At 35.1% G+C, this 72,089-nt stretch overlaps 1 protein-coding gene across 1 annotated transcript; it reads left to right on the forward strand.

The window, feature by feature from the left end:
- Positions 1-13,885: 13,885 nt before the first annotated feature.
- Positions 13,886-47,941, forward strand: LOC149797375 (gamma-aminobutyric acid receptor alpha-like). Its single transcript, XM_089960404.1, has 8 exons — positions 13,886-13,946; positions 15,773-15,840; positions 28,557-28,777; positions 29,812-29,894; positions 39,442-39,582; positions 43,455-43,607; positions 45,564-45,829; positions 47,495-47,941. Exons 1-8 carry the CDS (start codon positions 13,889-13,891, stop codon positions 47,783-47,785), a joined length of 1,281 nt encoding a protein of 426 aa, XP_089816530.1. The 5' UTR covers positions 13,886-13,888; the 3' UTR covers positions 47,786-47,941.
- Positions 47,942-72,089: the final 24,148 nt, after the last annotated feature.

Genomic DNA, 72,089 nt, shown 5'->3' on the forward strand with positions numbered 1-72,089 from the left:
ATTTATTTTCAGTTGAAATAATTGAATAAATTGCTTTTCTAATAATCTATCTTGCCATGTCGCATTGATAGACACAAATAATACATCAAAATTGTATTAACACAAGACAGAGGATTAATAAAAAGAGGAAAAACGGGTTATCTACTTTGTTTATAATTTGTTATAATCCATATAGCTTGGAACGTTCTTGTGGGTTCAGCTGTTCTTGGGATTAAGCGTCGTGGTTAATTTGGTCTTTATACACTTTTCTATAACAAAGTGCTTATATTAAGAACCTCGATGACAGTACTGTCCCTAGGCAATTCAGATAACATTCCTTTTAGCAATTCCCAGTCTTTCTACGAATTCTGAGAGAACAACTTTGTGTTATTTTTAATTGTATTATTTTGATATTTTTCCGATGTTATGCTTTTTCTTAATGAAGAGGACTATGTGGTTTCCTACTATCTTCGGTTTTTGGAGTTGAGTATACAATAATTACAAAAATTACTTTCTATTTTCTTCAGATTTTGCAGATGAGTATACAATGATTATAAAAATTACGTGCAACTTTAAACCTCATCTCTAATACTTTTGATCTTCTAGAAACGTTTAAAGAATGATCTAAAATACAATTATAATATTCCACTTGCATTTACTGGCAATTAAACTATTTGAAAATAGCAAAATAAGTTTAAACATAAACTATCTGGTAGAAACACACTAGTTAAGTTGACACTCGGTATTGATCCAAACACTCTAATAATTTCCCCAAATCTTTACTAGAATTAATTTGGCTGGCTTCGTGATGCTGTTATGATTTTTCTATTGAACATATTGTAACACGTCAGGTTTGTGGAACTAGATAATGCCGTCGTTTATAATTCTGTTTACAAGATGAAAGCGCAAGGAACATAAAGCAAAAATTATAACGTTATAATCATGTATATATGAATATATGGTGATGTAAAAATTGCTGCAAAGGTATTTTTAAAACGTATTTAAGTCACCTTAGCTATATATACATTTTTATAGTAATATAATACGTAATAAACCGGATTATGAGATAGACTGGCCGACCCAGGGAGAAACAATAGTCATCCCATTATTAAATAAAAGCACTGGAATGGGAAATGAAAAATATGTGTTAAATATTCATAATATCAGTGATCATGTATTGCATCATACAATGATTGTTTATGAGCAATTTGTTGTTAGAAGGAAAAAGTCAAAAGAACAGACTATTTTTATATAGATTTGTTTCTGAAATACTCTGATACCACAGTGAATGCAAGAACTTTACTGAATGTCTGCGGCGCTTTGCGACGATGATCGCTGGCTGTATTTTCTTTTGTTGATTGTTATAACACTTTGAATATTGTACATAAGTATAGTATTCATAAATGATTGGTCTATTTGTCAGCATAGAGCACACATGCACTGTAACAAGTGCATACAATGTGGTACAATTTGATGATGTTTCTTTTGAGATATATTGATGTATATTTTGAGACATAGTTATGTAATGATAATGAGTTCATAGAATTACAAACTACTGTTACATACACGGAATCTCTGCTGAGCGAATACAACAACTGCATGAGCGTGGTTTGAAGTCCATTGCATTGTCCAAGAACCTTAAGACAACAGTAGTTGTCAACTGAAAGGTTTTAACGCGCAAACACTGAAACTAATTTCTATAATCACCTATTGTCCACATATCACGAAACTCGTTTTACAATTGCATGGGTTTTCTTATTGCACACGTGTACGATTCAACATAGAGCCTCTTCATACAGAATATTAAATACGTGCCGTTATGCGATGCATAGTAGGATCCATGCGCCTAATGCAAAAGTTTATTCACATCACAAATTAAAAATCACGTATACATAATAATATCCAGATAACTCCTTTGTTAAAAAATGGGGTGGGTGGGTGGGTCCATTTTAAGAAACTAATCCATGCTATCATAAAGTCTTGTGGATACTGTACGTTATGACGTGGCTAATTACTCAGTGGATACTGTACATGATGACGTGGCTAATTACTCAGTGGATAATGTACGTTATGACGTGGCTAATTACTCAGTGGATACTGTACATTATGACGTGGCTAATTACTCAGTGGATACTGTACGTTATGACGTGGCTAATTACTCAGTGGATAATGCACGTTATGACTTGGCTATTACTCAGTGGATACTGTACGTTATGACGTGGTTAATTACTCAGTGGATACTGTACGTTATGACGTGGCTAATTACTCAGTGGATACTGTACGTTATGACGTCTGCTCTTTGAAGTTGGCTAATTACTTGAGCTGAGAAATTGCTTCCCAACAATGAATCACTTAAATGTAACAAAGCTTCATATGGAGACGTAAATGCCACATATCCTTGGTTTATTACAATACATTGCTACTGGAAACGGGGTCGAGTAGACTGAGAATCGTACCAAATGATATGATAACATATTTTGCAATACAATATTTTCTAAATTATGTTATGATGTGATACAAAAGACTCGACCGAGTTTCAAGTAATTTTAACTATAGCTTTATATTTGTTAAAGCTAATATACCACGATTTAAACTTCTTTTTCAAAGAGCAGCATTCTAGAGAACATAGACTGATACACTAAACAAATATTCAGATTGAACGTTGGTACATTTATTAAAAATGCTTTAAAGCTTATGAAATATTTCAAGTTCATAAGAGTCAAAACTTTGAAAAATTATTAATATTACATTTTGAAAAATCATCTGAGGTGAAATAATTAAATTAAAAGCGTTAATGAAAACTACGCCTCATTGGGAGCTATGTTGTGATCTGTTCGAACCGTCAAACGTATATCACGATTTGCAGTAGATAATCTTACTCATTATTACCTTTATCAAACGAGAACGTTCTTGTGGCATTTTAATTTTCTTTGACATGCCGAACACCAACCTATATCGACGGATCATGCACGCCATTTAAAAGAGGAAATTGTGTCAGAGGCTGGAATAATTACATTTAGTTTTCAGGATGTATATGGGAAAAAGGAAATTTATTTTGCTCAGTCCATATTTCGATGTGTGCTGCTAACTATGAAATAAATCGCCAACTAAGAAACATTAAAACAGGCTAAAAGCAATACTCTGTTATTATCCTCTCAAGTGTGTTGATAAATCTTAAACGTTCATATGGATTGTCATTTGAAACGTCCTTATCAGTTTGCAGTATGTCTATGGTGGAGGGATGTGGTGAATGTGTTCTGTCTGCAACAGAGATATTGGTTTCCTATCAAAATAACGGACAACCTAATACCGTGCTGTCAGAGAGGTGCTTTTGAGCACCAGCTCCATTACAGTACTATCTCTAGGCATTGAAAATGCCCCTGATTCCTCTGACCGATTGATTAGCACGTTGAGGTCATTGAAGAGAACGTCCCTTCTAATATTCTACCTTTGTTGCCTGCGGTTACTTTGCAAAACTTTCAAATGACCGGGATTCTCCATTATGCCATATTCATCTCAGTTTGTGGGTGAGTAAATAAAATCATCATTGGTTCGTTGTGCCAATAATTCTGGATAAAGCGCTAAACGTAACTGTTTTCTGGTTTAAATGTTTTTAAATATTTTTTTCTTCTTCAAATAAAGTTGCCAAGAAGCCAATAATCATACATAATTTCTATTATAACAGGAACCTTTTGGAAAGAAGCTGCATAATTTTATTAACGACCCGAAACGGGTAACCCTTTTTTAAAATAATCGGTGCTTATGTCAGTTTTTATGTATGTCCTTCTATAAGAATATATCTGTCTGTGAGAAGTTTATATTGTAGCACTTTTACTGTCATCGGAAATACCGAAATCGTTTGTAGTTTGAATATACTATGTTCATATATCTCCATTTCTCTATGTGCCCCTCTTTTTCCTGACTTTATATTTAAAATATAATTTGAGAACAAAATTCCATTTCATCATGTATGTCCCTTTCCTCCTCCAATCAAGTGTAGTGTATATTTAATTATTTAAATTGATATTTTGTGCAGTTATGTAACCAAGAAAGGAGTAGAAAAATGCAAACCTGAAAAAACGAGTTATTTTAACCTATCGTATAGATAAATTTATTTCGTGTTTCCGTTGCGACCATTGCCATGTGATAACAGTTCTCGTATCTCATATTGCCCCAGTACCTAGTTCCGAAAATGTCTATTTTGCGTCTATCAAATTTTATTGCTGTAAATTTGTATGTACTTAGGATAATCGTGTTTCACGGTATGGCATATGATTCATATAGACAAAATTGCATATGTATTTTGTTTTGAGATGGTAGGAACAACGAATTTGACGTTTTTGTGAAAGATATTTTACAACGCTCAACATGTAATTAGCTACGCCTAAGCATGCATATATATATATATATATATATATATATATATATATATATATATATATATATATATATATATATATATATATATATATATATATATATAGTAATAAATTTGGAGTATGCGCATTTGGTTATAGCGCCCCGTTTTAAGGAATTCTAAGATTTATTTTTGGATTACTTGTCTGATTACTGGGATTCTGTGCAATTCAAATAATTAGCCAATTACTAGGAGCAAACGTCACGGAGTAAAGTGTTAGTGAGTTTTCATGATGCCGTGGATCACTAGTAGTGAATTCAGGTCTAAACCGAATGAGTGTCCCTGTCATACCACAGTCCCTATTAAATCTAGTGGTATACATTGGTGGTGTGACTGCAGTCGCAGTATTTACGGTAGGATACTTAAATTGCACAATGGAATCAAAAAGAAGAAACTCGACAGATACCGTTTATTTCGCAATGGTGGCAAATGTGATGCAGTTGTACTGGCGAAATGTGCCTGGAAACCATATTAGTACTGGCCTAAGGTGGCGTAGTTAAATAAGTTCCTAGTGTTAAGGGATAGTTGCATAGTTCCTACGGCGTGAACTGCTGGCGGTACGGAAACCTAAGGAAGAGAAACCATGCAGATGTGCGGTTGATATATATTTGGCAGGTTGTGAGATATGTGGTCTTGCATTGATTAGAACAAAATGTATGTATAGAACGGACACGTCGGGCTTTCTAACTTACAACTGAAGTTGTATGGAAGTCTTTGGAAATTTGTGGTAAACTTATGACTTCTAGCGGGACTCGCGCCAGAGTTTGAGACCGGTCGGTCAAGCAAAGACCCCTGGCTTGTAACAATACATACATACATACATACATACATACATAGTCTATTGCGTCATCGGTCTGTCTGCATTAGAGCTATGTATTTACTAGTTAGGGTTTAGTTTTTAAAAATGTTGTATGGGAGCATAAGAATAGATTTCATGTCCAGTCATTGGCAATTGAAGTTTGTCCTTACTTTTCAAAATGGTCAGTAAGTGGCCCCTTTTCTTACACTCTACATATAGAATAGTACTCTACTTCCAAGCAAATGCCAGGGCAAAAGTTTAGAGACTAACATTCATTAAACATATTTAAGTGTACAGACAATATTAAACAACAATTTTAAACAAATTCCATTCATCTGTAAATTTAATAGACAAACTGTAAGTCTCTCCATTTAAACTTGCTTCTTAAAAAGTATAATTCCACGGACTCCAGCTTTGAACCGCTCAAGCTGAAATGGAATTTAGCTTAGTTTGGTATTTTACATAATTTACATTGTGGAATGTGTTTAGGGAATTAAACATGGGGTAAAGTTTACAACAAACGTGTGTCATCGCTAACCATGCATTGTATCTTGACTCGAATCCATGAGTCTTTCTTCCTTTGTATGGATCTTTGAACATTTCACTTCAAGATTTCAGCGACAAAGTACTTGTTCTCTCTCTGTCTATCTGTCCCTCTCTGTCTCTGTCTGTCTGTCTGTCTGTCTCTCATATGAACGAGTTTATCGGATGGAAGTACTTCACGACCTTGGGAGTGCAGTATATCCATCCGACAAAACGAGTTCATATTTCCCCATATAAATACAGTAACCTTTTTATTATTATATGCTCATTTTCTTCTCCGTTAACTTTAGATTGTCAGAATTGTTCATTATTTTACGATATTGCACACCTTCATATTGCACCCACATGCAGGACATTTGTGCTAAATGGTGTATTAGGAACTACTTTGTAAACAAATCATGTACACTCGTGTAGCAGACGCTTTACGTTTCGGTTGATTAAATTTGTTTCTGAACGAACTTAAGGAGATACTTCGTGGACTACCACATAATAATAATAATAATAATAATAATAATAATGAGGACTTTGTATAGCGCCTAATCTTTAGAAGCTCTAAGCGCTTTACAACATTAGACAACACCTATAAGATAAAAAAAATATAATGATATGATTACAAAAACAAACACCATGAAATTAGAAAACATTAAAAACATGCTGAGAATATTTAAGGTAGGAAACATTACTAGGTCTTTAAGTTTGTTCTTGCAGTCTTGAATGTGATCACTGTGTCTTTGTGTCTATGTTCAGTGGGCAATTCATTCCACGTTGCTGGGCCCTGGCATGCAAAAGAACGCTGTCCATATGACTTTGTTTTCATAGTGGGAAGAATGAGTATACGTTTGTCAGAAGAGGAGCTTAAGTATCTTGCTGGTGTGTACAAATGGGTGAGGTCGGATAGGTATGTTGGACTAGACTCCGACAGTGAAACGTAGCACAGAGAACAAATTTTGTGTTTGATTCTGAATTGAATCGATAGCCAGTGTAGGGTACAGAGCAGCGGGGAGGTGTGCTCTGATCGTGGTACTCTAATTATGATCCAAGCAGCTGTGTTTTGAACTTTTTGAAGTTTCTGGAGCAGATATTGAGATCAACCGGACATAATTGAGTTACAATAGTCCAGTCTTGAAAGTACTAATGAACACACAAGTGTTTTAGTGGCACCAACTGAAAGATATTTTCGAATTGAGCTGATGCGTCTCAGCTCAAGATATGCAGCCTTGCATGTGTTCATGACATGTTGGTGCAATGTGAGAGTACTGTCCAGAGTAGCACCTAGGTTTCGTACTGATTGTGTGAATGCAATGTTGGTGCTGCTGAAATGTATTGTTTGAAGTAAAGGGTGTGAATGAGAAAGTCTTTGTGTTGTGATCAAAATGGCCTCAGTTTTATCATCATTCATCTGCAGCTTGTTACATGTTATCCATGATTTCACATCAGAAATGCATCTCTCTACACCTTGGATGGTAGCATCAACTTCAGTTGGGTGGCTAGATTTGTATATTTGGGTGTCATCAGCGTACAATTGGTGAGACAATAGATGATGATCTATGACACTTGAGAGCGACTGAGTGTACAGAATGAAGAGAACAGGTCCAAGAACAGACCCCTGTGGAACACCACACCATAGATCAACTGGGCTGGAGTTTATTCCATTTGCAGATACAATTTGTGTCCTGTTGACCAAGTAGGACTTGAACCACAGTAAGGCTGTATCATGAGTGCCAAATACATGCTGTAGGCGGTGAAGTAATATATCATGGTATATTGTGTCAAATGCTGCAGACAGATCTAGAAGGGTGAGGACTGTAATCTTTCCGCTATCCAAACGCAGAGAGAATGTCATTAACTACTTTTAGAAAAGTAGGTTCAGTACTGTGGCAAGGGCGATATGCAGATTGTACATTACGAAAAAGACTGTTTGAATTTAGATGAGATACAAGCTGGGATAGAACATTTTCTAAGATTTTTTTTATATGAATAGGAGATTAGAAACTGGGCGGTAGTTCTTTAAATCGTTATGGTCAAGTGTTAGTTTCTTCAGCAGACTTTACAACGGCAGTTTTGAAAAATGATTGGAATTCCCCGGATGAGAGAGGTATTAATGACATCAGTTAGTGAAGGCAATACTCGATCTAAGCACTCAAGCAGCAGTGATTTTGGAATTGGATCAAGTTCACATGACTTTGGTGCACTCTTCATCACGACTGTACGTACGAAATCCATAGAGACAGGTTCAAATGCTACTAATGGTTGCCGCTCAAATTCTGTATCCCAACTGTATGGTGACGACGAGTCAATTGAAATTGTGGTGTCAAGCTTATCTCTAATGGTTTGTACTTTGTCACGGAAGAAATTTGCAAACATGTCCGGAACTTCGACTGGAGAGAAGGTAGTTGGAAGTGGTGTAGATTTGTTCCTTGACATTAGCTTGTTAGTAATCTCGAAGAGCTCTTTGCAGCTGGAACTTTCCATGATCTTATTAGTGTAGTGGGCTGATTTTGCTGCATGGACTATATTTGTGATATTCTTCTTAGAGGCTTCATAGATTTGCTTATGAATAGTAAGTCTGGTGGAAAGCCAAAGCCTCTTAGCTTTACGAAGGTCTCTTTTATCAGTGCGAAGCTGGTCCCTAACACTGCTATACCATGGATACCACTTTTGAATTGATACTCTGCACTTGGTAGCTGATGCATGTTTGTTAAGCAATGAACGCAGGCAGTTATCGATTTGTTCTGCGGTAGGAGGTAAGCAAGTTGTTAAGTTAGCTTGGATGTCGTGCATTAGTTTGGTCCTATTTATCATACGGAGGTTTCGCTTAGTAGCAGATAAAGGTGGAGGGTTAGGGACTGATACGTCAAGTTGACATATAATGCGGAGGTGATCTGATGTAAGGTCATGGGATACCAGGGAGTACCGTATAATGTTATCATCAGGTCTATGAAGAATCCAGTCTAAAATGTGACCATGTTTATGGGTGGGTTGGTTAACTGACTGTTTGAGGTTGAAGACATTAATGGTATCTATGAGTTTTGATGTATTTGGGTTTCCGGGACAGTCAAAGTGAATGTTGAAATCTCCAAGAATAACCAGGTTGCCACCTATCGAATTTCCATAGTCCAGGAGATTCGGAAACTGCTCCAAAAAGAGAGAGAGAGTCAGCCAGCGTGTGTTTTCTACTAGGAGAGGGCGGTATAGGCAGAAAAAAGGGACTGACCTTTGCTCCAGTGTGAGTGTGGATTGGACTAGTTCAAACGATGTACGGTCGAAATTGAAAGTTGTGGTGTGGTTAAGACGTTTTATCATGGTGTTCTTTGTGATGACAGCAATTCCACCTCCGCGAGAATTACGGGGGAACGACTTGATGGAGTAACCAGTGGGTGTGAGATCAGCACACTTGGGCTCATCGCCTGATGTTTTTAGCCATGTTTCTGTCACGAAATAAATAGGTCAATATTCTGGTCGTTGATAAAATTAACTATTTCTGTGCGCTTTTCCGGTGATCCTACTGACTGGGCATTGAATAATGCAATACGCAGAGGTATCACTTGGATAGTTGACACAAAGGTTGACGAATTAATAGGAATTTGAATTAGATTATCTAAATTAACGGTCGATTTTTTTTAATTGTTCAGCCGAAATAATGGAGATAACTGGAATCCTTCTTCCTGTTCTACGCCGGCGAGCTTTGAAACAATGTTTTTTTTTCCTCTCTTCTGCCAGCTGTTTTGCTGCATGCCACGTTAACTTTTTTGATACAATATTTCGGATTTTGGCGATAGACGCCAGATTTCATAAAATCGGTGGGTACCTACAAATGACATGAAAGTTACATGGCATAAACTGCATCCTTTAGCTGGCAATAAGAATGGCAAAAAATATACTTACAGTTTTACATCCTGAAAAACTCCCAAGGTCGTGCAGTATTCCCATACGAAAAACTCGTTCATATTTTCCCATACAAATGCAGTAACCTATAATTATATCCTCATTTTCTTATTCTACATAAGGCTTAATTATATAAACAAAATTACAATACAAGAAACAAAGTAACTGAATGTATGCCGTATACCAAACTAAATAAACAACCGCAGATGCATCATTACACAACAACATCATTATTGATGCGCACATAACTCTGCCCAGATAAATTTGAACTTAATCGCGCGCTAGACATAACTTTCGAAAGAAAAAGGCGTTTTGTTCTCCTTAAAATTGAAATATGGAGTCATATTGTGAATGAATGCGCATTGCAACAACCTTTCCATTTGATCTGGAATGAGTAGATTTTGGTATTTTTGTCGATTCTACGAAAGTTAGTGATTATGGACTGGATTGGATTGGAGCAGCGAGGGAGAAGTGTCTTGACATCTGCAAGTGTGTTTCTGTTCTGCCATTGAATGTTTTAAATCCTAATGTGGGAAAAATATGAAGTTTTCAATTGCAATTATCAAAAATACGCTATACGCTATGGAATTCAATGTTTATTTCATTTTGAGTGCAATAAGGAGGATGTAATTGGATTTGGAATATAGTCGAAATTACAGTACAATTTCGAAATGTGTAACCAAGCTCATGTACTTCTGATTTGCAGAACTAAGAGAGTACGTGAGGAAATTCAGGATATAAAACTGAAAGTGTATATTTTGCCATTCATGTTACCAGCTAAAGAAGACAGTTTATGCCTTGTCTCTTGCATACTATTTGTAAGGACCCTGTCTGGCGTCTATATCTAGCCTAAATTCGAAACATTGTATCAAAAAAGCTAACGCGGAATGTGCCACAACAGCTGGTATGTGGCAGTCAACGAAACATATCGTTTAGTTCATTCAGGAACAAATTTAATCACCAAAACGTAAAACGCCTACTACTTGAATGTACATGATTTAATTATAAAGTAGTTCCTAATATTGGGCACACGTGAGTTTAATATGAAGTTGAGTGCGAGTGCACTATAAAAACTGTAAAATACTGAACGATTCTGACAATGTTGTTGTTGTTGTTGTAGGGTTTAACCCCATTCTTCAACACACAGTAGGCAATACATGGCGGCCAGTTTTAATGGTAGAGGAAGAACGCAGGAAAACCCCGGAAAGAACAACCGACCCACGAGAAGCTACTGGCAAAGTTTCTCACATACCCACATTGGCCGAATCTGAGACTCGAACCCACGCAGACAGAAGTGAGATGGTAGTGAACCGTAACGGAGAGCGCTTTAGACCACTCGGCCACATGGGGCCCCATTTCTGACAATGTAAAGTTAACGGGGGAAAAATGAGCATGTAATAAAACTTATGATTCATAACGTTATTCCATACATTTCCTTGAAACACTGTATAGCATATGAATGATATACCGTTCCGGTGGTTAGAGCGTCCATCTCGTATGTGAGAGGTTGCGGGTTCGAACGGGAGTCATAACAAAAACTTATAAAAGTAGTACTAGCAGCTGCCTCCCTTGGCGCTCAGCATTAAGAGGTTAGTGATAGTACTGGATGACGTGGTGTCAGGATAATGTGGCTGGTGGGACATCATGCTACATGTTTGCGGCATGATGCCCAGTGCTAGACATCATTATAAACTGCACACTGCATACATCGTAGTGATATGACTGAACAATTGTTAGAATTGTTAGAGATACTTGAAACATCCAAATCTCTCTCTCACACACACAAGCACACACACGAACATAACCGAAGTGAAAAAGCTAACTTGTCAATTCAGCATTATGCGAGAAACCTTTAGTATTCCTGTAATTTTAAAATAAAATATTTAATTTCTAATGCAATCTTTACAATAACGTTCTGCTCTCGTATGAATCAAAGCATATATATATATATATATATATATATATATATATATATATATATATATATATATATATATATATATATATATATATATATATATAGAGAGAGAGAGAGAGAGAGAGAGAGAGAGAGAGAGAATTAGTACTGTTGTTTGTCAGGATTAGATTAGAAGGTGTTGAACATTTTATTTGAGGTCAATTTATATCTATATTTGACTGAACCCCTGAGTATGTTTTATAATTTGTATTCATGTAGATGGTGACCAAAAACGGCATACAACCTTAAAGTAGTCTATGGCTACTTTGGAATATAAATCAAGGGAGAATGCAAACCATTCTAGCAGATGACAGATTTGCAAATCAATGATTACAAAGGTTATAAATATAAAACTCTTAGGTCTAATTGGAGTTTGAAGTCGTCCCTTCAATTAACGGAATTGAAGATCAAATATATAGTTGGCTAATGTTGATTTGACATCTAGAAATTGGAACCGGCTATTGCTTTCCTTGTAACTCAAATTGTTTGCAGGAAATGGCTAAATTTATAGAATGTTAAACATTGCTACACTGATGTTTATTGGACCAGACTGTTGACTGCCAAGCGGTGGGTTTAGAGACGGCTCCGAATGGAAGTAATTGGTTTAGAATTTAATCATCGGTAACTCGTTTCTTGGTTGTTTATTAGATTTGCTCAAGCGCCAGTCCGACTTCCCGTGCCTATTAAATTTACTGTCACATAGCATCAAATTTATATTGATACTTCAAGTGCATTTATCTTCCTTAAGACATTTCTTTTAACTTAACAAGTTTAGTTTTCTTATTTTTTAAATTTCAATGTGCTTGATAAGTAAATACTCTGAAGACACGAAACCATGAGAAGAAATTCATTGCACATTTGCCTGCAGCTCGATTCTCGTACACAGGCACACTCTCATAGGAAATGAACCTTGTTACTGAAATAGCCCGCAATGCAAAACTGAAAATGGGCAAGTTATTTTTTGAATCACCTTGTGTATATTGTAATATATAAATGCCATATATTAAGAACATGGCTTTCAGAAGCGATTTGTAATAAAAAGGTCTGATAGTAGGTGATAAATCCGTAGCAAGTTCAATGTTGTTTGAGTCTATAGTACTATAAAATAGGTCCTGTCTCGTGTTATTAATGAGCAAACATACTGCCGTAGTAATACAAATGCACGGAATGTTTGATATTCCACTGGAAAACTTTTCGAAAGAATACACGGTCCCAATTACACCGACATTTTCATTAAAGTCAAGTCTAGATCAAGTTTTGATCATTAAAATTAAAAAGAAAAATATTTCTACTTTAGACGGCTAAATTGCTAGATTCTTTTTATTTTGCCTTTGTTGAAATTCAGTTCAGAACGTATTTTTGCAAGGTACTAATTTCTATATTTAGAGCACTGAATTAATTAATATTCTCACTACATCCACTTAATTTGAAATTGATACAGTTTAACAGTCAATTTCTGAGAATGAAGAAATTCATCCAAATGCAGGTAGCTTTTGAATTAATTTCTACAGCGAATGTGTCAAATTATACCAAATTATTATGACACTGCATACCGATTGATGTTAATCGAACAGGGGAAATTGGTTAAAATTAAATTACATTGCTTTTATATTTTTAGTTTTCAGAAACATATTGTTACGTGTACCTAACATTGTGTTTGCACACACACACACACACACACACACAGAGAAAAGAAAAACGTTGTCATAGCATTTTAGCAAAGCAAGCTATTATGCAGCTGAAAAATTAATATCTATACTAATATAAGCATAAAGTCAAGAAGAGATTTAATATGAAACTGTAAATATTACTTTTTATTTTAATATTAGCGAGATTATATATTATTATTACTGATATGTTGATAACGTTATGAATATACCGAATGATGTGAAAAGGCATTCCTTACAATCGGAATCATAAAAATGAATATTTATTGGAAAGTAATAAAACATAAAGCGAGCCATTTGTTTACAAAGTAAAACCATTCTGTCCTACCAATATTATACTGAAATTAAGGTGGGTTCAGCTAGCAATGGCCGAAAACGATAATGATCGTGTTTTGAAAAGCCGCATGAACGTAAAAATCATTTGTTTAGGAAGAGTTTACCTGTGAAATAAACACGTTATGTATTGGAAGTGCCTCTTTCACCTCATCATTTCTGTTCATTATTATTATTGTTATTATTATTATTATTATTATGATGATGATGATGATGATTACTATTATTATTATTATTTATATTGTTCCAGCGCAATATTAACCAGTATTACGGAGGGTGCAAAAGTCATAGCTGAGGAGAATATGAGCATGATTTTAGATCAACTTTTGCAGGGTTATGACAGACGATTGAGACCCGGATGCGGAGGTCAGTTATTTCAATCTACTGCTGAAACATCGACACGTTTGTTGTGTGAATCAAAATAAATTCTTGTCATTATTGGTCCATTTTAATCTGGAACGGGTGTGAACGTATCAGATTAGCTAGAATCACAACAATTATTATACAGACATTTTGAATTAATAAATCTTTGAAATAATTTGGATAAAGATATTTGCATATTTTAAAACAAAAGGAACCGAGTTCCTGCGTAATGGTGTTTTGTAGAAAAATGAATTCAAATATTCCATGTGCGTCTGAGCCATGAAAGCAATTCATTAAGTTATACTAATTAAGGAGGAAATCAAAAGTACAAGTTTATATTAGTGTACGAATTCTCTTCTGTTCCACCCAATGTAATTTTCAATATACACCACTTAGGCAGAAAGTACTGCACATATATCCTTATTCTGTTTTACTTTCTTAACAGTTTATCCCTTCTCGATGTATATTTTATTTTAAAGCATATCCCCTCTTGATGTATATTTTACACGACAACAAATCTCCCGATATATGTTTATCACTCTAATAAGTAAAAGTCCATTTATCCCTATTAAATATATTGAATTTTGTCAGAAAACAAATCCAGCGTCATTAGGTTTTAGAAATATGGCCCAAGAAGCTGTGACGTTACCGTGGCGTCAATAATTCCAACTGAATATCGTGTACACTAAACTGCTTCGCATCTCAACGTTTAACCAACAGGAAAACGCAGCGAATTCTCAAATTTATAGGAACTAAATTTCAGAATTCAAACATTCTCAGATTTAGAATTCACAGCTTGAACTGTAGCGTTTTGACTTAGATCCAAAATATATGCCACCTAAATTAAAATATCTTATTGACTTAGATCGAAAATATATACCACCTAAATTAAAATATCTTCTTGACTTCAATCCAAAATATATGCTACCTAAATTAAAATATCTTCTTGACTTCGATCCAAAATAAATGCCACCTAAATTAAAATATCTTCTTGACTTCGATCCAAAATATATGCTACCTAAATTAAAATATCTTCTTGACTTCGATCCAAAATATATGCTATCTAAATTAAAATATCTTCTTGACTTCGATCCAAAATATATGCCACCTAAATTAAAATATCTTCTTGACTACGATCCAAAATATATGCTACCTAAATTAAAATATCTTCTTGACTTCGATCCAAAATAAATGCCACCTAAATTAAAATATCTTCTTGACTTCGATCCAAAATATATGCTACCTAAATTAAAATATCTTCTTGACTTCGATCCAAAATATATGCTATCTAAATTAAAATATCTTCTTGACTTCGATCCAAAATATATGCCACCTAAATTAAAATATCTTCTTGACTACGATCCAAAATATATGCTACCTAAATTAAAATATCTTCTTGACTTCGATCCAAAATATATGCCACCTAAATTAAAATATCTTCTTGACTTCGATCCAAAATATATGCCACCTAATATCAGATTCAAAGCAATTTCAGTATGTACGGGTAAATTGGATATTCTTACTATCTAATATTGTTAACCAAGTTAATGCATAGGTGAAGGGAACATTTTCACGTGCATTTATTAGTAAGGGTCTGATACTAATCGTTGAACCTTCTTAAGTTCAAATAACTACATAAAAGTGTCTCACAGTTTGTAAATTAAATTTTAATAAACTAGCAAACGTAATTCACACACACACACACACACACACACACACACAGATATATATATATATATATATATATATATATATATATATATATATATATATATATATATATATATATATATATATATATATATATATATATTATTTCACATTTGTAGGACCACCACTTGTGGTGAAAACAGATATCTTAGTTCGATCGATGGGACCAGTATCAGAAAGAGATATGGTAAGTTATTAAAGTAAAGCTCTGATATTTTGCATTATATATGATTTATTTTATAACATGTCCCAATATGTATTATAATAAAATATAGAGCTTTTAACGTGGAATTTGGTTTCCTATAATTTGTTTCCGTATGTGGCAATAAAGTAATTTGCGGACATCGCGTCAGTGGGAAAATCATTAAGCCCTCATCGACCGAGCATAAAATAAAACGTTTGCTTTTTTCTATGTAGTTAGAAACAAAGTTGTTATCCTTTTATATTGCGCTTGAATTCATTTAATTTTCCTGACAGCTAATACTTCCAACAACGAAGTAAATGGATATTCTCCACTAGAAAGGATGAAATATATATTTGGGTTATATTAAGTTGTATTAGTATTTTATTAAGGCAGTTAAGCGTTTGCCATCCTTTCCACTGACGTGGATATTAGTGCATGCAATCGATACTGTCTGCTCATAGCGATAGAAATCTCTAGCACATGATCCCCACCTGTCAGGTTAATAGTAATTATCCTTATATAGTCATTACATAATAATATTTAATAACAAACTCTGGAAGTTTTATATTTTTTCTTTTGTGTATGAAACTTCTATTCAGATTTCTTGTCAAGGAATTGAGTAAAAAAACATATTTACTTGTACAGAATACAAAACATCATAAATTTACTTGTCAAAATACAAAATATCACACATTTACTCGCACATAATACGAAATATCAGAGATTCACCTGTACTTTAGAATGTTATAATAGCGTATACTTTATAATATTAAACGAGATCTTTAAATTAACATTGTAATCGATCTAGGGATAGTCCAGAACTATTCCTTGGAATTAGAATCCTAAAGAAAAGCGATATAAAATTATATACCATATTGAATTATCTGTATGATGAGAAAAATAAGTGAACATACTCTAATCAAAGAGATGGAAAACAGATGTGATAACGGTATAATCATTACTATTTCTATTACTACTAATACATTATCGATTCATGTATTACTAAGCAAAAGTTTTTTCTTCTTGTTTGCACGTCACCAAATTCAGGGTCTTCCGATGGATTGATTACAGAACCAGGAGCAACAAGACGAACAAACTGCAGAAAGAAGGTTGAGTTAACTAATTTTGTTTATCAGATTAATACTGTCTTCAGGCTCAATAACATATACCTAACCAATGAAAGAATTCCTTTCATGCTGTACAACACACACCTGATTATTGAAAGAATTCCTTTCATGCTGTACAACAGATACCTGATTATTGAAAGAATTCCTTTCATGCTGTGCAACAGATACCTGATTATTGAAAGAATTCCTTTCATGCTGTACAACAGATACCTGATTATTGAAAGAATTCCTTTCATGCTGTACAACAGATACCTGATTATTGAAAGAATTCCTTTCATGCTGTACAACAGATACCTGATTATTGAAAGAATTCCTTTCATGCTGTACAACAGATACCTGATTATTGAAAGAATTCCTTTCATGCTGTACAACAGATACCTGATTATTGAAAGAACTCTTTTCATGCTCAACAACATATACTAGATCTTTGAAAGAACTCCATTCAGGATTCAGACTGTACAACACATACCTGAAAATTGAAACAACTCCTTTCTTTCTCAGCAACATACACTAGACCTTTGAGAGAACTCCATTCAGGCTCAATAACATATAAATGACCATTGAAAGAACTCCCATCAGGCTGTACAGCATATACCAGACCAGTGAAAGATCTCCCTTCAGGCTCAGCACCATCCACCGGACCATTGAAAGAACTCCCTTCAGGTTGTACAACATATACTAGACCATTGAAAGAACTCCCTTGAAGCTGTACAGCATATACCATATCATTGAAAGAATTCTCGTGATGATGTACAACATTACTTGACGTTTGAAAGAACTCCCTTAGTCTGTACAACATATACGAGACCATTGAAAGAACAATTAACGCTTGATGACAAACAAGAGTTCCTTGTTTTGAAACCTCATCAACTGCATAGTACCACGAACTATCAGCAATGCATCGTAACTGAGACATCATGCTCTCTGTACAAAATCGAACATAATTTTTTCAAGGCAGGATACAACTTGATTCTTACTCCGCGCACTTGAATATAAAAAAATTGCTATTTGAAGATAAGTGAAGACCTAGTTATCATCGGTGACTCGTGATTGCTTATTCATTTGTATCGATATATTATACTTATACACTGAGAACATTTGATAATGGCATGTCTAGGTTTGTCGGATAATATAAACTCTCACCTCAGCGTCTTCTCCATCCAAAATAAGTACAGCAATCACATATAGCTTATTTTTATGCTCGTTATGAGCCAATTTCTCAACACAGTTATCACATCTTGATTCTATCTAATTTTTCCTGAGCCACATTTGTAACTCTAATATTATGGTTGTTAGTACATCTGTAATGCAACTAAGAACCTTTATAAGTTTTGCAAGATTGAAGTCTTTCCGCTTTAGTTTATGAAACGAGTTTCACAGTAGTGGAATTGTTTATTCGATTTTCTCACGTCAATTTATGTTTCATGCGTTGATTTTTAAAATTAATATCGACCGTCCCACTGAGTATCTCGTGTGCATCAGTCATTTCACAAAAAGGCGCCCGCATAATTATTATTACTTTTTTTTTGGGGGGGGGGGGCGGGGAGTGACAATCATGTAGCGGTCAGCATTTACTTAATACGTATATAGGCCAAAACATGTTTAGAGTTTAAATCGTGTCCCTATGTGCGGGCACCCATGATCTCACTAGAAATTGCTTCGACGCTGCTGAAAGTATCTTCAGGACGTAGGGATGTTCTTCGTTTGGTTATTGTTGATATACTGACCTGGGTACAAATCTAGGGGCAGGCGTAGCTGACATTGCTACGAATTCTCCATGCAGGATGTTCTACTTATAGTCTCTGTTCTTTGGCTCACCGAGACTGTTCGTGACGGTTGGGCTTCTCAACCCGGCCGCACTTGTACCTTTAAAATGTCTACTTCTGTGGAGAGGGTCTGTTTTGATTTTAATGACACGAACAAACATCAACTGTTCAGTTTTTATTCCCTCGCTGAGTGCTTCATTTCTTTCGAACAGTATGTGCTAATACAATACAGCCACACCTTTAGATACAAGTGCAAGAGAGTTTTGGCCTAACACAATCCAACTAGACTTCTATATACCAACGAAGGAGAATTTTGATCTAATAAAATCCATATAAACTGTTAGCTACTAGTGCAGGATAGTTCTGGCGTAGCTATTTGGATCTGTTCTTCAAACTTCCATTCTAAATTTAGTAATTCATTCAGGAAAATATTATTTTTTCCTGTGCACTTATTTACATGAAGCTAAAGGTTACCGTATCCAGAGATAGAACATATAATACATTTGCCATGTGCTAGGTAGTCATCAACGTTTGAAATGTTCATTAGATTGCAATATATCATGTTTTATGTCATTAATAAGGGCATACACGTTATTTCAGTCTATACTGACTATTTTAGAAACACAACTGTATTGTTACTCTGCTTTTTACACGAGGTTTAGTTTTCTAAATTCGAAACATAACTTGGGATGCTTGTGTGCTTATTGGATCTTACTTCTTTCTTTTTGTTCCGAAATTATCTTCTTGGGTGCAAGTACTCTGTTTGCCATGTTAACTTCAAAATAATAGCCATATTACAGGATATATAAAAATGTGCTGAAAGTAAACTATGAATGACAAGATGTGGATACTGCTGTCAAAATGTGTGCATACAACTGTGTTTCTGCATTGCATAAACCTTTCATCAGATATTGCTAATCAATACAGAAATCAATGTATTCTGTAATATTCCGCGAACCACATGGGGTTTCCCGCATGGCATAACGCTTTACTAATACAGCTATTTTACAATACTACTTTGGATGTACCGCATGGCATAACGCTGTACTAATTAATACAGCTAATTTACAAAACCACTTTTTATGTCCTGCATGGCACGCTGTACTAATACAACTATTTTACAATACCACTTTGGGTGTCCCGCATGGCACCACGCTTTACTAATAAAGCCATTTTACAACTTCTGGCGATTTTAACTTTGTATTTGTTATTATCATTTACAACAACATTTAAACTTTAAAGCATATGCAGTTAAAGACTTTTGTACAGATCCTTCTTAAAACAGCAAAGGCATATTTCAAACAAATGAGAACAACAGGATTCCTCTATAAAAACGAACATGAGTGATCAATAGGTTTCTCATAATTTTTAATTTTACGTAAGCTGAAGTATAATTAGCTTAAAAATTTGCTTTATGAAATAAAACTTTAATGAATTAAATGTTCATGAAATAATTAAACCCAAGATAATGTAAATTGGCAATGAAAGCTGAAAGCAACTGCATTTTAAGTAGCAACTGACAGATACAATAAGATTAATGGTTTTTCGTAATGTTCGTTGTGCCTATTGCCCAGATTGATGGCATTTCAATGACACTCTCATAATGTAGTTACATTTCAAACGGATTTAATGTATCGGACTTTTAAATCATCACCATTCCAATATCAATTTCAATGGAAACCGTTTACCATAAAAATTACTCACGCAAAATCAATTCTACACAAGCAGGGACTAAATAGAAAGGATAGATTAACACTGCGTGTAATCCGGGCTTAAATCTGCATAATTGTGATACGCTCTTTTAAAGGAAGAAAATTGGAAGCATTTCTTGGAAACGTAATTATGTATATAAAGACATCCATGCGTTGATCTTTTCTTCGAAACGTTTGGTATGTAATGTACTGCCCGACGGGAATTGTGTTAAATAGTGACTTAAATTATTTTACTACACCCTCCACATGTGTTTTCTTTCCGGATGCTCCTCTTGCTGTAATCACTCAATCGTGACGACCCTGAAAACTCATCCAAAAATCTACCAGAGTAACACGTACACGAGTCCTTTCGGATCACACGCCAATGTTATCTACAATTTACTATAAAAAATTGTATGTTCCAAAACAATTCTTTGCATTCTTTTTGCGTACATGTACATTAAATACCGTCCTAGATTAAGTCTGGAGGTATGCCAGTTTTGTTCAATCTTGTATTAAAGGTCATTGTGCACTGAAATCATATTTCGCCTGTGCAAAGTGGTTGCTATCGGACAAGCATGTGTCCATGCTAATTCACTGTTTATGCTTCTTGTTCTGGGTCACATGGTTGTTTCACGCAAAGCCATACACGATGCAAACAGCTGCATCTGTAAACTTGAATGCAGGTTCTACAATGTACATACGTGGAGTCAATGTTCATTTTGGTAGCAAAGACTTACTGAAAGACACTATACTGACTTTAACAGTTCGTTTCAATTTCTACTGCAAATTGCAATTTTGATTTAATCGGAATCGGTAATGGTTTTATCCAAAATGAGTTCATTCATGTGTAAAAGCAAATATATTTTGCAAATGTCGCTTGTTATATCACACACACACACACACACACACACATAAATAAATAAATAAATATATATATATATATATATATATATATATATATATATATATATATATATATATATATATATATATTTTTTTTTTCTGTAATTTGCTTATTACACATGGTTCTGTTAACCTTTTGTAAACTGACGCCTTCTTTGCATTGAAAGTAAAATGTTCCTTATGTTCCTTGCATTTTATGAAATTATTTTTCCCGTACAATACATTGGATCATTTTAAATTATTGGCCTGAATGTTACCAATGGTTTTTGAAGAAAAACTGTATGCTGACTAAATTAATTTTATGTGAATGTGTAATTTACTGCATGCAGCCAATAACCCCAAAAAACTCCTCTATTTTGATTGATCACTTTAGACATCGTACAGCAAAAAATATTTATTGTTACAATATTTTAAGAATATTCTTAAAAAACCTTTACATGACCTCATGTTAAAGTTGCCTCACCCCTCTGTTCCCACCGTAAAACAAGCACTCCAATAGCTAATTTCTTTATTACTTTCACAAAATTGTTTTCTTCTTAAGACATCATAAGAATAGTAGGGCGAAGATTAAGTTAGAGTGTTGAAGTATCTTAGAATTATCGATTCTTACTGATGGAAAGGAGCGAAGAACCATCTATATTTGCACAGATATGACAACCCAATCAGATTGTTTTAGTTGTTTGCGTGTCATGACGAACATTATGTGTGATTTACATGGGTTAGTTTGCTGTATGCATAAATGAAGACATGATTTATATGTCCTCTTACGTGACTTTATTGGAAATAAATTTCAACTCCTTTATAATGTTGAAATGTTTCATCGCGGCTAACAAGGCAATGAATTTAATTTCTGAGTACAGTGAAATCTGCCATAGCGGACACACCCACGTAACGTACAACTTGCTAAACAGAGAAGGAGTTTGAGACCACTTTACTTTTTCATGATTATTTGACCCCAATATGAAGGAAACCTGTCCAAAACGACTAAATTTGGAAATGAGGCTGTCTTTTAAGATAAGTTTTAAGCCTTATCGTCAACACACCGAATCTAGTGAATAGCCAAAGCAAATATTTCAATATGGAGGTCGTCTGCTTTTTTCCCTTTCAAACTAAACTTGCACTTTTATTATTTCATTCAATTTGAAGAGGTACATTTAAATGCGATCTATTTATATTCAACTGCCTTTCTATGCAATTGAGTAATGATTGTAATTTCCGACAAACACAAAAGTGCCATATAGACGCACACATTCACCTCAATCGTTTATTGTAATGAAATTCCCAAGGTAAACTTCAGGATCATACACCCATTATCAACATTTCAGCGAAATTCTTTATATAATATATGTTCATAGAATATTGAATTATTTCCTATTTCCTTTGATTCCATGTTATTTTTTATATTATTCATATCAAGATTGGCATCAAGATGGCGCTATCGCTTAACCGGCTTGAAGCAGCTGTTCCGATTTTTGTGCCGTTTTCATGATATTTGTGACTGTTGTCTGTCTTCGTCTACGTTATTGTGTTCATTATGTCTTGGCTTTTCAGTTGTATGTGTTTCTACATCTCCTTGTTTTGGAAACGAGAACAATTAGACTTTTTCTCAGCTGTCTTGCTCCACTGCTACAACTTCACTTGTTTTTGAACAAACCTCCATCACGTGATACTCGCCAGCCAACCAGTTTATGCTATGATGGACCCTCATTAATTGCTTCAAATGACCACTACTTCGCTCTCCACAATACATTGTGCTCTAGACTAAACGAACTGGGATTACATTCGTCATTACCCAAATGTAAACAGAAGCGAAAAAAAGAAGCGTTGTTTCAAAGCTGTCCGGCGTAGAACAGGAAGAAGAATTTCAGTTATCTCCCTTATGCCCTTTTGGGTTCAACAATTTAAAAATTCGACCGTCAACTTAGATAACCTAATTCAAATCCCTATTAATTCGTCAACCTTTGTGTCAACTATCCATTAATCTTAGAAAGGTTGTTCTATCCCAGCTTGTATCTCATCTGAATTCAAACAGTCTTTTTAGCAATATACAGCGGCCCCGAGTAGCCGAGTGGTCTAAAGCGCTGTCCGTTACGGATCACTGCCATCTCACCTCTGTCTGCGTGGGTTCGAGTCTCGGATTCAGCCAATGTGGGTATGTGAGAAAGCTTGCCAGTAGCTTCTCGTGGGTCGATGGTTCTTTCCGGGGTTTTCCCGGGTTCTTCCTACACCATTAATACTGGCCGCCTATCGTGTGCCGAAAAATGGCGTTACACCCTACAACAACAACTTAGCAATATAAAATCTGCATATCGCCCTTGCCACATTGCTGAAACTACTCTTCTAAAAGTAGTTAATGACATTCTCTCTGCGTTGGATAGCGGAAATGTTACAGTCCTCACCCTCCTTGATTTGTGTACAGGATTTGCCACAATATACCTTGATATATTACTTCAACGTTCTCCAGCATGTATTCGGCATTCATGATACATGCTGTGGTTCAAGTCTTACATGGTCAACATGACACAACATGTGTCTGCAAATGGAATACACTTCAGCCCAGTTGATCTATGTTGTGGTGTTCCACAGGGGTCTGTTCTTGGTCCTGTTCTCTTCATTCTATACACTCAGCCGCTCTCAGGTATCAATCATCATCATCCAGTGTCTCACCAATTGTACGCTGATGCAATATGTAACAAGCTGCAGATGAATGATGATAAAACTGAGGCCATTCTGATCACAACACAAAGACTTTCTCATTCACATCCTTTACCTCAAACAATAAATAACAGTAACACCAACATTAAATTCACACAATCAGTACGAAACCTAGGTGTTATTCTGGACAGTACACTCACATTGCACCAACATGTCATGAACACATGCAAGGCTGCATATCTTGAGCTGAGACGCATCAGTTCAATTCGCAAATATCTTTCAGATGATGCCACTAAAACACTTGTGTGTTCATTATTACTTTCAAGACAGGGCTGTTGTAACTCAGTTCTGTCTGGTTCTTCTCAATATCTACTCCAGAAACTCCAAAATGTTCCAAACACAGCTGCACAGATCACACTTAGAGTACCACGATCAGAGCACACCTCCCGGCTGAACTGTACCCTACACTGGCTATCTATTCGATCCAGAATCAAACACAAAATTTGTTTTCTGTGCTACGTTTCACTGACGGACTCTAGTCCAACATACCTATCCGACCTCACCCATTTGTACACACCAACAAGATACTTATGCTCCTCTTCTGACAATCGTATACTAATTATTCCCACTATGTAAACAAGGTCATAAGGACAGAGTTATTTTTCATACCAGGGCCTAGCAACGTGGATTGAATTTCCCACTGAACCTAGACACAAAGACACAGTGATCCCATTCAAGAGGGCTTTCAAAACTCACTTATTTCGACTGCAAGAACAAACTTAAAGACCTAATAATGTTTCCTACCTTAAATATTCTCAGCATGTTTTGTATGTTTTCTAATTTCATGGTGTTTGTTTTTGTAATCATATCATTATATGTTGTTTTTTTTATTATCTTATAGGTGTTGTCGATAACTCGATAACTGCCTGCGTTCATTGCTTGACAAACATGCACCAGCTACCAAGTGCAGAGTATCAATTCAAATGTGGTATCCATGGTATAGCAGTGTTAGGGACCAGCTCCGCACTCCAAAAAAGACCGCCGTAAAGCTGAGAGGCTTTGGCTTTCCACCAGACTCACTATTCATAAGGAAATCTATGAAGCCTCTAAGAAGAATGTCACAAATATAGTCCATGCAGCGAAATCAGCCCACTACACTACTAAGATCATGGAAAGTTCCAGCTGCATAGAGCTCTTCGAGATTACTAACAAGCTAATGTCAAGGAACAAATCTACACCACTTCCAACTACCTTCTCTCCATTGGACCTTCCGGACATGTTTGCAAATTTCTTCCGTGACAAAGTACAAACCATTAGAGATAAGCTTGACACCACAATTGCAATTAACTCGTCGTCACCATACAGTTGGGATACAGGATTTGAGTGGCAACCATTAGCAGCATTTGAACCTGTCTCTATGGATTTCGTACGTACAATCGTGATGAAGAGTGCACCAAAGTCATGTGAACTTCATCCAATTCCAACATCACTGCTGCTTGAGTGCTTAGATCCAGTATTGCCTTCACTAACTGATGTTATTAATACCTCTCTCTCATCAGGGGAATTCCCATCATTTTTCAAAACTGCCATTGTAAAGCCTCTGCTGAAGAAACCAACACTAGACCACATCGATTTAAAAAACTACCGCCCAGTTTCTAATATCCCATTCATATAAAATAAATCTTAGAAAAGGTTGTTCTATCCCAGCTTGTATCTCATCTAAATTCAAACAGTCATTTTAGCAATGTACAATCTGCATATCGCCCTTGCCACAGTACTGAAACTATTCTTCTTAAAGTAGTTAATGACATTATCTCTGCTTTTGGATAGCGGAAAGATTACAGTCCTCGCACTCCTTAATTTGTCTGCAGCATTTGACACAACAGACCATGATATATTACTTCACCGTCTCCAGCATGTATTTGGCATTCATGGTACAGCCTTACTGTGGTTGAAGTCCTACTTGGTCAACATGACACAACATATGTCTGCAAATGTATACACTTCAGCCCAGTTGATCTGGGTTGTGGTGTTCCACATGGGTCTGTTTCTGGACCTGTTCTCGTCATTCTATACACTCAGTCGCTCTCAGTATCATAGATCATCATCCAGTGTCTCACCAATTGTACGCTGATGCAATATGTAACAAGCTGCAGATGAATGATGATAAAACTGAGGCCATTCTGATCACAACACAAAGACTCACCAACTGTACGCTTATGACACCCAAATATACATATCTAGCCACCCAACTGAAGTTAATTCTACCATCCAAGGTGTAGAGAGATGCATTTCTGATGTGAAATCATGGATGACATGTAACAAGCTGCAGATGAATGATGATACAACTGAGGCCATTCTGATCACAACACAAAGACTTTCTCATTCACACCCTTTACTTCAAACAATACATTTCAGCAGCACCAACATTGCATTCACACAATCAGCACGAAACCTAGGTGTTACTCTGGACAGTACTCTCACATTGCACCAACATGTCGTGAACATATGCAAGGCTGCATATCTTGAGCTGAGACGCATCAGCCAAATTCGCAGATATATTTCAGCTGATGCCACTAAGACACTTGTGTCTTCATTAGTACTTTCAAGACTAGACTATTGTAACTCAATTCTGTCTGGTTCATCTCAATATCTGCTCCAGAAACTTGAAAAATTCAAAACACAGCTCCTCGGAGCATATTTAGAGTACCACGATCAAAGCACACCTCCCCGCTGCTCTGTACCCTACACTGGTTATCCATTCGATCCAGAATCAAACACAAAATTTGTTCTCTGTGCTACGTTTCACTGTCGGAGTCTAGTCCAACATACCTATCCGACCTCACCCATTTGTACACACCAGCAAGATACGTACGCTCCTCCTCTGACAAATGTATACTCATTATTCCCACTATGAAAACAAAGTCATAGGGACAGCGTTCTTTTGCATACCAGGGCCCAGCAACGTGGAATGAATTGCCCACTGAACTTAGACACAAAGACACAGTGATCATATTCAGGAGTGCTCTTAAAATTCACTTATTTCGACTGCAAGAACAAACTTAAAGGCCTAATAATGTTTCCTGCCTTAAATATTTTCAGCACGTTTAATGTTTTCTAATTTCATGGTGTTTGTTTTTGTAATCATATAATTATATATTTTTTATCTTACAGGTGTTGTCTAATGTTCTAAAGCGCTTAGAGCTTCTAAAGATTAGGCGCTATACAAAGTCCTCATTATTATTATTATTATTATTATCTAATTACACTACGTACATATGTATGTATGTATGTATGTATGTATGTATGTATGTCAGGGGCGGATTAAAGCTCACTGGTGCCCTAAGCACTGACAAATCTTGGTGCCCCCCCCCCCTTTCCACGTACACCTGAGAAGATAGCCCTAGGGTGCACCATGATCAAGAAACAGAACATTATGATCAATTTGCACTAGTTTTATCAATTTGTTTTTACAAATCTTCATTCGTTTTTTTTCTTTTCACCCTTTTCTCAGCTTTGTGGTGCCCCCTTTGGCCCTGGTGAACCAAGCACGTGCTTAGTCTGCTTAATGGTTAATATGTCCCTGTGTATGTATGTATGTATGTATGTATGTATGTATGTATGTATGAAGATAATGCAAAAATAGCACATAATATGGCGGAAAACATGATTAACAAGAGATGCCGGGCCATTTAAAATGTATTCACAAAATTCCTCGCATACATTTATATAATTGACAAAATATTCTGCTCTTATTGCAGTTAATGAATAACAGCAGCAATTTTCTGCGCATGCGTACTCTTATTTTGCGTGCATTGATATGTAGTGTTGAGCGACGCAACGGTAAATATTAACGAACATCCGCTATGGCACGCCTTTGTAAATTTCCACACATTTCATCGCGCATTCCGACACTGTTCCATACTCTTGGTACACAATGGCATAATCGAACTGTCAGCCGGGATACTGATGCTACATCGGTCACGTTTATATTTGTCGTCATGCTATAACTGTACAATTAAAAAAAAGGTTTAAATGTTTATTTGAATTCAAAAGAAAGTGGAAATGTTTATTTAAAATCAAACATGTGTAAATTTGAATTTGACTCCGAGTGACTCCAGAGTGAGAGTCAAAGATCCCCCACCCTGCTGAGGTTTACGGCAAAGACAATATAACGACGAAATTTAGCGAGTTTTCCCCAGGTTATCAAGGTGGAAAGGTGGTAACGAAATAAGCAAGAACAAGAGGTCCAACAGAGCGAGGTATCGCCATGGAAGTGTTGGGTCCAAAATACATTTATTTTCAAATAAACTACCGAATGTACGGAAAGATTAAGTATGAATGAATCACTATTTGACAGTTAAGAATATAAATATACAGTAATTAACATGTCTGCACGTACTTTTCTGCTATTTACCCCATCTATTGTAATTATGTATCCTGCTATTATTAGCAATATGTATTATAAAGGATGCACTTAAGGACACCAACTAATAATTGAAGTTGCGGTTTGATTTTTGGGGGTGGGGGTGGTGACAATTGTTACATGCCTTGATAACACTATGTTCTTCTAGGTGTATTCCATGGACTGCTACTTTCGGCAAATGTGGCTGGACGAGCGACTTGCCTTCAACGCTTCCATGCAGTATGTGTCCCTCAACATTAAGATGTTAGATCGTGTCTGGTACCCGGACACAATGTTTCTTAATGGCGGTAAATCCTATCTTCACATGGTTCCAGTGCCAAATAAGTTTTTGCGGATTTACAGAAATGGCACAGTTTTGTTATCACAGAGGTAAAGTCCCAGTTTTGTTGGTATATGTATCATTTCGACTGTCGTTTATTGAAATGTATACACTGAGTCTCAACAAATTGCAATGTTAATTTTGCATTTCCTGCTATATCATTGTTAATTTGTTATAAATAAGTCTCATTCCTCTACTAATGAATTGTTAATGATATCCAGTTCTAATTAACCCTAATGATCGTTAGAAAGCATATTCTATGATCAAAGTAGTGCATGCTCTGACGACTCGTATGAATAAGATCAGACATTAGCAGTAAAATATATAGTATGGTTGCCGGAAAAAAGAAGGGGTTACATTACCTCACAGGTAAAAAAATCCCCATAAATTAAATGACTATGAGGAATGGTTTATAACCAGACCATAAAGTAAAAGAATTAGAACCAGACCATAAAGGAAAAAGATTAGAACCAGACCATAAAGGAAAAGGATTAGAATTAGAACCGGAAAAGGAAAAGGATTAGAACCAGACCATAAAGTAAAAGGATTAGAACCAGACCATAAAGCAAAAGGATTAGAACCAGACCATAAAGGAAAAAGAAAACAAGTCTTACCATGTGCATACAATGGCTATATTGTGATAAATATAATATTATCTCTTATTTCTTAATGTGAATGTCAGACAAGGTGCCATAACTATACGTTTACTACTACTTTTATATCTTGTTTCATTCCTAATTTCATTGTCAAAACATTTATATACATTTTGACAAAACAAAATCTAAATTAACATAACAAGGTAAATCAGTACTATCTGCTCTCTTGAGAAATACTAATAACTATAACTTTTGATTTAAAAAATAACAACCAATAAAGTTAGAATAAATGCTTCTCATGTAAATTAATTTATATTCTTACTTCAATTAGCTGTTTTGTTTTATGTTGACGACCAGTTTGTAAATTTATGACAAAAAGCATTTTGATTTATTTTAAATTTTCAGGTGTGTATAATTTTCTCGTGAACTTAATAAATTATAATTATTTAAATCACTCATATTTTTATTTGCTTACCCTTTTATCTCAGATTGACGATTAGTGCTCACTGCCGTATGCATTTGGAGAAATATCCGCTTGACACTCAGAAATGTCCACTATATCTAGGGAGCTGTAAGTATTGACAACACGATGAGTAGTAGTAGCAAAATGGATATGTTACGTTTATCGTACATAGTAGGTATGAAACCGGATGATAAAAGAAATAAAAATAGTGTTCTAATTTACTAGTTGATATGTTTTAAGAAATTTACGTTAATATATTGATGAGACTGGTCTTAACACCGAAGCACCATTTAATATATTCCACACAGATTCATGAGTTCATGGATGGCAAAATGGTCAAATGTCTGACAGGAATAGGACGCCACCTAGCTATCATTTTAATCACAAAAGTAAATAATAATAATAATAATAATAATAATACTATTATTATTATTATTTACTTCGGAGATTAAAATAATAATAATAATAATAATAATAATACAATAATATAATATAATATAAATACTATAATAATAATTATTTACTTCGGAGATTAAAATAATAATAATAATAATAATAATAATAATAATAATAATAATAATAATAATATAATATTATTATTATTTACTTCGGAGATTAAAATAATAATAATAATAATAATAATAATAATAATAATATCATTATTATTATTATTATTATTAAGAATATGAGACACGCTTTCAAACGCTGTATTTGGTGGTCATACAAGGATCCTCGCTGTTATTGAGGCAGCACTATACTATGATTCATTTCAGCACAGCTGAGTTATTAACTTGCATAAGTTAACGAATGTAGTATAATGGGGTAGCATGGCTAAAAAATGAGCGTATGGCGGCAAGGGGGTTTAAAATCACGACTGCTTATAATAAAAAAGTTAATTATTTGGCAACATGGGAAATTTATCATTAGTTTGTAGATATAGCATTAACACAATCTCTCAGCAGCATAAAGGCCCTGTATGCTTGCAACTGTGAAAAATGTCCATACGATACTCGGTGAATGTATCAACATGAGGGACATGATAAATGCCAATTTGTTGAAAATGACCAGATGGTGTGAGGTCACTGTGTAATATTTACTGTGAAAAATACAGATATGCGGACCATTACCAAGACTTAATGGCCAGCACCTACACCTACTAACAAACATCAAAACCTATTGAACAACACCTACACGTAGTCACTAGCACCCGACCCTATTAACCATCACCTGCACCTACTAACCAGTATTCACACCTACTATCACAAATAATATCGGAGTTGTAAGTGATAATGTAGCAGCCAAGAATTCTTAATCTAAACTAAACAGCAACATCATGTAACCCTGTTAGTACTACAATCCATATAAATGAAACTAAAGAAATTATACAACCCTCCCTGTGACCTTAATACTCAAAGTGAAGTGTATTTGGAAAATGGTAGGTATGCTCACATACAAAATACGAAGGCACCATGTTATATGAAAAGACAGAGGAGGTGGGGACTTAAGTTTTGTATGAAAAATATACATAGACAAAAGACAAATAATCAATATTCAAACACAGAATTATTATCTCTGTTTTTTTAAATAATAACTGGGTGACCTGAAAAGGACTGTAAAGTTTAGCATTGAGAAGGGCTTTCTAATATTGATGGTAGAAGTTCAATAGGAATTAAAATATTCCATATTGTGATCGTTGCAAATATAGACTTAATAGTCATCCTGTTTGAAGCCTGTCATATTTGTTGATGACCTAAGCTTAAATGTCTTTAAGTCCGAGATGATATACCACGAAGAGTTGTTCTTATTTAATAGGGTAAAAATGTCCCTTGACACTGTTAATTATGCTTGCTTTTAGGCAATGGGTTGTGACACTGCACTTGCTTGATATCATCTCCGACAGATTTTGGCTTCTTGTACAAAATATTTTCACACCTTACGTGTTCTTTGATCGAAAATGCTTCAGATATTATAAACGTCGTCGTCATTCGTGATAACTCATTGTAACTAAGAGTTCCTTTTAAAACTTCCATGTCCATAAATTGAAATGTATCGACAATTGCATGACGTCTATGCGCATGTCTTATGACATATAACAGTTCTCTCATACATTAAGTTCATATCATTGGTTCCAGGCACAGTTTACATTTGTATGCAAGTTCAATCTACATTTTTTAATGTAGTTATTCTTGTACGATTCTCCTACGTTCCGAATCATCAATCAAACACTGCCGCTATGTTTTGAGGCGTAAATGTGATGGCACGCGTGATTGTATTTCTTTCAAAAATTCAATATCTTGGAGAGTGTGTTGATATGTAAAATATCTCCACATCCGTTTTCTCAAGGTCCTTTGAATACGTTCTACAACACTGGCTTTGGTTTGAGATTTTCCTCGGTTGTTCTTGTAAGCATCTTTGTACATTCTGCTGACGTATACTTGCGAGTGTAGTTTTGGCTGCATGATACATTATTCTGACGCATCCAATCCTTGGCTTGTGTGTCAACTTGTCATCATGATTGGAGTATTCCTTGAATTTTAGCAGACGGGGTTTGGAGCTCCACAAAGATTTGCTTTCCTTTTCTCTTCCGTAGTTCTGAGTGTGGTCTTTGTAACTTCTGCGTTTTGTTTTTCATCAAGTTTTCCTTGCATGACATTGCTTGAAGTCTCTAAGAGTAGGTTGGCAATCTCGCCTAACGCTTTCTGATGAAACAGCTGAAAATAATTATCGGTAACATTGCGCTGTTCTCCGTTTCTGACAGCTGTGTTCAACGATTGTAACTACTGCTATTAGTGTGACATCTCTGTGGACTTCATGAGTGGGCGCTAAGTGAAGTATTCGTTGTTCATGTCATAGGTGGAGCTTTATCCGCCATTTGTAAAGGACCCGATTTAGCTGTATCCCTCCATTACGTGAAGTTGTACAATTTTGATGTCCATGGAGAAGGTTCTATCTTTTTCATGTTTACTTTAAATCTAATCCTGGAAGAGATCGAGTTGCCGTTTCCTTTTCGTGTAAAGCAAAACTCATTTTCATTGTCTTCCAGCCTGTCATTAAAGATACTATTCGTTTGAATGGAGACAGACACGATTAAACCTTCTTCCTGAGGAATTCCTTCTTACAAACGAAATAATATCCCATTGGATTTGTTTCGGTAACGTGTAACCTGAACTCGTCTGTACAAAATGCGTTGTGGAGGACTATCAAACAGTTGTGATTTGTGTCTTATCAAGCATATGACAAATTCGTATTCTGCCTGAACTGTTCAATCCAGCAAATCACCATGCTCAAATGATTGCAATGATACAGCGCCTCCCAACATTGACGATCTGACTCTTCAGTTGTTATGAAAATTCTGAGACTACCTTCTTTTGGAGGTAAGTCATGGTACAAACATTCATATATTATTTTCTGCACGGTGAGCAACATCTCGTGTACGGGTATTGAATCCAAACCGTATCCAGTCACATTCATTATTTCTGTGTAAAATCTGTTTTTAGCTCTATACGCAGTCTAGATAAGCGTGAATGGTAGACAGAGTGTGATGAATCTCTTCGATATACAGAACGTGAGAAGGGTTCATCACTTATCGCATGACGTTCAACATAAAAAGATTGTTTTGTGCATATTTTTAATTGTCAGGTCTTTGCAAAGGACGTTGACCCATGCACCAAAGTCAAAATTTGTCGGAAAACTAAATAAAAGAAATTAAGTCACAAACATTTAGTATTCCATTAAGCCGTGATTCATTTCGTTGACCTTCTATCGCAAATTATGTGTTGTTGTTGTTGTTGTTGTGGGGTTTAACGCCATTTTTCAGCACGATAGGCTATACATGGCGGCCAGTATTAATGGTGGAGGAAGAACCCGGAAAACCCCGGAAAGAACCACCGACCCACGAGAAGCTACTGGCAAATTATGTGTAACACTGCATGCAGAAGCCGTGGCATCGCATGTTTATAACGTGTTTGGGACTTATTAATGTCTGACCATTTAAATATTTTGAACGTTATTAGACCTATCATATACCAATTAGTAAAAAGTTTATGACAGTTATGATGTAATTGTTCTTTGCGCTTCACTTTAATTTTCGCAATGCTGATGTAAATAGGTTTCCGCAACTCCAGAGTGATGTTCTTGACGCATGTATACAAATCCTGTCCTACTCAAGTTCTTTCCTTGGGGTTGGTGGTGGGCCCTTCCAGAACATTTACGTTTTCTCCCTGCCACGCTGTGGAATTCTCGCTCTTATCAAGACGCGCTCCTTGTCATCATGACGATAAGATCCTTGTTGGTTGTACGTTTCAGCACACGTGCGACATACAGGAAGCATTATTTTACAATTGCAATGATGAGGCAGTATTAGTCCTCCAGTGGAAGAACTTTCTGTCAATGGGTTCGATTGGTTGGTTCTGATTCTAGCTTATCTATGCAACCAATGTTAAATCGAAGACACATCGATGTCTTTGGTCTTTCCTCCTTGAGATTCGTCTCATTCTCACAACTAGCACGTGGCACTGGCCGGACCTGCTTACAACATGTCACAAGGATTCAAAGACTGAATTTCCACCATATCATTATCTTCGATGACGCATCGAAAAACGTCGATTTCAGCAGTGTCCTCACATTTCTATGCTTTGATTTCTTTATATTTCCTAACTCTGACGCCACTGATGTGTTCATTTGTATGGATCTTCAATGGCAAATTATGTAAAGTCACATTTAAGCTCTCGAACAACGATTACACGTTAAGCATCCATTTATTGTCTGTGGAGGTTCTAAACCCTAACCATGAACGGAAAAAGACCCAGAGTTTTTTTATTTGCCCTTTTGACGTGTGGTATCCACGCGGCGTTCTCGCATTTAACCATGACTGACAAGTTAACCGACTAATACGTTTAGATGTTACAATCCCTAGTGTTTTCTCGAGCATGATCTTCTTTCAGTACACTAAGAAAAATGCACTGCCAATGGTTGAAACTTTCTTCAATGAATCGATACCCACGTTCTAAAAAATTAACGGTTGAACATTTTCCACACCAACTTTGTACAATGTCGACATCGGACTAACCCTTTATTTTTTACCTTTTAAACTTAAGCTTTATAAGTAGGTGTGAATGCTGGTTTGTAGGCATGGGTGATTTGTAGTCGGTGTGGATGCCGGTGACGAGATATAGGTCTTGATCAGAACGTACTGTGTACGCTTAGGTTAGTAAGTGTAGGTGCTGGTCGATAGATGTGAATGATGGTAACCATATCTTTGTATAGGTCAGTAGGTAAAAGTGTTTTTATTTTACCTTTTCTTCTTGACCACAGACCGTCCCATCATCTTCAGCCTATGTCCATTATTCACATATTGTGTTTCCTTCGCTGTCTTACGGGTACTTTATGTTAAACATATAGATGTAACCAACATTACATTTCCCTATCGCCATAAGGACAGAATAATGTTAAACTCGTGGACTAATGTTTAATTCACGTTGTCACCATAGAGTGGTATTTTAAAAACTGTGAACTTAATTTCAATTTTTCTTCTTGCCACAGTGTAAAACTTTCGCCATACTATCCTCAAATATTACTAATAAAATATAGGATATATATTAATGCCTCTTTATTTTCCTAATAATATTCTAAAATTGTATGCAATTCTCTTTCATCATTAATTAACTGCGAGAAAGCACAATATACATTGCATTACAAATGAGTTGTAGGAAAAGGCTAATTTTATCTGGAAATCTTTTAAATTCATTTAACCTCACTTGTAATATTACGTGTATAAATTATTGCTGTAATCTAGTGGAGGATAAATGCGTCTCAGTTGTAACAGAATCTAATGGAGGATAAATGCGTCTCAGTTGTAACAGAATCTAATGGAGGATAAATGTATCTCAGTTGTAACAGAATCTAGTGGAGGATAAATGTATCTCAGTTGTAACAGAATCTAATGGAGGATAAATGTATCTCAGTTGTAACAGAATCTAATGGAGGATAAATGCGTCTTAGTTGTAACAGAAACTAACGAAGATAAATGCGTCTCAGTAGTAACAGAATCTAATGGAGGATAAATGCGTCTCAGTTGTAACATAATCAAATAGGACATATATGTATTTCAGTTCTTAATACACATGTTTACCAGTCAAATCAATTTAAAGTTAATAAAATAAATCTAAACATTTTCGAGCGTAACGTTTTATTTATTTTGACATCAGCAATGCATACAAAATTTTCCTTCTTGTGGCAAAGAAAGTGTCGGCAGACAAATGTAAAACAAGGGTATGTTATTACCGAAATGATATCAAATTCGGAATAACTAAAAGTTTTATCCATAAGTAGAATATGTTAAAATTAAATTGTACAGCATGCTTATTATTCATTCATTCATTGTCAGTCAGTATTGTAACCTCATTCAAAATGTATGGGTTCCTTGAGTAAATCTTTCGTAATTCAATAAATCACTTTAATACAATTCAAAGACATAACATCCGACTAGATACCAAACATTTTTTATATAATATGTTTAAAGTCTGATTTAAGTTCAATTTCTGGCCTCTTTCTTAAAATAATCTATCTTACTTTTTTGCGGAAGTGCTGTCATAACATTTATTTTGCCTTGTAAGATTTGTTTCTCAGACCAACCCGATGATAGAAATGATTTTACCGGTTTCAAACCTACCACATTATTATCGCGTTATCCTGATTTAATGTTTCACGAACGTTAGTTTGTCAGTAATTTAAAATGACAAAAATAGGAATTTCGGCAACTCTAGAAGTCACCCATGCATGTTAACATAACCAAGAGTAAATTTCAGGAACTGTAAAAGTCCTTCATGCACGTTGACATAACCAGGAATAAATTTAAAATAAACGATGACGTGAGTTTATTATCAAAAGATATATATCGTGTGGATGATGCAATTATCGATGATGATGTTATTGTGATTATAATGACTGATCATGAATCGGTGATATTTAGCATGCCTCTTGTAGTATGCAATATAGCACGTTACCAACGTTGATAAATGACTCAATCCAGGTCTCCTGCATAGAAAGGATACTGCTTCTCTAAGATATTCAAGAGACGGCTCAGTTCACGAATAGTAAATCGTAAATAGTTCACGAATAGTAAATCGTAAATAGTACACGAATAGTAAATCGCAAATAGTTCACGAATAGTAAATCGTAAATAGTTCACGAATAGTAGATCGTAAATAGTTCACGAATAGTAAATCGTAAATAGTTCACGAATAGTAAATCGAAACGTTTGTACTATATACGAATCGCAAGGTTGAAATTTAAATAATTTCCTGTTCTCAAAAAGTTTGAGTTTGAAGGTAATCGATGTTTTAAGGAGAAGCGTCTGCAAAGATTAAACGAAAAAAGTGTTAAATCCAGGAAGACTGAGATCAAACCAGATATTTCTACAAGATATTTGTATCGTCGTCCTAAGCATGCAACCCTTTACGTACATCGTACATTACATGCATCAACTCGTCCAACAGAAAAGCTTTACAGCTGTAGATTGGATTCGATGTAATCGCATTTATGATTTCCTCTTTTATCTGAGAGATAGAATGCGCGATTTGCTTCGTTGCCTCGGCATAATTGTTCTGGGAATTTAAACCAAATCTAGAGGATTTTATTTAGAATAATGAGTGACAATATTTGAAAAGGCTGAAATGACTTGGTATTTGTGAGTCATTGCGGAACTTTGGTAAGTTCTAGCATTATCATTAAAGGAATTGTCATCTAACCTTCATTCAATCGTCATCCAACCTCCATATAAGGAACATTGCATGCCAGTTTATCAAACCTCCAACGCACAATTTATCTGACACTATAGTTCCAGTTTGACTATCTAAAGTCGTAATATAGGCATGTGTGTGCATGCTGGGTATTAAAGATTTTAAATAGGTTTTATTAAAGCTGAGCAGCACCTGTTACTTGTTAAACATTATTGGCTAAGTAGATCGGACTTAGCAAACTAACCGTACTAAAGATGGTGTAAATGGAAGGGAATACAAATACTGATAAATCCTGTGGTAGTTGAATTAGTAGGCTAATTAGATTTCCTCTTCAGCCGTTTACAATTGGCATGTGTTCAATTAGGTGTCAAGCCTCTCCGTTGAATAAACATATAATCAGCTTAAAATGTCGTACAGCCAATCCGATCATGAAAATGAGCAAGCATTCCCTACGGATGTCAAGATTAGCGGGAAGGTGTAAACCGCTCCATTTCACAGCGGATATAACATTGTCAAGACAACGTCAACATTAATATCTTTGTATAAGAATATCTTTCTAAGATACAACACATGTTATTTTTGAGATTTGGTGCTTGCGATAAACATTTCAAAACCCAAATTATCGTTCAATAAAATACCGTTTTAAGTACTACCTACATTGGATTCCTATTATAAAAACTTTGATCTATGGATTTCAGATCCAGTCCATGGTTCATGTTATTATAACTATGATATATCTATGTTATATAAAAGCCATGGTTACAGTTATCAAAACTATGACATATGTAAGTTGGATACAGAACAAATGCTTTTAGTTCAAATGTACAAACCTTCGTCGTTTCTCCGTGATTTACGTTTGATGCCATTAAACTGATAATGTAAAAGCTATACCGTTTTGTTTGCTGTCATTTCAATAAATTTTCGGTAGTCTTGTTATCTACACAAATGATATCTTAATGCAAATGCTAGATCGATTGCTATATTCAGAACTATGCTGAAATGATCCACAGTTGTTTCTCTCCTGACGATACCTGTCATTAAATCAAACCCACCCACCTACACCACGCGTTCCCGTGGGTTGAACACTGTTATAGAAGTAGATTCGACACAGTTGGTTTCAAAATTATTATTATAGGTAAAATCTGATATATTAGAACATTGTACTCAGTGCCAATATGTACTATAGAAATCTATTATACTGGTAATTGTTACAAGTTATTATGAAAATGTTATTATGTAAAATGTATTGTTTTCGTGTTTTCATGTTATTTCTATTTCAAGACCATACAAAACGGAAATTACTATTGCAGAAATTATGCCATAATATTAATGCAGAAATAATGTCGAACTGACAACTGTGTAACCAGCATGTCCAAAGTGAAGTAAACATTAATTTCCACACGTCAAAAACTGTCTGGAGGTCTTAACTTCATATCGCGTCAACATCGGCCTCGTCAAATTGATGCCAGGATTCAACCAAACTTCACAGACCTATCCGCTTGAAGTATATTTGGATGGCTTATCTCGGCATGAATTTGCGGGCGTTAATTCGTGTCCTGTAACTGATGAATTTGCGTGCTTTAAATTCGAGTCTCATAGTTGATCAATTTGCGAGCGTTATCAATCAAGAACATCCATATCACGGATAAAATACAAATATAATGTTTGACGTTCCATGCCTGAGCGTATCACATGTTTGTAAGAAAATAAAAGCTAAATAAAATTATTTTATATGGAAACAAACTTTAAATACTGGCATGTATCAACGTTAAGAATAAGATCACAAGGGAGATAATGTTTCACTAGAAATTTTGGATATTTCAAACACTGGTATTCATTCTCGTTTTATTCAGATACCCAGTATGTCTCTGCCTTATCCTTTAGGTGAGAAACAGCTTTCATTAATCTCTTTTCAGTCGCATATGCAATTGAAGATGTAGTGTACGAATGGCGATTTGGATCTATGAATTCTGTAGAAATATCCAGCGATATGCGTCTGTCCCAATTTGACCTGATGAGATATCCTTCCTACAACGGAACTGAAATGTTTAAAGGAGGTAACTTAAATGCCAGTTTTATTGTTTTTTAGTGACTACTAAATGACGATTGCTTTTCTGTAGAAAATGGTCAAGTGGTGAAGCGTAATATAATATGCACGCACACACACACACACACACACACATTTATTTTATGCTAAGCAGTGAATTACTTGATTTTCCAATTAAAATAATACTGATATTTCACTATAGTGAAAAAATAATATTTGTTTACTACAGGAACTACTTTTTGGGATCAGAACATACTTACCTCCCTTTGATATTCTGTTAGTGAACTACTTTTTCACAATTACTTGTGCTTGTTTTCTTATTAATAATCCCTGTCTGTTAACCTTGAAACTTGTAGTTTGTTATTCTGGAAATTATCAGTTAAATTTTATCAATCTGATGTGGAACTAATCTCTCTCTCTCTCTCTCTCTCTCTCTCTATATATATATATATATAATATATATATATATATATATATATATATATATATATATATATATATATATATATATATATATATATATATATATATATATATATATGTGTGTGTGTGTGTGTGTGTGTGTGTGTGTGTGTGTGTACTCGTTGAAGAATATTTTGTCAAGAGATAGATGCAAAAACATTTCAACAATAACTACCACTGTATCAAACGCTGTACATAAAACATTACTATGCGAGGAAAATATAGTCACATGTGCAATTTGAAATTACGTACTCGTTGAACACATCAAACAATATTTTTAAATAGCAATTATTCCAAATAATACATTTTCGTTAACTAATGAGCAAATTGCATTTTAATCTCCAATACTTCCGCTAGAAATTGCTAGTGACGTAACTTGGTTTAGTCTGGCAAGTCCAAGACGGGACTTCTGGGACCATATACATTCGAACCAGCTGTCAAGTGTTCCTCGATGAATGTTGAGAACAGTTAGAGTATTACATTTACTGGTAAATGCAACAATAGTTTTCCAGTTTGAGGATATTGGATCTCAGGAATGGCCAACGGAAGAGGAAGTTTTGCAGGTTGTATTATTGAGTTGCATGTGCTGGGGTGTATTCCGCTGGCTGTAGTTATCGGCAGACTGAACGTCTTTATCACAAACTAGGATTTGATTATAGGTGGCTGTAGTTACTGATCGACTCAGCGTCTTTTCGGTCAAATATGTTGATGATTTGATTTAGAGGTGTCTATAGCTTTCAACAGTCTGAACATCTTCATGGTAAATCATGTGCATGGTTTGATTTAGCGGTGTCTATAGTTTTCAACGGACTGAACATCTTCATGGTAAATCATGTGCATGATTTGATTTAGACGTGTGCAGCTGTCATTTAATTTTTAATTAAATGTGTTCTGGCGCTGTGGTTTGACAACGTTTTTGTCATTGCAGAGAAAGGCGCTCGCGGACACCCATTTCATCACAGAGGTGAGTTTGTTAATTCCAAAAGACTAATATTTGAGCCAGCTGTGTTCAAGGGGTGATACACATGATTCGTATCGCATGTCAATAGCAATGCAAAACGGTGTGTCTGCGTTACAAATGGCTACCAGGCGCTTCTCTACATTTTCGGTTTAACTGGGAAAGCCTCCACATAGGTTTACTAATGCTTTTGCTTGGAATTCGGAAATTTGTATCCATGGTAAATTGTTCATATTCGGATCTGTGCAACATCTACTCTGCGATTCTATAATAGTCACCTGTTTGTTTCTAATATTCACTCATCTACCAGTTACAAACACAGTCGCCATATTGTTAATCGCAATAGTAAATACAATAATTCCAGTAGACAGGGGCAAAGCAATTCCCACATTCGCTGCCAATCGTTAAAAATTAATACTGCATACGTAGTGCATGACCTTATTTCGTCCAATCTAATTTACAGAGAAGGTGATACTTTCAACACAGTAAAAAGCAAATGGAACCTAAAATATCACATGCTATTATCCGGATTTCAAAGTCTCAGAGGAAAAGTATGGCATAAAATACCTAAAGGAATCTTGCGATGTTGCTTGTGATATCCAACATCACGTTATAGCTTATTTTATTACAATTGGAGTTAACTCTAAAATAAATATATGTGTTAATACTAACTTATATTTCAAATGCAAGAAACATTTTGAGAATGACGCAAGATCTTTTTAATATGTAAATTGATATTCCTCTCTCTCTCTCTCCTCGTTATATATATAGAGAGAGAGAGGAATATCAATTTACATATTAAAAAGATCTTGCGTCATTCTCAAAATGTTTCTTGCATTTGAAATATAAGTTAGTATTAACACATCATGGAAATAATAACAAAAATTGTGTCTGGTCTAAGAAAGCGTAAACACCACTTTAAGTGATATCAGAGATATCAGAGATTGCTTTTCAAAATATATACTTAATCGATTGTTTTTATATGACGCCAAACGCGAATATACCTCGTCATTACGTCCCTTGAAATTACCATCTGCCATCTTTTGGGGCATCCTTTCACAAAAAAATCTTCGACGAAATTCATCAATGATTTCAAGTGGCATATTTGATGAAATTTTTTGTAAGTGGGCAAACAATACAATATGCAGGATAAATATTATTTTTACCCCCCCCCCCCCCCAATTAAAGTATACATGTTATTGTTCATTACAATGATAATAATGCAGTGGAATGATGTGCAGACCCTTTAGCAAGGGAGGTAAGTCTGAATGGAACTAAATAAAGGCTACACGTTGGACTGATTATGTTTGTGGATATACAGCCCGTTAAATACGATTGTATGGGTACACATAAAGACCACAAAAGATTCCAAACCTTCAACCTGATCCGTCCTAAAGACCCGTCTGAGGCAATCAGGCTTGTAAAATTTGCCTGCGGACCGCGACATATAATACATGCGAGTTCTGTTTTGGGTGCTTGCAGTTTTTAATTATGTGACTTTGTCAGGGATAAACAATTACATATGATGGGTAACGTTCGAATTCAATAGCAAAACATAGTGTATCTCCAGCGTTTTTTTTTGTGGCGAATCATTCGAACTCGAAACCTAAGTGTCATGTGAAGGTGTGTAATATTTAATGAACGATTCTGCGTCACACATCGTCGTCGAGACCGTGAAACGGGAGAGGGCAATTGATTTTTGCAGGCCAAAGAGAAAATTTCCATTGCAGCTATTAAGTTTTTTTGTCTGGAACTTTGATGGCAAATTTATATGAAGTCGATGATACTTATGTGTAGAAAATTTGATTTTAGACGGCTTGCCATAAAGTTCTGGATGCACATTTGGAATACCTTTATCTGAAGTTCTAGTTATTCCTAGCATTATACAGACTTGAAATTGCTTATGAACATAAAAATCCAGTTGTATTTAGACCGAAGAGAGAGAACAAACTATAAACTGCATTTTGAAAGACAGATTAAGCATTTATGTTATCACTGAATTAATTAAATTAGTTGCATAATTACGAAGCAAAGAACGTAAGATTACAAACGAAACTAGGGTAGAATATTTGTTACTTTGGGGATCAGATTATAAATTGTAACGCATGATCAACATTTGCTATTATTATTGATGTTTTCTTAAGTAAGAAATGATATAAAATACGTACTTAATACTCTTATCATATCAGTGCCTAAATTACTTGGAATGATAAGCAGAATTTTGAAAATACGTGTAACCCTGGGTTAAGCATCCACCTTTGGGAAATAAGGCAGTTGTCATCAGAAGACAGGTGGATGCTTAATAAAGGTCCTCAATATTTTGGTTTAATGGGCTTTAAAAAACGGGACGTTTAAGACAGGTGATTGCTTATTACAAGTGGCCGTTAGGAATACTGTACCTAAATGTTTTAATTATAAAGAACATTTATGGCAAATAATTATTTAGGTAACTGTTCTTCCAGGACTTCATTCCATACTCGTAATACACTTCTATCTGCGGCGGCACATAGGTCATTTCTTGATCAACGTTTACGTCCCTTGTTGCCTTTTAGTGGTGTTGTCATGGGTATCCTTTTGGATCAACAGAGAAGCAACTGCGGATCGGATTGAGCTAGGTAAAAACTGACCTGTTCAATTACATCCTCCTCCTCCTCTCCATTATTATTATTATTATTATTATTATCATCGTCACTGAAAACATAATAAGCAAACTATTACCGACTATTACGTCGTCTCTATTTTTGTCCTCAACATCATTATAAGAGGCAATGACTTTTGTCAACTATTTCTCTTCTTCCTCTTCTTCTCCTCCTTTTCCTCCTCCTCCTACTCCTCCTCCTCCTCCTCCTTCTTCTTCTTCTTCTTCTTCTTCTTCTTCTTCTTCTTCACAAAAGAATCCGAGAAACATGTGAAAATTGTTTTCTTTTTTTATACTGGTATTGCAATAAACAAAACTATTTTCCCCCGATGAATCTTTAAAAACTAATGATACATAAACAACACCGCATTAACAACAAGGGCCGACTAAATGCATAGGCAAATACGTAAGAAGGGCCGGATTATTCCATAGGCTAATAAGGCCATAGCGTTAGGTCCATATTGATTAATATTTTATGAACTTTACTTGAGCTGCTACATTTTTCAACATTACTTTTTACATAGGTATGCAAATATATATATTTCAAGACTACATAATTCTTGAGTAATATTTAATACATTCTTAGTCCTTTCCGGGATGGATCGCTCCGGTGGCTTAGTGGTTAGTGCGTCCGCCTCGGGATGCGGAAGGTCGTGGTTTCGAAACCCGGCCAAGTCATACCAAAGACGTATAAAAATGCTACTAACAGCTGCCTCACTAGGCGCTCAGGATAGTGCGGTTAGTGTTAGGACTGGTCGGCCTGGTGTCAGGATAATGTGACTGGGTGGAACATCATGCTACATGTCTGCGGCATGATGCCCCAGTACTAGACATGATTAAAAACTGCCACACTGCAGACATCGTAGCGATATGACTGAAAAATTGTTAAAGTTACATTTAAAATCCAAATCACACACACACACACACACACACACACACACACTTTCCGTCATATTTATCTCATAGTCTTAATCCGGTCTTGCTTCAACAACTTGAATGTCATGTGACCAAACGGAAGATGATGTTTTTACTGTCCTTTGCGTACCCATTACGTCTGTCTAAACGCACCTTACTTAAATGTGTAAATGTTTTACTCGTAATATTTCAAACTAATATTTACTGAGTCCATGTTTTTATGATATCTAGTAAAAAAAAATGCCAAATTCTTGAATGAGTGAATAATGTTTAAAACATTTCCTTTTTTTAACCAAATAACGTTTATATCATTAGCATGCACACAGTAATTTAAGGAATAATAATAATAATAATAATAATAATAATAATAATAAATTGATGAATATCGCTCATACCAGTTTAGCGCAAAATTGTCTTTGAGAACAAAATTATTTGAAAATTTCAAAATCCATCAACATATCAAAGCTTCAGAAATAATCATATAACTGTTTACAATATCGTACTTATCAAGACATATTTTTGACAAAACAGTTTTTAACGTAACAGCCGTGAATTCTTGTTTAGACCCCTGCTGGTATAACTAAACATATCTTAAGCGTCTGTTATTTTAAAGTATTGGAACAACCGAGCTGTGTAGTCCCACAATCTTACTGTGACGAGTGATGTTTCAATTTCCACATTTCTCATCGAAAATTAATGACATTTCTTATTATAAACTAAAACTTCCAGTATTAGTCATTAGTAAATTTAGCATATACATTTAAATCATGATGATTTTAAAATGGATATGATACTGAATGGGATGTGCATTCTTTGTTATCAACGAATGCCATTATTTCCCTATATTAGAATAGTGTTACCTTGCATATAAAGTTCTATGGTTGTGTCTATAAATTTCAGTCAATTGACTTTGTGTATAAATTTCGACTTTAAAAATTCTTGTCATGTTACTCTTTATTTAATTTATAAACAAAATGTGTCTTGTAAAGGACTTAAACCATCTCATTTGTCATGACAGGTACCACAACACTACTGACAATGACCTTCATGGGACTTGACAATAGGGATGACCTTCCGAAGGTGTCTTATTCAACTGCACTGGACGTGTACGTGGCCATGTGTTTTGTATTTGTAGTAGCAACTATAATACAGTTTGCTTCTGTACACTATTTTACCAAGTATGGCTATGGGGAAATGCAATACATACTACCGGTGTACCCACAAAATGTCATCCTTGGAAGTACAGATGAATGTGCAGAGGTTGACGTCACGCAGACGGAAAAGGTAAATTGCATCTCATTTTTATCAACGCTAAATAACGTTCCATGATGTTCGTAGAATAAGTTGATTTAAATGGTATATGGTTATTTGTCATACTATCCTTTAATACGAATATCATATCCGATACTGAAGCATTCGATATTAGTACTAGCACGTTACGAGGTAAAATTACTCCAGTAATGATTGGGACTAGAAAATCTCTCAGTTATAGCAAAATGGATGTATAGTAACCTAGATTTTCTTTTGAAATTTTAGTCCCCATAATTCCTGATAATGATGCTGCTTATTGTTTTTCAATAATTGAATTGAACTACTTTTAGATATTAAACCAGCATAGTTCACTGCTCCAAATAGAAACTGAAAATTGCAAATTCATGTTGAAATGTCTTAAGCAAGCAAGGTTTATACTGGAAAGAGCAGTTTACATATTTCAGCGTTACTTACTTCCAGGTTAAGTGACATATCCAGAGCTTCTTTTTTCTTTTCTGTATCTGTACATATTTCTTTCCATTCCAAATAGAATCACTAGGTAGGTCCTGTGAGTGAGTTACCATACTACTCACTAGAAAAGTATCGGTCGAATATATCCATTTCAAGTTTTCATTTATGTTACTGATGAGGAACGTAATGGTGGCAACGTCATTCGCATGAAACAAATCTAATGATCGCTAGAGTACCGGTTTTATGTCTTCTTTGAAGGTACATCGTTTTTAACTATCAATGGATCTGCGGCAGATTATCACCATGCAGTTGGTCATACAAATATTTTCGGATATTCTAGAAAATTGATGAGACTCGATCCATGATATTTCGTTTCCATACAGCTTGTGGAGTTGCGTCCACTGCAGAGGGCGATTGAGTTACTTTTGTAACTTTCAAATGATCTTTACAGAGCTTCGTTATGAATAATTTGCTCGATTGATTGGACACGCGTTGCAATGACATCATTGCTAATGAGTCAGTACAACAAAATTACAATGGTCCATCTACTTTCAGGTGAAGTATGGAATGATATACAGTTCAAAACGCTAATATTCATTTAGCATGGCAAATATATTCATTTTAACATTTGTTTAATAAACGTAATTTTGATGAAATAGCATACGTTCATTTTTTTTCTAAATGTATGCAATTATTTCAAATGTTCTGTGATAATAAGCACTTACGTGGTCCAGAATTATAGAAGATATTAAGACTGTAAAAATGATTTCCTCATACAGTCTGTAAAGTATGGATACATTACTCAATGTGGTTTTATTGAACTCTTTTGCTAGCATTTGACTGTGTACGATCATTTTTGCTAGCATTTGACTGTGTACGATCATTTTTGCTAGCATTTGACTGTGTACGATCATTCCTGCAAGGACTATCGTAGTTTATTTATTCATGAAACAACCGAGAAGCAAAAAAATGGTTACAGTTTTGATGATAAAAGGGGAACATCCGCCAATTCCCAGTTTTGTTTACAAGAATGGGAAAATCGTTCATTGATGATACTTGTTTAGAATCCGAGCTAATAACATGGTGAGGTTGGTTTCAGTCAGTTGAGTAGCCAAAGCTTTATTATAAAGATAGTTTCATTTATTGGACAACTGCAGATATGTGATGGCTACTGCTTTTCCTTATTGTCATATGTACTGTCAAGCATATCTTATTTTTGCATTTCAGCAGGACCACGGCGGATCATCGGAGCTAGAGACTGAGAGCCGAAACGGAATAGTCTCAAATCGACATTTGCGGCGCGCTGTTCAGTCAAACTCGGCTTTGTTCCGGTGTTGGAGTTGTTTCTTCGGGACACGGAATGTCAACAGCTATACGATGAACGATCCTCTTCCATTTGGAATGAATAGCGTCAGTAGGATCGATAAAATATCCCGGGCTTTTTTTCCGGCTGTATTTCTGACTCTTAACGTCATTTACTGGAGTATATATTTGACAGAAAGTTTGGAGATGCTTTGAATGGGGCTGAACGCGACAAACAAACCGATATAACGTACAACTTCTGCTCGTTATATTTTATATGCAAGCCACTTATGCATACTTTTGGATTGTGTGGGCCACGTTTGTTTATGCTATAGATTTGTATATGCTATAGATGCAACATAAACCATTTACTTTTAAAATGTTTCAACGCAGCATTCCTCGTTGTCAAAGTCATCGTTAATTGAAGTCCTGTAGAGTATGTATGCATGTATGTATGTGTGTGTGTGTGTGTGTGTGTTTGTGTACGCACGCACGCACGCACGTACGTACGTATGCATGTATGTATGAATGCTTGTATGTATGTAATTGCAAGAAGAAATTTGTCCCATCGCTGTGAAATTTATACATACAGACTTTTGTGTTAAATTTACATAATGTGCGAAGGTTGATCAAAATGTTTTACAATAAACGCGGTGAAGAAAAGTTACTTAATGCCGATGTTGCTTAACTGGTTTCAAATATTGTTATAGTCATTCCCAAAGTAACTTCCTTTCAACTTAAAGCACTTCCCCATAATCGTCCTTCAAGGGAAACCCACCCATCACTCTTGTCGGTTCCTCGATGGAATGAGTGTACCTCTGCCTATGAGCAAGATTACTGAACTGGGAAGCAAAAGGAACGATAGTATACACACGTCGTCTGGAAAGTCAATACGTGAGTTAGTTGCTTTGCTCGTACCTTCCTCAGTCTAGTTCGTTACCTCGTTTAAACCTTCCTTGTCAAATGAATGATGTAGGACGTGAGTGGGTGCATGTCATTTTATGCTGATAGATGTTAAGACTTGGCACGATTAAATCCTGGCGATCATGAGACTAAGTGCGAATGAGTTACTGATTTTTTCTTGGATAATTAATTATATGCATGATCTATGAACAAAGGCAGAAAATCAAAAGATTCAATCGAGTTTCGAATTTTAACCTTATATTCCCGTATCAAGTTCCCAATTTCCTCATCATACACTCCTATTCAGTATAAATTTGAAATACAATTTCCATATTCTCTGCTGAACCATGTATATTTTATATTATGAAATCACTTTCAAAGTAATTTATCTCTTCTAGCTATTTCGGGAAACTTTTACCTGTGGGCCTAGCGGATAATGTTTTAAGCGATCTAAGATTTCGTGTACTTTGACCATCAAAGAGATTGAAAAGTTTATTGTTTAAGTTTCGATCACGAACAAAAGAGAAAATCTGAAGCTAAAAGTGGTTTGGAAATTTTATTTTTGTGACGCGAGTATCAGCGATATCAATTTTACGTCGATAAACGTCTAATGGTTAGTTGTCGTTTCTTTTTTTGCCTGTTTGTTTGTTTTCTAAACTATTTTTCGAACAGATAATCTATCTATAACATTTAAAGTTTGTGGACCAAACGTTGCCATATGAATTGCTCTCTCTCTCTCTCTCTCTCTCTGTATACGTGGAGATTATAGTGTAGTAAATATGTGATACGTTATGACATGGGGGCCCCGAGTGGCCGAGTGGTCTAAAGCGCTCTCCGTTACAGATCACTGCCATCTCACCTCTGTCTGCGTGGGTTCGAGTCTAGGATTCGGCCAATGTGGGTATGTGAGAAAGCTTGCCAGTAGCTTCGCGTGGATCGGTGGTTCTTCCCGGGCTTTTCCAGGGTTCTTCCTCCACCATTAATACTGGCCGCCATACATAGCCTATCGTGTGCTGAAAAATGGCGTTAAACCCCACAACAACAACGACAACAACAATACGTTATGACATAATAGTCTTATAATTCAGTGGTCTTATGACAGTGGTCTTGTGACATGTTGGTCTTATAACATAGTGGTCTTATAACTTGGTGGTCTTGTGAAATAGTGGTCTTGTAACATAGTGGTTTTGTGACATAGTGGTCTCATGAAAGGGGTCTTGTGACAGTCGTCTTGTGACAGCGGTCTGATGACATAGCAGTCTTGTAACATAGTGGTCTTGTGACGTAGTGGTCTTATGACATAGTGGTGTAATGACAGTGGTCTAATGACACAATAGTCTTATGACTTGTGGTCTTATGACAAAGTGGTATTGTGACAATGGTCGTGTGACATAGTGGTCTAATGGAACAGTAGTCTTGTGACATAGTGGTCTGATGACATATGGTCATCAATAGGTCGAGAGAAAAAGTCACACTGAGAAGACAGTTCATAATATTGAAAATAACGTTTCGAAGATAAACTGAATCACTTTACAACTGTACCTTAGGGAGGCCCACCGCTTTAAGTATCATTCCGGAAATGTTTGGAAAAATAATTAGATTGAGCAGTAAGGTTTACCCCGAAAGAACCTTATGACACTGACTGGTTGACAGTGTATAACTGGGGGATCCCTATTTTCATAGCCTTTCTGCATTGTTTGATTTCCTTCAAAATTGGTCTAAATGTCAGAAACAGAAAACGGAAGCATTGCTGGTTCTGTCAAACTACAGTTACACTGGTTACTGTTTCAGAAACTTACAATCTTAAACAGAACAGAAAGCATTGACTCATTCACCAGAAGTGTATTCACTGTAGTATAATTAAGCAACGAAATGTCATAGAACCAGTTAACTATCACGTAGTAATTTCGGTTGGAACTAACCTCGCATGTTCGCTACAGTTGTTAAATATAAAGCTGGGACTTTTTCGAGGACAATCCCTTTCAATGATAGAAAAAGGTGAGGTTAAAAAGCATGTATATAAGGTGAACATTAAATATGTAAAAAAATTTAGTCAGACTTCATCAGCAGAAATTGCGAAATTGCTCTGGATATTTTAATTTTATTTTTCACAATACTTTGAATTTTAATGCTTCTGATGGACGAATTCCTCTTTAAAAAGAAGCTACTATCTCTAATTCCTTGCCGTCTTTGCATGAAGAGGTCTTTTAAGATCTTTAACAAACATGACAACGTTCATACTCATTCGTTCTGAAGTTGTCGGCTTTAGCGGTAACGAGGCCGGATTATTTCCCATTGTGAGGTGCTTCACGTGACAGTGACTCCTGCCCTGTGGGTCTTGAGCAATGCCTTCTCATGATTCATAAGTGTATGGTTTAATTCCGAAAACTATCTGTTTTGCGGCTGCACCAGCCGAGTACAAATATACATCCAAGCACTGACATGCTCGTTTGATATTGACTATTTTGGTTTGTTATTGAATATTCATGTTCGCTTATTCTTCAGTTATGAATAAAGAAGACAGGCTCTTAGTATAGCAGCAACGTAAATATGAAATAAGTAAACTCCAGAGAGAAAACATAACTCGATCTTGCAAATGCCTTTCGATAACTGCGTGAAGCATGGCTATCCCAGTCTGTAATTACGTTGTAAACTTTGCAATTAGTAGATTTTACCTTGCTTTAAATGGTCTTCAAGTGTTATATGGTTATATTAACATTTAAAAATGTACGCTTGGGACAGTTTGTAACAGCGATAAATAAAACAATTGTTTCATTAAACGTGTGTCATATTACGACATAGTGACAACATGCAAACACAAAATATAGAGATTGCTCTTACTTTCGAAAGCCAAAACTTTATGGCACCCAGCTGGTTCATCTAAAGGGTGGCAAGCTATTAGGGAGACCTTTTGCTTGAAGTTCTATCTCCGTACTGCAGAAGAAAGACAGTTTTGTATCGTCATCAACACACACTGCCAATATGAAAAAACAGTTTTATTTTTCTCTTCACAAAACCAGTTATTACGTCCCAAGTCTTAAGATTGCTCTCTATTGATCTACATCCCATTTGTCAAAAATTGAGAAATTAATCACTATAGAATTTGCTGAAAAGAAACTACTACTGATCTCAAAATGCTTGCTCGTTGTTTTAGACAAGTGTAAATAGGAGACATTTTGAAATATTAAGTATTAAGAAAATACTTTAATAATATTTTTACAATTATTGATTCAATCATAAAGTTCTTATGATTTATAAACTAAAAGTATGTGAATATTCACTTATTATGCAAGCATTTGTAAATTGTACACACACACACACATACACACACACACGAGCGAGCCAATGGTGTAGTCGAACTAGCCATTACCCCATTTGGGCTCGTTATGCCATGTATAGATATTTTATCATGCGCTGAAAAATGGCGTTAATCCCTAAACAAGAACAACAACAACAACAAAAAGTAAGGGAATTTATCAGTTAATAGAGTGTGCATGTGTAACGATTTAGTTTTTGTATATCTGTAACGTGGAATCCACCATATAAACAGGAGCGGTTTAAATGTTAACTTCTAAGTGTGAAGAAACTCACCTCTGTTCATAGAAGAATGGAATGTGGACATAAACTGGCCTCCAACAACAGCATGCCTACGCCGTAAAATAACTCTTATCATATAATGCAATTCGAAATTGTCTATGTCTACTATAGTCTACTGTTCCCAATCGAATAAAGCAAATATCCAGTCTCAAATCCACTACTGTAAATCTGGAATATCTGCATCCATAATCATCCCTTCACTTATCCAAACATTTGATTGCTTAGAAGTGCAACTGATAGTGACACACTCTCGGTGTTAAACATTTCTCTATGTGACATCATATTGAACTTGCAAATACATTCTGTGCTGAGACAATTATCTTGTTTGTGTGAAACATTTTATTTATTCGAAAAGGCAGTTACTCCTTGAATTATTATTAGTAAAAATTAAACTACTTTTTTACGCGCATTAAAATAAAAACTATGTGATAAAATGAACCTCGAATGGGTAATGATTCCATAATAAATTTATGAAACTCGTTGAATAATATCCAGCTTTGTAAGCCTTTACAATGTTTAAAATGTTTAAACAATTTAATATTAAATCAACACCCATTTGAGATCCTCTGTATCGCTTCGTACTAATAACATATCATATAAAAGCATCGTACTAATAACATCTCATATAATAGCATCGTGCTAATAACGTAGCTTGGGGCCCTGAGTTGCTGAGTGTTCTTAAGGGCTCACCGTTACGGATCATTGCCATCTCACACCTGCGTGGGTTCGATGCGGGTATGTGAGAAAGCTTGCCTGTAGCTTCTTATCGGTCGGTGGTTCTTTCTGGGGTTTTCTGGGTTCTTCCTCCATCATTTATACTGGCCGCCATGTAAAGCCTTTCTTTTGCTGAAAATGGCGTTAAACCCTATAACAACAACAACTACAATAACATAGCATATAATAACATCGTACTAATAACATATCATAACATATCATAACATATCATATAATAACATCATCCTAATAAAATATACAATAACATCGTACTAATAACATATCATATAATATCATCGTACTAATAACATTATATAAGAGAATCGTACTAATAGCACATCGTACTAACAACATATACAATAACATCGTACTAATAACACATCATATAATATCATCGTACTAATAACATATACAATAACATCGTACTAATAACACATCATATAATAACATAGTACTAATAACATATACAATAACATCGTACTAATAACACATCATATAATATCATCGTACTAATAACATATATAATAACATCGTACTAATAACATATCATACAATATCATCGTATTAATAACATTATTAACATTATATAATGGTATCATACTAATAACATATATAACATCGTACTAAGAACATATCATATAACATCATCGTACTAATAACACATGATATAATATCATCATACTAATAACATATAATAACATCGTGCTAATAACATATATAATAACATCGTACTAATAACATATCATATAATATCACCGTACTAATAACATATTTAATAACATCGTACTCATAACATATATAATAACATCGTACTAATAACATATATAATAATATTGTACTAATAACAAATCATACAATAGCATCATATTAATAACATATATAATTAACATTGTACTAATAACACCTCATATAATATCATCGTACTAATAACATATTATATAATAGCATCGCACTAATAAAATATCATATAATAGCATCTTATTAACATCATATCATTTAATAGCAAAAAAAATAACATAATTACAAACTAAAGTGTAATTTATATGGCCGGCATGTTACGGTTTTGCAAAGATTACTTGTAAAAAAATGTACTACCTATCGGAAACTATAGCTTTGCCTAAAATATGAAAGACGTTTTATTGACCTGTTTCTTACAGTGGTTCCTCAGTCAGGTATGAATACACATGATTGTTTAATGCACCGTGTGTCTGCATATAGTGGATCCATGATAACACGTCCGATAAAAGTTCTGATTGAACAAACTGTCACATACACAATGATAACACGTCCGATAACACTTATGATTGAACACATAGACACATACACATGCAAACAGTTACATTCTACCAATATATATGACATGAGTGTTATTGCATTGTCTTAACCATTGGTGTCTTCATTCCAGTATATCATAGGAACATAATTCTCACAGGATTTACAATGAAGCTCACTAAAGAAAAATATAATTATCTTAGAGAATTTAACATTGTGTACATTGTTCATTTTCCCCTAAGAATAATTTCTTACATTTATGTACTTCAACTTTTAGTTTAACCACTTACGATGGAAATTGAATAACCTGTTTTACTGTATTCAGGCGCACAAGGTATCTTTCCATTTCAAACTAAGAGATTGAGTAGGAATACAAGTACCTTAGTATATTCAAAATTAAGGGTAAGAATACGAGTACTTTAGCCCAATCAAAATTAAGAGTAGAAAGATGAGTACTTTAACACAATCAAATTTAGGAGTTGGAATACGGGTACTTTAGCACAATCAAAATCAAAAGAATAGTGATGCGAATACTTTAGCAAAATAAAAATTAAGAGTAGGAATACGAGTACTTTAGCACCTTCGAACTAAGAGATGGAATACGAGTAAATTTAGGAGTAGGAATACGGGTACCTTAGCACAATCAAAATTAAAAGTAGTGATGCGAATACTTTAGCAAAATAAAAAGTAAGAGCAGGAATACGAGTACTTTAGCAAAATCAAAATTAGGAGTAGGAATACGAGTAATTTAGCACTTTCGAACTAAGAGATGGAATACGAGTACTTTAGCACATTCAAACTTACGAGTGCGAGTACGAGTACTTTAGCACAATCAAAATTTAGAGTAGGAATACGAGTGCTTTAGCACATTCAAGCTAAGAGTGTTAATACGATTTTTTGTTTCTTCGCACATTTCATACTACAGGTGCGAATACGAATACTTTAGCATATTCAAATGATGAGTACGTCTCTCTCGGTAGTAGGGCGAAAACCTATTGTGGCAATCCCAGGAACGTCCTAATTCTGATGAAAATTATAATTAATGTATCCGATGAGGGAAATATTGGAGCTTAGTGCGATATTAATTTGTTTATTTTTAACTAACATATTGATTTACTATATGAGACGCGAGACTATCAATGATGGAAATAAACATAATTTTCTAAAATGATTAAATAAACAAGATTAACTGCCTTGGTAGGGCCCCTTTCTAGATGTTACATTGATTAATAGTATTTATATCTAATTTACCACAGTTAAGATTGTGCAAAGAACTACATCGTACTGGGCTTGAACCATCTTTCTGGCTTCAATCTTCGTTACATGTGTAGATGGAAAACTATTTGTTACAATTAGAATAATTGGCTTGTTCACTGGAATGCGAAACAGAAAATTATATTACTTGTATCAGGGTTAGCATAATATGTGCATGGTAAAACCTATATTGTCTTGAGCTGCATTGTCAAACCATATATTGAAATTACTCTATACGATATGGATGATGCTTTTAATATGTGTCTAAAACAATCACCATATATATAAAATACAATATTTCATTCATATCACAACTATTCAGATTATCCAGGTATGTAAATAATTAAATTATGGAATTACATGTTATAGTGTAATTATCCCAGTATGTAAATAATTAAATTATGGAATTACATGTTATAGCGTAATTATCCCGGTATGTATATAATTAAATTATGGAATTACATGTTATAACGTAATTATCCCGGTATGTAAACAATTAAATTATGGAATTACATTTTATAGCGTAATTATCCATGTATGTAAATAATTAAATTATGGAAGTACATTATATAGCGTAATAATCCAGGTGTGAAAATATTGAAATTATGGAATTGCATTTTATAGCGTAATTATCCAGGTATGTAAATAATTAAATTGTGGAATTACATTTTATAGCGTAACAATATTATAACTCTAATTTTGCATACTGAGTAATGACAAAATGTTTCATACGTTTACATCTACGCGCTGTCATTTAATTTAATTATTTTTCATTTTAGAAATGTTCCTGATGTTGATATACGTAGATATTGGTGATACGGAGAAAGTGGAAATGGAATAGGAGGGGTTTGCGATCTTTTTATGGTGACTTTAACCTGAATAGAAGCTGGGTACACCATTAGAAAGTTCGACATGTTGGTGCATCTGTTTTGAAACACATGCATAGCCTTGAATAGTGTGGCAAATTTATAAGTTAATGTTTGCATAGTTATTAATCCTGTGTCAAATACGTTAATATCTATATAGTTAGGAGCACTGGCCAATACGTTAATGCCTGCACAGATATTAATACCGTGGATAGTACGTTAATGTCTGCATAGTTATGAATATTGTACCCAATACGATAACGTCTGCATAATTATTAATCGTGTGACCAATACGTTAATGTCTATAGAGTTATGAATACTGTGCCCAATACGATAACGTCTGCATAATTATTAATCGTGTGACCAATACGTTAATGTCTATAGAGTTATGAATACTGTGCCCAATACGTTAACGTCTGCACAATTATTAATCGTGTTGCCAATACGTTAATGTCTATAGAGTTATGAATACTGTGCCCAATACGTTAACGTCTGCACAATTATTAATCGTGTTGCCAATACGTTAATGTCTATAGAGTTATGAATACTGTGCCCAATACGTTAACGTCTGCATAATTATTAATCGTGTGGCCAGTACGTTAATGTCTATAGAGTTATGAATAATGTGCCCAATACGATAACGTCTGCATAATTATTAATCGTGTGACCAATACGTTAATGTCTATAGAGTTATGAATACTGTGCCCAATACGTTAACGTCTGCATAATTATTAATCATGTTGCCAATACGTTAATGTCTGCACAGTTATGACTAATGCAGGCACCACGTTGATTAATATCACTAAGCTGGATTCCAGTAGGCTGTAAGTATGTATTATTCCTAACACCATGCTTTTTTCTCCTTCTTCTTGGCGGATTGTGACCTGATTTTCATAATGGAGCCAGAGTGATGTTTTTAAAGTGGTTGTGACCTGTTCTATGTATTGGAATCATACATTCGATGGTGATGTATATGCTGAAGCAACTCTCGAGAAAATACAGTTTACAGTAGATATGGCTTCGGTATGCGTTACATGACTGGACGGGCAATATAATGGAATTTGATGACGAGCAAGCTGTTTTCAATGAAAAGGCTTCTGAGTGTTTGCTTCTAGTTATGTTGCTTTTCTGTTCTTTTCATAATATTCAATATGCCCTCTCTTCGTCTAGTCTGTTTTCTATTGACTCGTCACCAAGGGGTTCTAGCGTTCACACACAGATCAAATATAAATGTATCTTGAAACATTTTGTTTAGCAGCAGATAAGCACCGTTATGTCGGATACATTTTTTTTCTTTAAAATTCGTACCTTATTTGTCGATGGATGTCACTGCACTAATTCTCCGTATAAACCGTTATTGCATGATACTATATTTTTAAGAAATTACATACTATATTTTCTCTGCTATTTCATGAAGATTTGCAGTACAGTAAGATTTGTTTGCTTTCAGTGACAATCAGCCGTCAATACAAAGCATACAAAACTATGTAATGAGCTAAGTCTGTGGGCTTGTGTTTAGGATGAAACAGGAAAGATGCTGCCTCTTCAAGGCAGTCTGCTGCACTAAATATCCCAGTTCTTTCTTTCAAAAGCTACTATTTCCAGAAAATGCAGCAGAACCGATACTGAAGTTTTGCTATTTTATTCCCAAGTTTAACCCTAACATGAGTGTGATAGTTTTGGTACATTTGCACTATTACCTAATACAAATGTGGCAAAATGGAAGAGCTAGAGTACGAACACAGTGGAAAGACACCAAAGTGGTTTTGTAGCATCGATGCGGTTGTCCCTGCCCTTTTGTTACAGCTTCTTTCAATTGCATGAAAGTTTGGTACTTGAGGTACACTGTTGGGTTATTTCCCCCTTGATAACTTGTATTCTGTATCTTTTGTTTCTTTCTGCTGTGTTCTTATATTAGCATCTGGTTCATACGAAAGTGATGGGTAGAAACATCACTGGCTGTACGAGCCAAGGGTATACACGAGTGTGAGAACGTTTTCATCTAATAAACATTTAACCATTCAAAGTCATTGATTAGCAATGTTCCAAGTGGAGAGTTTTAAACTCACTAATTGTAATACACCTGGTCTTCTTTACTCATTTAAGCCCACCTGACATTCTTTACTGACTCATTTGAACATATCTAGCCTTCTTTATTCACCTATTGTAGCATATCGAGATTTCTTTACTGACTAAATAACTTGAAAAATAAATCGAAAACATTCCTGTACAGATGCTAGAGTATTGCAGACGATATGTTATAGAAATGTCGGGTTGGATATCAAATACTTAAAAAATTAGTGCGAAGTTTTCATTGAAGATGTACAATTTACGTAAGCTGCGTGAGCTGATGTTAATTCATTTGTGGTCTTAAAAGGATTGGCATTATATACCGATTTTAATGAAGTCATTCATTTCACAAATCACGATGAATTGGACCATATACATGGTGTCAAAAGAATACTGGTATGTCGTAACAAGAAAGTAGTTCCAGATTTTCGAATTTCAGTAATACGAATCAGAAAACGCTTGCAGGTGATACATGTTTCCGTATCAAAAGTCAAAACATGGAATTAGTCTATTATTTATATGTATATCAAACAATGTAAAAGGAAAATGTTCGTATCTAAGTTCAATTTGCAGTAGCTTTATCTCAAACTACAAACAAATAATTGAAGTCCTGAACGTCTTTACTGACAGCATTTGTAATAGTACGTTTTTTGTCCAACCATTTACAGCTTAGTTCATTTATCTATTTTGAAGTAGATCTTTCTATATAGCAACACACAGACAAAATTTGTAGGATATTAGTATTATACTTAATTTAATATGGAATGTATGTTTTAAGGTACTGATATATGACAATACAAAACTACTTATTATTTAATCGTACACTATATATGTAATATTATGTCTCCACTTTAACGTCAGTAACTTTGTGAACTTTTGGCAGTTCGTGTACGTAAAGCCCTGTAATTTACACATCAAATGGCGTATGAGTGGAAAATACCGTGACGTTTCGATGTCATTTGTCTCTTGGACCTTGCCGTATGAAATCAAATAATCAAAACATTTCCTAAACAACGCGAAAACTAAATATTCGTATTCTTTAAAATTTGTCTACCTAAATATTTTACCCCCACAATCGCCCCTGTAAGCAGTGTGCTCACCGCTACTTTGCTCTACCAACAGCGAGGAGATTTGTATTTGTTTTATTTTAATGAGGCATGTTCCCGGGTACTTGTTGCAAAACTGGCCTAGAAAACATACCCGGTGGATATTCACTTAATTATATTGTAATACGTTCGCAACTGTCTCCAAACACAAACGTATGTGAAGCTGTCTTTCTTTTAAAACACTCATTTTGCAATAAATATCACTGTTTTGAATGTCATTTTTCTTGACCTGTTTAGAATATTTGTTTATGTAAATCACTGACACCAATTCTCTAATAACGTTTGATTTGACGCTCCAGATAAACAACTTCTTGCTTATAGTTTTTCTTTGTCTCATATGAAATGTAAGCTGACTGTGTCGAATGAGTAACGTTAATAAAGCACAGTTTATATTAATAAAATAGTAGTAGTAGTAGTAGATTTCCGGTCTTGTCTTTCATTACGAATTGTACATGGATTCTGACCGTTATTCAAATAAATAAATAAATAAATAAATACGTGTAAATCAAAATAAGGCAGATATTCATTTCAGTTTAATCATATATATGTTGTGTGAAAGCCTCAACCACAAATCATCATTCATACCTTGGTGTAACTCAGAAAACATATGTTTGAAATACATAAGACATTCCGGAATCTCATTCTAATGTACAATGTATGCTGAATTTACTGCTGTGGTAGTGAAACAGACACAGTAATAAACTGCTCTTTACTCTACCAGCGTGTCGAGTGTAACTCGTCTAGAGACAAGTTTATCATACAGAGCAATGATTTGCTTGAACATGATGTTTAAACATTCGGCAACTTCTATCGATTAATACTGATGAAGGGAAACACATATTTTTATTTTATGTGTGCAACGACGTACAGATCAGACTGTATCAGTTTTTCATGTGCTTTGACTGATTTTGTTAAGATTTACTTTAGCTATTAAAGCGTGTGCTTAACTGATAAAGATTATGTATTTACTCAGCAGTGTAAATTTTTCTATATTGAATCAAAGTTACCAAATATTGTTTGCACGTATTTTCATTGCCAATAGCGACATGTACTAAGATGGAAAATCTACTCTGCATGATGGAATGAGACCGAATCTTCGTTTTTTTTTTTTAAAGTACATGCTTAAATTATCACTTTAAGTTTAATGCATCAATAATTTCTGGTATTAAACGAAAACATATTAATATAGAGTTTGATTGTACTATAAATATTAAGCCTTCTGTATAGAATGGAATGTATTACATACTGCTTTTCTGAAATTTTCCCTTGGAAGAAGAGCGTCTTTATGCAGAGTGTAAGAACAAAAGGTCGCTTACTGGTCCGTTTGAGAAGAAAGGCAAACTTCCACTTGCCTGGGTCTGCAGAATGAATCCATTGAGATGTATCGTACATTTATAAAAAAAAAATAGTTAAAGCTTTAAGAGTAAATTTATATCTCCAATACAGACAGACCAATGACACAACTGCACATTATATAGTTATGTCCGGCTCTGGTTACCTACGCGATAGTTGTACAATATCTTTAATAAAACGCCAAATGCCTTATTCGTTATTATTATACATTAATTTGTTTTTAAAAGTTTAAATTAAATATTGTCAATGAGCTCTAAAATATAAAGTTAAACACCAAGGTAAAATAGAGAAGATAAAAAGTGAAATTTTATATAAAGCTGAGAAATTACACAGGAAACAAAGGGGAAGAATAAATAATAGAAGAAAAGCAAGATTTAAAGTGAATAGTACTTCCTCGTAGAGCGAATCGGTGCAGAAACCATCATTTGATAAACGAAACTGCGGCTTATGACAACGAAAAGTACACTTGTGTTAGCAATAGGGACGCTTGATTATGGTTTTTCGCTTTCCTGTAAATGTATGAACGACATCGAATATACGAAAGATTACTTCATATGTAATTGTTATATCACCATATAAGAAGCTATTTTGAAGTTAAATTGTTATATGGTATAAGACATTGAACATTTCGATGCTTTGTTCTTGCTAGTAAACGCAAGAAAGTAAAACAGGAAAGAAAAATATTTACTTTCTAAAACTCTACATTTATAAGAAATGAACCAATTATAGTCTTTGTAAATAAATGTTGATTAAGTCAGTACCAAGTTTCCTAAGTCGAACATCAAGTATTTCATATTAACATCTACCCCAATAAAAAGATCTGGGAACAGAAGTATGTCTAATATTTAATACAAGTTTGAAGTTGTTGATGGAATCCCTTTGACAAATTTCTAAAGATTATGGATTCCGAAGAAAGAAACGAATTGTAATAAAAACTTCTACCTCTTTTAATTTTCAAAATCAAGTTCATGATCAAATTTAAAGATGGTTAAGAAATTATATTTGAACTCTTGAATATCCTAGCAGTGCAGAATCACAAGAAGTTATTACGTTATATAATGGGGTTGGATTCATCTCTCTTATATATGCTTCAGAAATTGTTTTAGTTTGACTAATTCATGTTGCAAAGCCCAGTATATTCATTTACTTCTTATGATTTCTGTAAGCTTATTTGCCCTATGCTTTGCAAATACTTTTTGGGATCCTTTATTAGAAAGTAATTAATAATTAATAGTTCTAATATGTACCGTAAGAAACACCCACCATAATGTGCATCAGGCTAATTACAGAATAATCTTTAAATTGTAAAGACTTCAATTTAAAAGCCTCAATTCTTCTTCAGCTGAAGGTATTTTAAAATATTAAATAAATATAATTTTCCTTTTCCGAGTTATCACAGCTAAAATATACTATATAATTTCGACAAGTTTGCGGTCTTGTCATTTTGTGCTCCGACATACTCACCGTTGTTATGCAGTAATGTGCAATCCCAAACGTCGGACTTATCTGATAATCCATATACTGTTTTGAAGGTACATAGTTATGGATAGGTAAATTAGGTCAACTGTCATGGTTTGACTTGAGAAAGTGCTGAAACATAGGGGTAGTTTTCAAAACAAGATTCGCAAACAAGCCAGTAAGCGTGAGCCTTTCACCAAAGATTGGATTATTAGTAAATACGATTCCTCATCAAAACTTGATGGTCACTACCTACACGCTCTCTCTCTCTCTCTCTCTCTCTCTCTCTCTCTCTCTCTCTCTCTCTCTCTCTCTCTCTATATATATATATATATATATATATATATATATATATATATATATATAATGATTTATGAATTCCCTTCCCGGTTTTGTTTTCTGCATTTAGAATCTGTTTATCATCCGGCCATATCAATTCATTTTCTTACAAAATTCTAATGTTAACGGTTAATTGCAAATCAATACTCAAAACAAACTTTTGTTCTTCCGGGCCAATCATCATGCCTTGATTGTTTTATTCATTTAGCAAAGCATTGCGATTTAAAACAACCTGAACAATCACTGGATCGATTGGAATAACATATATCTTCCGAAGCTATTCAAAAGATGTAACGTGTAATAAATCTTGTTTCCATTGAATAATTCTCTCGAGAATTTTTAACAAACTTATTGCAATGAATAGTAAAGGTTGCAGGAGCATAGTAGTTTACGGTCATTGGAGAGATAGTGATCTGCTAAATGCTTCTCATTTAAGGATCACCAGATGAGTTCGGTTTAGGAAACCATTAAATGTTCTCTTTTATTATTCTCTCGTTGGCAATATATCTATAAAAATCTATAAGCTCTAGGTAGCAAGATTTAGCAGCCTGAGGAGGAAATGTAATAATCGATACATTGAGTTTCAGAATTTCAAAATGATTTTGAAGTGAATAAAATATAACTTTGGATTCTTTTTGCACGATTATATTAATATTTTATCGAAATACATCATTTAAAAATGACCAGCAGGTGAGGATATTAATTTAGGAACATAATACAAATTCCAGTAAATATTAGAAAGTTGTTGTGTTATTAGTCTGTGTTTAACTATTGCAATACTTTCTTTTTTAATCAAACGCTGCATGCCATGGAAATTATTTTCCTATTATTTTCTTCGTTGTTCCTCTCAAATAAACATATATACACGTTGTTAAAGAAATTATGCGATCTGAATGCATTTTTTAAATACAGATTATTATGGTGGCTGAGTGCAGATGATACTGATTGGTTGAGTGCAGACGTTATATTTATTAGTGTAATTGTTGAGTGCAGATGTTACTCTGTTATATGGCTGATTTATATGTTAACTGATTAATATATTGGTTGATTGCGATGTTACACTGACTAGCTATTATAGTGGCTGATTAATGACATTACATTCTTTGATACAGTGGTTGATTGCAGACGTTAACACTTTGTTATACTGGTTGATTTCAGATGTTACACTGTTTGACATTTGGTTGATACAGACGTGACACTGATTGTTAAAGTTGTCGATTACAGAGGTTACACAGATTGTTATAGTGGCTGAGTACAGATGTTACACATAATTTTAGCTCTTGATTGCGGTTGTTACACTGATTAATAGAACAGTCGAGTGCAAATGTTACACTGATTGTTATAGTGGTTAACTGCAGATGTTCCACTGAATGATATAGTGGTTGATTCCGGACGTTACACTGTTACAGTGTTAAAGCGCAGTCGTTGCACAAATTGTTATAGAAGTTCAGTGCACACGTTTCATTAATTCATGAATGAAGATGATATACGGGTTGTTATAGTGTTTTAGTGCAGATGGTAACCGGTTATTGTGCGGAGTACAAAGGGTTTTGTTGATTATTACAGCGGTTGAGAGCTGAGTACAACATTGCACTGATTGTTACAGACGTTTGTGCAAAATGTATATTTAGTGTTACAGTGATTGTGTGAAGGAGTTATACTGATTGTTTTAGTGATTGAGTGCGGATGTTACACTGATTGGTTCTAGTGATTGGGTGCAGATGATACACTGATTGGTTATAGTGAATGGGTGCAGATGTTACACTGATTGGTTATAGTGAATGGGTGGAGATGTTACACTGATTGTTTATAGTGAATGAGTGCAGATGTTACTCTGACTATTATTGTGCTTGAAGTTGAGATAAATAGTACACACTGCAACAAGATAAGCCTGGTTGGGGTCAGATTATAATGAAGACACTAAAAACAATTACTTGCTTTTGTACACTGTTAATAAATATATTAAATTCTGACACCAAACTCGTGCGCATAAATTCCAAGAATGGAAGTGCCACAATACTGGTAAAGATCATAATATTACCTTAAAACGAGCAATCAATAAGAATGAATGAATATAAATTAAACAAATACGATTGATGATCTTCAAATTCTCACACACATAATGATAATGATGGTTTTCACTCAAATAATGATGAAAATGGTTTCATTCAAATAATGATAACGATGATTTTCACTCAAATGTCGATAATCACGATTTGCACTCAAATATCGCTAAGGATGACTTCAAAAAATAATGATGGCAATGGTTTTCAAATTCTCACTCAAACTGAGATAACTATGTTTTCCACTCAAATGGTGATAAAGATGATTTTCACTCAGATAGTGATAAGGATGATCTCACTAAAATAGTGACAAGGATACTTTTCAGTCAAATAATAATAAGGGTAATTTTCACTCAAATAGTGATAAGGATGATTTTCAGTCAAATAGTGATAAGGATGATTTTCAGTCAAATAGTGATAAGGATGATCTTCACTGAAATAGTGATAAGAATGATTTTCACTCAAATAGTGATAAGGATGATTTTCAATGAAACAGTGATAACGATGATTTTCACTCAGATAGTGATAAGGATGATTTTTACTCAAATAGTGATAAGGAATATTTTCACTCAGATAATGATAAGGATGATTTTCTCTGAAATAGTGATAAGGATGATTTTCACTCAAATAGTGATAAGGATGATTTTCACTCAGACAGTGATAAGGATGATTTTCACTCAGATAGTGATAAGAATGATTTTCACCTAGATAGTGATAATGATGGTTTTTGCTCAAATAAGTGCTAATGATAAATAACCCAAAGGAGAGAGATACCTTGTGGCATCCAGTTGACAACCACAACGTATCTCAGTCCCACCGATGTTGGATGATCGAGGAGCCAACATGAATGGTCCGCCCCTCCCAGCCTGCCTAAGAATTCCTTTGACCCATTTGTGCCCTGCAACGAGTTGGTTCCATGGCTTTGGTCCCCTAGCACTAGATAATCAATATCAGCACACCAGGTACCAACCAAGTTACACAGTATTCAAATTAGCATCACGACCGAAACCACAAATCCAACAAACAGTGCAAACACAGCACAACTCCAACACAGTCTACAGTTGCCATCAAAATCAACAGCACCAACACCTCTACAAATGCCCAACACACACACACACACACACACACACACAACTCTTAGCTGTCCAACTGCCTAACATTAACAGTCAAAACATTCATAAACAGACTGGATGGATCCCGACATCTGAGACAGTTCTAAAGCCGAGAAACAAACATTGTCTTCAAACAAACATCGTCTGACCCAACAGTTCCAATACACAATGCAAACACACAGCACAGACGAGGCACAGTTCGAACACATCAAAGACAGCAGAGCTCAAACACACATCACAGTTCCAATACAGACAGTATCAATGCTCAAACACGGACAGCAGCAGCTCTACATCTGCCAGACTGTCTAACAGATAGCCCAAGCAGACTTGGTAGACTACGACATCCCCAACAGCTTTATAACTGAGAAGCACTTTGTCTCCGCTCTGTCAAACAACGTCCGCCCAAACTGCTGGAAGTATAACGCATATAGCCATGTAGTATATGCGACACGCTATTGTATAAAATACAATGATCTATGTGATGCATGCGCGTACGTGGAGATGATTATTTCATAGTAAATTTTCATCGGGACTACAGTACAAGATTGTCACAATAATCAGGTTTGTATGCGAATCTGCATCTGACAGAATCTTACATAACTTGTAGAACTAACATTTTCTCGTCCCTTTATACATGCAACATTTATGGAAATACAGTATTTTTGTTCAGTTATACACAGGTGAAGTTGTAAACAGATTTAATAAATCTAATAAAATAGTATTACATGAATAGGTTGGAACTATCTAAAAATCAGAGTGTATAATATAATAATGCAGCCATTCTATCCTATAACATGTAGGGGAAAAAATACAGTTTTATAATTCACGTAGCTCTATTGCTGGGGATTCGCCCCGTAAAGTGGACCACTTACTGACAAGACACTTCAGGTTGTAAAGATAGAATTATACTTTGAGTCAAAAAATACCCTGGCTATGCTGCAATCCACGGCCACTGAGCTCAAGGCATATCGGTTTTCTCACTATAAGCACTGTGCTCACGCAGCATAGAATGAACCGAACTCACTATACTGAGATAATGTGCTATGAAAATAATCCACTATCGGATAACACTGTGCGCATGCAGCATAGAATGAACCGAACTCACTATACTGAAATAATGTGCTATGAAAATAAACCACTATCGGATAACACTGTGCGCACGCAGCATAGAATGAACCGAACTCACTATACTGAGATAATGTGCTATGAAAATAATCCACTATCGGATAACACTGTGCGCATGCAGCATAGAATGAACCGAACACACTATACTGAAATAATGTGCTATGGAAATAAACCACTATCGGATAACACTGTGCGCATGCAGCATAGAATTAACCGAACTCCCTATACTGAAATAATGTGCTATGAAAATAAACCACTATCGGATAACACTATGCGCATGCAGCATAGAATGAACCGAACTCACTATACTGAAATAATGTGCTATGAAAATAAACCACTATCGGATAACACTGTGCGCACGCAGCATAGAATGAACCGAACTCACTATACTGAAATAATGTGCTATGGAAATAAACCACTATCGGATAACACTGTACGCATAAATGAAAACCGAGTACATTTTATTTCAGATATAATATATAAACATTTAATATGCAATATTTCATGAAAACCAGGACTACGGTAAAAATAGATGAACCTCTCCCTTCGTACAGTGAAAATGCAACTTTGGCTTAATATAAATGAATCAATTGCACATGGCCTGCATGAGGAAACTGATAAGTATAAAATGGCAAGACGAGGTCCAAGACAATGAAGTTCTGACATGAGCAGGTATTCCAAGCATCCATATTTTGTTGATGAAATCACAATTGAGATAGGCTGTCAGACGAGCAAGTACAAAAATAGATCTTCTACGGCGATCTGAAGGTTGGAAACAGATCTGAGGATGGTGAGAAGAAAATGTTTCAACTATTCCCTCAAGTCATCCCTGAAACACGTCATAATTATCCTAAGTCTTGGGAATATCGAATACATTGTCGTTCAAACTGGCATAATCTTATCCATACTGAAGCTAAAGCAATTAAACAGAAGAGATTTATAGTGGCATTGCAAGCACGCGATCAGCGGAAAACTCAGAAATGCATCACGTCCTTTGTTGCTTACGCAAAGCAAAACGGCATTTCCTGTCAAAGCACAAATTCGCTTAATCAGCCATTAATGTACACACACGATCCAAACCAGTTAGTAATGTCATGGTCGTCTTCGAATCCGAAGGATGAACGGCAACAACTGTCTGTACTAAATTATTTGAAGTATTACTAATCTATGGTCTTAAACTAAGTAACAGAACAAAGCAGAACCAATAAGTTTTGCACAACTTTACAGATAATTTAATTCTCATAGCTATACCATGTAAAGGTAAGAGGGTGGAACTTGCAGTATTATTATTAAATGTAAAATGATCAGAAATGTTTCTATTACAAGTCCAAAATAGCAAAGTGTTCTGAACAAATTCCAGGTCCTGAACATGCTGTTGTACCAATACCCATGAATATGCTGAATTACCGACAGTCTTGGTGTATTACAATGGGATTATTCAAAGCGCCTTTGAACGAATTCACAGTAATCCCGCAACGTTGTTTTGGTCGGAACCGTCATACGAGTACTTTGTAATTTCAATACATACTTTAAATAAATGATTCTTCTCAGACAAAATCTAAACAAAGCATTAAATACATCCACAGACTGATATTGAAACAATAACAAGAAAAATACTATGAAATAGGAATTAGGAATGGGTATATTCATTTGTTGAATACATATCCACGACTCGATTACGACTCTCAGTCCCCATACCTTACGTCGCAACATAACTTAATCGCCCAATGGGAAATACAGCAAAGATGTTCATTATATGGACCACAAACTCAGATCAGCAACCTATGTATAGTTTGTTATAATCAACCAAATGAAGAATCTCTATGACTGTAATTTCAGTGTGTATCAAATTAACCTACTGACTAATCCCCAGGACTCTAATTGCAGTGTGTATCCAGTAACCTAATTAGGAATCCCTAGGACTCTGATTTTAGTGTTTATCGACTAACCTAAGGAAGAATCCATAGGACGCTAACTATAGTGTGTATATTAACCTAATGAAAATCCCCAGGACTCCAATTGCAATGTGTATTCATTAACCTAATGAAGAATCCCATATACTCGGATTGCAATGTATTTTTATTAATCAAATGAAGAATCCCTAGGACTCTGATTGCATTGTGTATTCAGTGACCTAATGAAAAATCCCTATGAATATGATTACAGTTTAACCTAATGAAGAATCCACAGGACTCTGATTGCAGTGTGTATCCACTAACATGATGAATAATTCCTAGGACTCTGAATGTAGTGTGTATCAATGAATCTAATGAAGAATCCCCAGGACTCAAGTTGCAGTGTGTATCCACTAACATGATGAAGAATCCCCAGGACTGTGATTGTAGTGTGTATCAATTAATCTGATGAAGAATCCCCATGACTCAAATTGCAGTGTGTATCCACTAACATGATGAAGAATCCCCAGGACTGTGTTTGCAGTGTGCATCCACCACATTGATGAAGAATCCCAAGGACTGTGTTTGCAGTGTGCATCCACCACAATGATGAATACTCCCATGGACTGTGTTTGCAGTGTGCATCCACCACAATGATGAATACTCCCTAGGACTGTGTTTGCAGTGTGTATCCACCACAATGATGAAGAATCCCCAGGACTGTGTTTGCAGTATGCATCCACCACAATGATGAATACTCCCATGGACTGTGTTTGCAGTGTGCATCCACCACAATGATGAATAATCCCTAGGACTGTGTTTACAGTGTGCATCCACTAACATGATGAAGAATCCCCATGATTGTGTTTACAGTGTGTATCCATTAACATGATGAAGAATTCCCAGGACTGTGTTTGCCGTTTGCATCCACTAGCATGATGAATAATCCCTAGGACTGTATTTACAGTGTGTATCCACTAACATGATGAATAATCCCATGGACTGTGTTTGCAGTGTGCATCCACTAACATGATGAAGAATCCCCAGGACTGTGTTTACAGCGTGTATCCACTAACATGATGAATAATCCCTATGACTGTGTTTACAGTGTGTATCCACTAACATGATGAATAATCCCATGGACTGTGTTTGCAGTGTGCATCCACTAACATGGTGAAGAATCCCTATGACTGTGTTTATAGTGTGTATCCACTAACATGATGAAGAATCCCCAGGACTGTGTTTACAGCGTGTATCCACTAATATGATGAATAATCCCATGGACTGTGTTTGCAGTGTGCATCCACTGACATGATGAATAATCCCATATACTGTGTTTACAGTGTGTATCCACTAACATGATGAATAATCCCTATGACTGTGTTTACAGTGTGTATCCACTAACATGATGAAGAATCCCTATGACTGTGTTTACAACGTGTATCCACTAACATGATGAAGAATCCCTATGACTGTGTTTGCAGTGTGCATCCACTAGGATGATGAATAATCTCTAGGTCTGTGTTTGCAGCGTGCGTCCACTAACATGATGAAAAATCCCTAGGAGTGTATTTACAGTGTGCATGCATTAACATGAAGAATCTCGAGGACTGTGAATGCAGTGTGTATTCTTGCTGTGTGCATTTAAATAGTGGCATACGTTGTTTTAAAATAAAAATGTATAGCCTTAGAAAAGGTTTAAGCTGCTTATTGAAGAAATTATATCCTGTGGTGTCTAAATAATTTAGTAAATGTAACACAAACAACACCGCGTTGATATATGTTCAATAAAGCTATAATAGAGCAGTCTGGCTAGATAATTTCCCAAGGCAACACAACAAACAGACTAATAACAGAGTAAGGCAAACATTCCTTGTTATTTCATAACCTCAATCGAGAGAAATGCTATTTAGCATTCATCATCGGGGCTACTGTAGGCCTTAGTATTGAGGCAATTGGGATACAAAATGCATCTGACCGATGATTCCAGTACATTTATGTAAGCAAAAAATTCCTCTCTTTATGCAGAATTTTAATTGGCATTAAAGAAAAATCACATACAGAATGATTATTGGTGTTGTGATGTGTTTAGCACTGAGCATCCATACCATAATTTTATATGATTTGATTATTTGTTCTCTTCAAAAGGTATTGGAGCTTTTTTTTTTGCAATATATTATCTAATACATTTTGTGCAGGCTATTATCAGGTAAATTACACCAGTGCATATGCAGTCGGTGTTTTAGAGTAGCGAAAACAATTATTTTGCATAAGAGCTGCTGAAATAGGGACTTTAATATTCGAACATTGAGAGCACCCACGTCTGTTGCATTTAAATGATGAAAAACGTTGCTCTGATATATTATGTAGGTTGTTCATATATTCTGTCAGTGTTTTCATATATTCTGTCAGCGCAGCTCTGATCAAACTTTCTTACATATTTCGCTGCCTTGGCTTGTTGTTTTGTACAATGTCATTAAAGGCTGTTTCAAATTGATTAAGCTGAGGATGCGTCAAATTGTATAAACTGCAGGGCCTATATTTGGTTATGAAGGATTATAATGTATTACGTAAAGAATCTTACTTTTCTTCTTCGTACATTCCGCTCCGTTGAAAGAATCATTCCGAGTAAGAATATGGGATTTATTCAAAGCAGAATACATTACATGTATAAGATAATTCCAACTTTGGAAATTGTTTTTGGTCTTTTATGACACATTGGTACCGTTTGGAATGGCTATGAGATATACCGTTTTTGCATGAGCTGGGATGACAAAACGAATATTCCACATATTGGTGGATATTGTTTTTGTTGACTTGAACATATGTAGAGGTAGTACTAGCAGAATTGTTCACATCATACACATTTAAACATGATACAAGCGTACTTGATGCATCGTAGTCCCTGAATAATAATGCACGAAAAGTTAGCATAGGCAATACATGTGTAATCCATATTATTTTCTCTCTCTCTCTCTCTCTCTCTCTCGTTCTCTCTCTAAATATTTGGACTCTCTTTTTTAACACAAAATTCAAAATATATGCTGAAAACTTACAAAATGCCATATCAGAATACTCTTCTTTTGTTTCTTTTTTCATATTTGCTCACTATTTCATTCCCCTGTCCCACATTTATAACCAAACTTAATCGTATCCGAATTTCTGCAGGTTTAATCTGTTTGCTTGATAACTTGACTGGACTGATTACATTTAAAATACGATGTATAAATTCTAGACAGAAACTCATATCCCGGTACTAGAAATACATTTTGCATGCAAATATTGGGTGTGGGCATTTCTAATTTTTCGGTTGTAACCTTCTATAATGTCAAGACAGCCAACATTACTTGACATCACTGAATAACGTATCCTTTGCCATATTATGTGATGACG

The sequence above is a fragment of the Sinohyriopsis cumingii genome, chromosome 6, assembly GCF_028554795.1.
Source record: "Sinohyriopsis cumingii isolate HCF-2022 chromosome 6, ASM2855479v2, whole genome shotgun sequence".
In the NCBI taxonomy this organism is placed as follows: Eukaryota; Metazoa; Mollusca; class Bivalvia; order Unionida; family Unionidae; genus Sinohyriopsis; species Sinohyriopsis cumingii.

Bases quoted from the DNA above. Each gene is read 5' to 3' on its own strand.
- LOC149797375 (XM_089960404.1), top strand. From the start codon at position 13,889: ATGATTTTAGATCAACTTTTGCAGGGTTATGACAGACGATTGAGACCC. The intron at 13,947-15,772 runs GTCAGTTATTTC...TCACATTTGTAG, and splicing joins ATTGAGACCCGGATGCGGAG to GACCACCACTTGTGGTGAAA. The intron at 45,830-47,494 runs GTAAATTGCATC...TTTGCATTTCAG, and splicing joins ACGTCACGCAGACGGAAAAG to CAGGACCACGGCGGATCATC.